Source organism: Medicago sativa, chromosome 3, assembly GCF_051527215.1.
Source record: "Medicago sativa cultivar Bolivia chromosome 3, Bolivia_mono, whole genome shotgun sequence".
Taxonomy (NCBI): Eukaryota; Viridiplantae; Streptophyta; class Magnoliopsida; order Fabales; family Fabaceae; genus Medicago; species Medicago sativa.
Window position 1 is genome coordinate 28604564 of NC_140751.1, and position 72089 is coordinate 28676652.

At 32.7% G+C, this 72089-nt stretch overlaps 2 protein-coding genes and 2 long non-coding RNA genes across 4 annotated transcripts; 3 read left to right on the top strand and 1 right to left on the bottom strand.

Annotated features, from left to right (window-relative positions):
* The first annotated feature begins 4617 nt into the window (after positions 1-4617).
* Positions 4618-11138, top strand: LOC146936935 (uncharacterized). Its single transcript, XR_015030792.1, has 4 exons — positions 4618-4828; positions 9163-9318; positions 9759-10137; positions 10350-11138. It is a non-coding gene; the product is annotated as an uncharacterized LOC146936935 (long non-coding RNA).
* Positions 11139-14023: 2885 nt separating this feature from the next.
* Positions 14024-20748, top strand: LOC146936936 (beta-glucosidase 42-like). Its single transcript, XM_085751487.1, has 13 exons — positions 14024-14206; positions 14979-15045; positions 15127-15185; positions 15564-15639; positions 16724-16798; positions 16877-16964; positions 17292-17517; positions 17724-17839; positions 18137-18351; positions 18435-18469; positions 18573-18672; positions 19362-19470; positions 20389-20748. The coding sequence occupies exons 1-13, from the start codon at positions 14087-14089 to the stop codon at positions 20576-20578; spliced, it is 1476 nt and encodes a 491-aa protein (XP_085607613.1). The 5' UTR covers positions 14024-14086; the 3' UTR covers positions 20579-20748.
* Positions 20749-22570: 1822 nt separating this feature from the next.
* On the bottom strand, positions 22571-25785 carry LOC146936937 (uncharacterized). The gene is made up of 2 exons (XR_015030793.1): positions 25645-25785; positions 22571-22852 (listed from the first exon to the last, which is right to left on the bottom strand). It is a non-coding gene; the product is annotated as an uncharacterized LOC146936937 (long non-coding RNA).
* A 32598-nt stretch (positions 25786-58383) lies between these two features.
* LOC146936938 (beta-glucosidase 42-like) lies at positions 58384-64882 on the top strand. Its single transcript, XM_085749305.1, has 12 exons — positions 58384-58566; positions 59973-60039; positions 60110-60168; positions 60546-60634; positions 61295-61411; positions 61606-61831; positions 62038-62153; positions 62451-62665; positions 62748-62782; positions 62888-62987; positions 63691-63799; positions 64525-64882. Exons 1-12 carry the CDS (start codon positions 58447-58449, stop codon positions 64715-64717), a joined length of 1446 nt encoding a protein of 481 aa, XP_085605431.1. The 5' UTR covers positions 58384-58446; the 3' UTR covers positions 64718-64882.
* Positions 64883-72089: the final 7207 nt, after the last annotated feature.

A 72089-nucleotide genomic window follows, 5' to 3' on the forward strand; every position in this document is an offset into this window, starting at 1 on the left:
ACATTGATTACGTTTGAACCTTTTTAACCGGTGATATCTTATTTTTTCTTGGGAAGGGAAAAAGTAAGCAAAACCCTTGAGAATCGAGGTCCGGGAGTTGTTTTCGCTACGGGAAGGTGTTAGGCACCCATAACGACTATAGTAACCTATAGGAACCGTCTTTAATTTCTACGCGCGCGCTTTATTTTTTAAATGCTATTTGAAAATGTTATTTACACCTAAGAGTTACTAAATGAAGAATTGGAGGGAGAAGAATGTTTTTGAATTTTTATTTTAGTTGAATTGAAGGAATTTTGTTCCTTGCCTACGTACCCGTTTAAGGGATCAAATCCACCGTAGTTCTCTCTCAAAAAATGTTTTTGTTTTTGTTGGTTGATTTTAAGTTTGAAAATGGATTTTGAAGAATAGAAAGAGGCCTCAAGGGCATGAGATTAGGAAATAGTGAGGTTGAATTAGTGAATTGCAAAAGAAGTCAAAGTTTGATTATTTTCATTGAAATTTGATTAAGAAAATGGAAAAGAAGATACAATGGGATATTGGATCCCAAGGTTTATTTGGAAAAGGTTTGAGCGATGTTATTCACATTTGCTTGGAAAATTGGTTTTTTCTAAGTATAAATCCTAGGCATACATCTAAACATACAATCCTAAACATACATCTAAACATGCATATTCTAGCTACTTATCTAAAGTGGCGTGTGTGCATGTGTCGGTGCTTGTGTCGGTGTACATTATTAGAGTCCATTGTCCTTTACATCATATCCTAGATACATTCTATGGCCTCTTTGCCAAGAATTAAAAATGACATGAAAGTAAAATATTACAAGAATTCCTAAGTTTTTTACATTCGAAGTCTTGGTACAAATTAAATTGCAAAAAAGGAGATGAAGATGCAAGATGAGATGCTTATGAAACATGAAGAAGGATGTTAGTATAACAAGATGCAATATAGGAAAGAATAGGCAAGAAAATACCAAACAAGAGGAGAAAATTAATAAAGGTAAAGTGGTAAAGTATGCTAGAGATTAATCACAATACCTCAATATGCACATGCCTTGTAATTCTCACATCATAGCAATTTTCAAATAGGTTTCATTGCAGCCACAATGTGAGAATTACAAGTTCGTACTCAAACTTGAAGATCATGATATGTCCTAGGCACCTTTAACACTTTTATCTTCACAAACAAACGTTTTTTATGACTTGTAAAACAAACGACTAACCACAACACCTCGACATTCAGTAAGAGCACATCAAATACAGATGTAAACTCAACATAAATTCACATATCACCAATCAATAACATGTATCAAGAGTTGGAGTCGAAATCATGCAATTTTCCATAGCTTTTAACACTAATCATCACAAATGAGCAAGGAAATCATCTCATCACCTTTTTTATCAATTTCATGTGCAAAAACGTTACAAAGTCACCACAAAATTAACAAGGAGCATGAACAAATTATTTTGGATTTTTTCATAAGGTTTTAAGCACAACAGGGGGGGGTGAAAAGCAATAAACAACATGTGAATAGCAGAAAAAACAAGTAAAAAGGAAATCTGCCAAGAAAGAGGCTTAAGCCCAAGTAAGCTCCAGATCCAAGTGAAAACGGGCTGGGTTTGGAGTGGGTCGGTTAGACCCATGGGTTGTGGACTTGGATCCTTTCTCCTTCATAACACACACGCTGTAATCTCTCTTTTCTCTCCAACATTTTCACGCAGGCTCCCTCCCTCACAGTCCTAAGCCTCGTCTTCCCCACCACATTTACGGCGGCGGTTGGCCGGCCATGGGTGGCGGCGCCGCCGCCTGAACCTCTTTCTTCTCCGAACCAAAGCAGCATCGCTGCAATTTCCTCCTCCCTCCACGTCTTCTTTTCACAAAACAAACTTCACACATGTACGAAAACCATCATCTCAAGCACTCACGCACATGATTGTGTTAAAGCAAATTCAAATCAAAAGCAAAACGACGGAGAACGAACGCACACAACGCCGTAAACGAATTTAACCAAGAACCGACGTGAACGGAAAAGCAACAACAGAGTTTCACGTAAGCAGAAACAAATTGGACTTTTCTTTCCTCTAAAATCAAATTCGATGCTGCTTGTTCAAAGAAGCGCGACGTAGGTGCCGAAATTACGATCAAAAAACGGAAATTGCTTCGAAGAAAAAGAAACCAGGTGTGAACATTACCTCTTGTTTCGGTTCTGCTCCTGTACGTTTTGGCCTGCTTCGCCTTCTTCGATCTCGACGACACTCTCTTTCGCCTCGTTCACTTGCTGGTTCGATCTGCTTCTGTTCCGATCAGCTTCGTTGCTAGATTCCGATTCGAAGCCGTTGATTCCGTTCCAATCTTCGTTGATTTTCTTCAAGTTTGGAATGTTGGAACCGAGTTGGATTGAAAGAGTTGATTGATGAATTGATGAATGTGGCTGTTTGATTCGGTTATGAGACTTGAATGATGAGGATGATGGTGGATTATGGTGGAGGATTGTGGTGGTTTAGGGTGGTTTTAGTTAGTTAGAGGTGAGAGAGAGGGTTGTTATGGTGGTTGAGTGGTGGTTAAAGAGTTAGTTATGGTGGAGAGGGTTAGTTAGGGAGGAGAAAGAAAAGAGCACGTGGTGAAAAAGAAAGAGAGAAAAGAGAGAAGAATTTTTATGATTTTTTTTGTGAATTTTGGAAAATGATTGGTGAATGAAAAAAATTGACCATGGTTTGACTTATATAGGCTAAGTCATTGACCTTGGACCAATAGGGTAGAGACATGTGGCACTTGGATCTAACAAACTTTTAAAGACCAATAACATTTGGACACATGGCACTTGGACTCTAACAAACTTAAAAGGGATTAAAACGTAAATAACAAAAGTACGAGGACTAAAATGAAAATTAAACTAAAATTGAATTGAAAAAGTAAAAATGAAAATTAACGTAAAGCGAGACGATTAAACACAACAAAGCAGATTAAAATGAAACAGAGATATTATGTGAAATGACCAAAATGCCCCTAGGGACTAAAACGACTAAAAACGACTCAAATGCAATTTTAAAATGATTTTTTAACAAGGGATTAAAGCAAGAGCTTATTCGAACAAATTAAAAGACCCAGAGACAAATTTTAGAATTTAAACAGGGTTTTAACACATGAAAAGACTAAAATGCCCCTAGGGGCAAAACTGACTCGAAATGACTCCAAACGCAATTTTTGGAAAGGGTTTTGACATAGAAAGAAACAAAGACTTATTCAAACTATTTGAAAGGACTCAACCAAATTTTTAAAAGACTGAAAGAAATTTTAACACAGGAAATGACTAAAATGCCCCTAGGGCTAAATTGACTAAAAAATGACCTAACTGATATTTTTTTGAAATGAATTTCGACATGAGATTGAAACAAGGAAAGACTCAAACAATTTTCAAAGATTAAAATGAGTTGAATGCAGGAAATGACTAAAATACCCTTTTATGTGAATTTTGCAAATAATATTGAAATAAAATGCAGAGAAAGATGCAATTGATCAGGGACATATCAAATGACTTATAATGCAAGAAAAGAAAAATTAAACAAGTATTTTTAGGTCCAAAATTAGGGTATAACAAATGGGACCCATAAAAAAACGTGTGCTGACTACTTTTGTGCCAGAAACGCGTGACAACACAGTGGAAACAGTTGTGTAATTTCATAAATTATAAGGTTAAATATGTTTTTGGTCTCTATAAATATGTCAACTTTTCGTTTTAGTTCCTCTAAAATTTTCCTTCAACTTTTAGTCCCTATAAAATTTTCAATCTTCACTTTTGGTCCCTCTTTTAAAGTAAACTCATATGTAGAATTCGTATTTTTTAATAAAATTTTCCAGAAAAATTCAAAATATTATAAGAATCATTTCAAAAAAATTTTAAATTTTTTTAACAAAACATGAATTTAATATGAATTTTAATATTTTTTACGGTTAAAAATTCATATTTAATTTGTGTTTTGTTAAAAAATTCTAATTTTTTTTCAGAAAATTGTTTTAGAATATTTTACACATTTCTGCACAATTTCATTAAAAAATACATAAACTAAGTTGAAAATAGGGACCAAAAGTAGTGATTGAAAATTTTATAGGGACCAAAAGTTGAAGGAAAATTTTAGAGGGGCTAAAACGAAAAGTTGACATATTTATAGGGACCAAAAACATATTTAACCCTAAATTATATATATATATATATATATATATATATATATTTTTTTTTTGTGATGACCGGGTTTGAAACTCAGGCCTTACATATATTATGCATGTCCTAGGATGGTTGTAATTTCCCTTGATAGGGTATATTATTATGAGCAATGCTATATCTCTAGAAAAATAACATCAAGAATTCTTCAAGAATAAAGAATAGCCAATCACAATGCACTATTTGCCACAATTCAAGGAGGTGTGGCTGAAAAATAGGAAGTGGACAAATAAATCATCCAATTAAAATTTGCCAACTGTGTCTTGAAAAATTCTTGAAGCTATTTTTCTTGAGAAGTAGCATTTTCCTATTATTATTATCAATTAAATTGAGGTTTATTTCCTTTTAAGAAAAACCGTTTCATTTTATTAAATTATTGAAACCTATTAGAAGTTTTGAACCCCATTCTCTGTCTTTCTTCTACTACATCATCATCCTAATATTTGTTTTCGTTTCTCTTAAATCTCAATTTATTTTCTTCAATGTTTTGTTGCTTTTTGTTCAAATTTTGGTTTTTACTTTGTTGATTGATGTTATTTTTTTCAACACTCTTCATGATGCAGATCTAAATTCCTCGAGCGCCCTCCAAATTGCTCATCAGCTGAGAAGGTATGTAACTTTTCTTAATCAATTTAAATATGTAAAATAATTTTTAATTTTTGTATTGAATATTATAGGCTACACGGTTATATTCATCAATGTCTTATAGATGCATCCTTCAAAGAAAAAAAGTCTTATAGATGCACATTATATAGTGTTTAATTAAACTAATTTTCATCCTTTCAAAAAAAATTATACTAATTTTCATATTCATGCTTTGAGAAAGGTTGCACAAGACTATGATCCTACCTATAATATATTTCTTAAATAACTAAAAAAAATCATTGTTCTATTATTTTGATCGGTAAAAACTCAATTCTTTACATAATTGTTTTCATTATTTTTCAATGTGTTTTTATTGTATTTTAATCTTGTGATCGATTGTATTTTAATGTAAATAGTTATAATTTTTTCTTTAATATGCATTTTAATCTTGTAATATCCTTTGAACTTAATTATTATTATCATTATGTCGGCTACATTATGACATGTTTAAAATTATTAACTCTTTATAGTAATAATAATAACTGTTTTTGTGATAAAATAATAATAATAATAATAATAATAATAATAATAATAATAATAATAATAATAATAATAATAATAATAATAATAATAATAATAATAATAATAATAATAATAATAATAATAATAATAATAATAACTCTTGTAAGTGATAAGGTATCTAAAGAATAGTAAATATGAGGTAATATTACTTATCATTTTTTTTATTTTTAAAAGTATTTTTTTTCCAATTCACTTTTGTAGGTTAGATAACGACTATTCATTATGAGGATGTTATTTTCTTCATGTCTTTTATGAGGATGTTATTTTCTTCATGTCTTTTATCTTTGCTAAGATTTTTTCTCTTTAAGTAGTTGTATTTTATCTAAGCTAACTAACCTCACAATTTGTTGATAGTAGTAAGAATATCAAACCTTTCAAAAATTAATTTTAAAGTTCTTGACATTTTTTAAAAGAATTATTTGACTTGGGTTGTAGATGTTGAAATGTATTTAGCTGTGAAAGGAAATGAAGATGTCATCAAATAAGAAAATAAGACATTTGATCAACTAAACGCATGACATTGATATTTCCTTAGTTACATATTAATGAAGATCTTAAGAATGATATCCTATTATGAAAGATTCATTTGTGCTCTAGACTAAATTAAAAGAAAATATGAGCACCTAAAAGTCATTCTTATTTTGAAATCTCATTATAATTTGATGCACTAGTGTTTGAAAGATTTTAAATTATTAAATGCTTATACTTTTGTTGTATACAAATCACTTCTTATCCAGAGTTGTTAGGATAATAGGTAACTGATGAAGATCTATTAGAAAAACATTCTCAACTTTTCTTTGTATTGAAAAAGGGGTTTACGAAAAATTTTGGATTGATTTCTTTTCTTCTTGTGGTTGAGCAAATCAATGTGCTTTTAATAAAATAATCATGAGGTTCACCCCACTGTTGCTGTTCTATTCCTAGAAGCGAATGCATCACACCAAAATAATTTTGAACAAGTTCTTGATCGTAGTCGTGTGGAAGTAATGAAAAGAAAAAAGGTGTGAATAAGGATCAAAACAAATATGAATATTCTTTATGGATTGAGACAAAGGTCAACCAAATGCTTTGGTATACCACATGTATGAGACCAATGACCTTTGCTTCTACATTGATAACAAATATTCTCATTTGTTTTGATAATCTATGTACCTTTCAATTTTTTATTCTTTTCATTATTTTTCCACTTCTAAAGAAAAAAAAGAATTTTTGAAATTTCCATTACGGTTATGAGCATGACCACAACTGTGACCACGAGCTTTTCCAAAATGATTATGTTGTGATCCATTCACATGTGAATGGATCATCACTAGTGGGGTGCGCTTCATGATTTTTTCATTAAAAACTAATTGTTTTGCTAGAAATCAATTTAGAATATCTCTTAAACCTCTTTTCTCGATATTGTTCTTGCAGTAGTCATTGGATACGTGAAAAGTTGGGAATGCTTTTTTTTTAACAAATCTTGATTTGTTACTTTTTCTCCACAAAACTCTAATTAAAAAGTGATTTTGTATACCGCATTATTATAAGCAATTATTGTTTTAAAATAATGCAAACGCAAGTGCATCTAATTATAATGAGCTTTTGAGAGAATAATGGCTTTTATGTGCTCATATTTTTCTTTTAATTTATCCTATGGCACAAGTGAATATTTCACAATAAGATATTTATTCTTACGATCTTCATGAATATGGTGATGAAGGAATATCAATGCTTTTCCCTTTTGTTGATCGGATGCCTTCTTTCTATATTTGATGACATCTTCATTCTCTTATAGAGCTAAATACATTTCAGCATCTGCAACCCAAGTCAAATAATTCTTTCCAGAAATGTGAAAATTTTCATATTTTAAAACTTCAAAGTGATATTTGGAAAGATTTGATATTTTTAATGCTATTATCAAATTGTAAGATTAAACAAGTTAGATGAAATATAACTAATAAAATTTTAAGAGAAAAGTCGTGAAGAAAACAATATCTCCGTAATGAATAGCTATTATCTAATGTCCAAAACGAATTTTAAAAAAAAACTTTAAAAAATAATAAATAATTAACTCTTATTACTATTATGTAGGTGTGTTATTGCCTAACGTATAGGAGTTAATATTTTATTGAAGGAACGTACAAGAGTTATTATTATTAGAAAAAGTTAATAATTCTAAACATTGCACAATGTTTAGAATTATTAACTTTTTCTAATAATAATTCTAAACATTGCATAATGTAAGTGTAACAAAAAAAACATTGCATAATTTAATCAACAAATAATAAAGTTCAAAGGCCAATACAAGATTAAAATACAAATTAAATAAAAAATTGTAATTACTCATGCAATAAATAATACACAATATAAAAAATAAACATAATTTCTTTTGGCATAGTAACACATGCACAAGATTAAAATAAACATTAAGGATGATGGATGTATAACTATTAAATTCTTGAGTTCTTCAAGAACTTAATGATACTCCCTCCATTTCAAAATACATGTCCATTTTGGAGAAATTGCAATAACCAAGAAACCAAATAAATTTTCTTATTTTTGATGAAATTATGTGTGTGTTTTCTATAATTCCCTTAGCCATTTATTATTTCATTCTATTTTTTCTGTCTCTACAATAAATATAGAAGGGTATTATTGACAAGACAATAATTAATGTTGCATTGAAACTTGAAAGTGACAAGTATTGCGAAACAAAATTATTCTCCAAAATGGACAAGTATTATGAAACGGAGGGAGTAAATCTAATCAATTAATTCGTGCAAAGCAAATATTATTGGATGCATCACTCTTGAATTATTCAATAAAACTTGTTTTGAGTTTTTACAGCTCTAAATAATGAAAACAAATATTTAAGCAATGCTTTAAGGATGCGTTATTTTTTGAATTCTACAAGAGTTCATAGAGAATAAAATTGCGATTTTCTTAAGTCGTTCAAGAACTATATTTAATGTCATCAATCTCTTGTGCAATTCTTCTAGGATGAATGACTTTGGAATTTAGTATAAATAAACACTATATAACTTGCATAATAACGATAATGTGTATCTATAATGCACTAATTCCAATTGATGTAATTGTAACAATGTAACTTATAATCATCGATACAAAAATTAAACTAATTGAAATATTAAAATAAATTAAGAAGAGTTGTATACCTTTTAAAGTTATTAAAGCGTGTTGATAACATGTTATGAAAAACAGAGATGGTGAAGAGAACGAGAGAAAAGTGAGAGTTTCAATATCTGTTATGTGTACAACTCTATTACAAATGAACCCTTTTTATAGGAAAATACAAATTAAATATATATGAAAATACAAGAATATGGATAAATGAGCCAATTGTTTGGACTATTAACTAATGGGCATCCACCCTTGGTGAACCACCCATAACATAGTTATATCAATGATGTGAAAAATAGAGATCATGGACATAAAGAGAGAAAAGTGAGAGTTTCAATTTCTCTTATTTTGTAGCTCTATTACAAATGAACCCTATTTAAAGAGAAATACGAGAATATAGAATACAAGAATATGGATACATGGACCAATTGTTTGTCCTAATAATTAATTGGCATCAAAGCATAACATATACCTTCGTATGTCTGTCGAGTATCAATGATATGCCTATTTAGAATCTTTGTAAAAAGTCTACAACATCCTTTTGAGCGTGGGCTACCTTGTTAAAAATCTTACCAGAAAAACCAATGGGATAAAAGTCTACAACATCCTTTTCAGCGTGAGTTAACTCACACATCGTTAGTTATCTCATGCAGATTATAAACCCAGCGTGACTTAAGTCACGCTGCGTGCGGTTATAACACAACAAGTCAGAAACATAATAGTCATTTGCAAAACATTTCAAAAACATCACAAAGTGCGATTTTCGTCATTCTTGCGCCATTCAAACTCAATTTCTCCCACAAAATCAAGTAAGTATTTGCATTGCCCTTTTTTGGTTTAAATTTTGGTATTTTTGGAGAAATTTTTAATTTTAGGTTTATATAAATTTGGTTTGCATGTTAGTTTTTTTTGATGAATTAAGTTATAAATTGTTGTTTAGAAGTTGATTAGAGTAGGTTTGATTGAAATGTGGTAGGTTAGAGTTTAGGAATTGTTAGAAATTGTGTTGAACTCTAGTGTTTGATAAAATGTCTCAATGAAATTTTGTTTGTTTTTTGAGTCGTTAATGATGAAATTAGCTAGTAATTGGTTTGTTATTGTTGATTATAGTTAGTTTGACTACAATGTGGTAGTTTACAGACTGAAATGACACTGCCAAAATTTAAATGTTATAGTTGAATAGTTAGAAATGACACAATGTCCGTATGAAATAAATCATTGATTTTTTGCTTTTTGAAATGTTTTGTAGATATTTTTCAGAGGGCTGATAAACTTAAATCAGGGAGGGAGTCTGCTACAGGGAGTGTATAGAGAGAAAAGGTGGCACAACGCCCTCCTTAGGTTGGTCGACAGAGAGGAAGGGGCACGAGGTGTGGTAGGGCTGATGATGCGGAGGGATCATCGTCATAGGCGGATGCGTCCCAGATAGTGGACCCGACGCAGTATCAACATCAGCATGAGGCGTATCAACCTCAGCATCAGCATGAGGCATATCAGCCTCAGTATGAGCAGGCTCACCGAGGGTGAGTCTGAGAATGAGCAGAGGATGGAGTTCGAGGTCGGACCGCATGGCTGTCGCTTCTACCGAACTTCGGTAAACATGTGGCATGCAGGCTACGGGTCCCAAAGTAAGTTTAATTGTTTTATTTTATTTTAATGATGTGTTATTTTAATGATGTTTTATTTCATTTAAATTACGCACGTTCATTTAAATTGACGCATAATAATTTAAATTACGCGGTTCATTTAAGAATTAAAATTTATGTTAGAATATGTCATATTTATTTACTTATTATTTTTTTAACGGTGTTGTTGTTTGTTTATATTTTTTGTATTTCAGTTTCAAAAGTCGCATAAGGTGACCGGTGTCTCGCACGGGAAGAAGCTTAGGCTTAGTAACTTGACAGTGCTGGCGCCAGGAGAAGCAAATGACTGCTTCTGGGAGCCGGTGAATGATTTTGGTCTTGTCCCCCTCCTTAAGACTGGGTATGACAACATCACTTACGGGCTCGTTTATGCCTTGTCGGAGAGATGGCATGAGGACACCAGCAGCTTCCATCTGTCCGTTGGGGAGATGAATGTCACACTAGAAGATGTGGCGTGTCTTCTATACATCCTTATCATTGGGAGGCTCATTGAGGAGGAGGAGGAGTTATCTCATGACCAGGGCATTGACTTGCTGCAGGAGGAGCTAGGTTTTGCAAAGGCGGAGGCGAAGGCTAAGGTGAAAAACAATGTGGTGGGTATGTCAGTTACATTAATCTGAAGAGGTGTTACGAAAGACTGTTAAATAGGTGTAATCAGCTGGTGGAGCCTGCAACAGACGAGGAGGAGGAGGAGAAGAGTGCTGTTAGGATCGCCTGCATTAAGACATTTTTGTTGCTCTTGCTTGGCTACACCATTTTTGCCGACAAGAACAACAGAAGAGGGCCCTCAGTGGAGGGTGTTTTTTGTTTGTTTGTTTGTAGAAGTTTGTATTTGATACATGGGGTTTTGTTTGGCTGTTCCGTATGTATACGGTGCACTTTTCTTTTGTATTGCTTTTAAGTCTCCTAGCCTAGCATTCCTTGTGCTTGCTAGGATTCTTTGTGTTTTAAATAAATTCCATTTTAGCTTCTTTAAAAAAAAAGAACAACAGAAGAGTTAATCTTTTTTCTTGCTGGGGTTACAATGTAATGAGGCACAAAAGAGTTAATATGCTATGGCTGCTTACGCTTCAAGATTTGAACAGGTTGGTCGACTGGTCATGGTGCGGAATGACACTTGCTTTCCTGTATAAGGAGCTTTCTGTTACCTCCAACTCAGTTGTTAGCGCCGTTGGTGGTTAAATGACCTTGCTTGTGGTAATATATTTTTTTCTTATTTTTTTAGGGGATGATAAATGAATAGTTGTTTGTATGATACTTATGCTGGTATAAATTTGTCTCTTTGTGTTTGTAGGGATGGATTATGGCGCACTTCAAGCAGCTCATTCTGAGGAAGCGTGAGCTAGTGTACTAGCGTGCTGACCCGCTTGTGGGTAGATGGAAACCTACCAGGAGCTATACTGATCCTGGACACTACAGAGGCCTAATGTCATCTGGAGGTCATACCAATGTTGGCAAGACCTAACACCTTTTTGGGACATATGCTGGTACTCCTGATGGATCATGGGCGGCAAAGACAGGATGTGCCGTCACTTGCCGGAGCGGGTTCTGTGGCAGTACAGCTATGTCAGACCATTCCCATACCTCCTGCGATGATTGGGGATCTTGCGCCAGCGGATGTGGTTATGGCCTTCATGGAATTTGTTGCCCATGTCCTTAGGTAGAAGAAGAGGGGTGATTTGGTCCTGGAGGACAAGGTGTGGAAGCATGAGGTGGGGTACATCAAATGGTTCTACCATGTATCACATCCTATGATGATCGCCCCTGCGCCCGTTGCTGACTACACAGCTCCTGTCCCTCCCTTCGAGAAGGTTATTGTTGAGCAGTAGTGGGCCAGACAGCCTCCCGACCCATTCTAGATCATCGACAACATCAGGCGTATAGTGGAAGGTGCTATGGAGATTCCTGATGTGTCTTCAAATCCACTCGTTCTCGGCGTTATGGAGGGCTCCGGTCCGAGTATAACATTCTGCAAGAGGTGTCGGTTCCGCGGAAGAGGAGTATGAGTCATAGTCCACAACAAGATTAAGTTTTTTTTTTTTTTTGTGTCTTCGCGACATTTGTATATATTTAAATGTTTTTATGACACTTTGGCGGATATGGATGTAATATGTTTACATTTGCGCGTTTGCGTTATTTTATAACATTTTGGTTAATTTTCGGTTTATTTTGTGTATTTAAATTTTGAATGAATGTATGATTGAATGAATGAATGAATGTATGATTGACTGAATGATGAAAACATGAATGGAAATGAATGAATGGATGTATGGAAGTATGAATGAATGATTGAAATTAGGTAAAAATGCTAAAACAATTGTTCTGGTTGTGGACACAAAATCAACGTGAGTTAAGTCACGCTGGGTTTAACACCAGCATGACTTAAGTCACATTGCGTTTAATACCTGCGTGAAGGCTATTTTAGCCATTTTATATGGGGATGAACAAATCTTGATGAGAGAAGAGCAATTTTCTTTGTCCTTTGTACCCCAAAATTGTCTATCAATACCCATTAGTTATTGGGCCAAACAATTGACTCATTTATAATAGAGTCATACACATAAGAGATATCTCTAATTTTCATAACAATCAATGTTTTTGTTTCAAATACAAATACTAACACAACCGCATTAGAATACTCCCTCTGCTTCAAATTAATTGCCACATTTGAATTTTGTACAGTTCTTAAGACATTTATTAAGTTTATTGATTTAAATACTAAAATTAGTATAAATTATTAAAATACTTTTATCAGTTATAGTTAATGAAATTAAATGAAATAGAATAAATAAGGATATATAAAAGGAAAAAATGTTACAATAATGTATTAAAGTAATATTTATTTTGATACAGAAAAAATGAAAAAAATGATAATTATTATCTAATAAGCTACGTTTTTGAGGATGAAAAATGGGCTATAAAGCCCAGATACGGATATGGGTGCGGATACGATACGATACAGATACTTGGATACGCGATTTTTTTTTTTTAAATTTACGATACGATATGGTTAGGATATGTTAAAAAAAATTATATTAAAACTTATATGTATGTAAAATACTTGAAGAAAATAAATCATTGATTACTCTTTTTCTTCAAAAAGAACATTGATTACTCTTTATTATTATTATTATTATATTATTGTAAAAGTAACATATTTTTTTTAAATAATACACGTGATCAAAATAAAAAATGCAAAGTTATTTTATAAGCCATATTATATTTTCATATGAAGGGATATCAAGAGAAACATTGTTAAAAAAACTCAACACAAATTTTATATAATGTTGATTAACTAAATCACCTCTCTCTCGATACATTCATCCACACGAAGTATAATTTGAAATGGTTCATTGAGAAACAATTCTATTTATGCATATCTAAAATTGAATCATATACATCTCTACTGAATTTTTACAACATTGTCTCACTTTTTCACCGTTTATCTTTTGCTAGGATAAGTATCATCAGTGAAGTATCTTATAAGTATAGTTGTGTATGTCTGGAATATCATGTAAGTATCCGATAAAATATTTTTTTTTAAAATTAAAATAATTAATTCTGATACTTCGTGGGTGAGTATCTGCGAGTATCCGTGGAGTATCGGTGTCTGATACGGATACGTCTCCGTTTCGGAGTATCCGGGCTTTATAGGAAATGATAGTTCAGTCCAAATACACTTTCTGGTTTTTTAATATTCTTCTCTCACCATCTTTGTTTGCGTGCAAGGCAGGCCGTTCACTTAACAATGTTATCATATAATAATATGTGTGAGAAATGTATTGGAGAAAAAGGTCAAACAAAAATTTTAAATATTAATTTTCTCGCTACTATTATATACGTGATGGATCCTCTCACATTTGTGTTGATGATTCATAATCAAACAAGAGAAGAAAAGTAGAGTAGCTGTGATCATTGAAGGAGTTTCAGAATGGTAAAGAAAGAAGAATTTCTGAGAGAAAATGGTTTTGAGAAAGAAGGACAAGAAGAAGTCTCACGCAGTGACTTCCCTTCTGACTTCGTCTTCGGAGTCGCCACTTCTGCTTATCAGGTACACTGTCTCAATGCAGATTCACATTCATTATTTGCTAAACTTTCAATTTGATCTCTAAACTATTGATGCTTTTTCGATGATTTGGTGCATGATGCTAACTTGATGAATCACTGAATTAGTCTTTGACTTTGTAAAAGACATTTAATATTTTAAAAGGTCAAATACATCCGGAGTCTTTATGTTTAACGTTTGTAATAGACTGTCCTTTTAGTTTTTTTTTTTTTTTTTTGCACGACAACCATCTTTTTATTTAATTATAATTTCAAAATAGCGAGCTTGAAATTTGAACTTTCGGGTATTGATGCAATGCGAGTCCATTTATCTTGATCTCGAAATTGAAGATTTACTGTTGATTATTTATTACTCTGTTGTGAAAAAAATGTTAATTTGAGCTTGCTTTAATTTCTTTGCTTTTGCTCTCTCTTTGTTATAGTTGTTTTTGTGGAACAAAATGACACTGCATTTTATATATACTTTTTGTCTTGTTTTGTTCTGTTCTTAACTTGCACCAAAGATGCATATAACAAGACTTAGACGATCTCTTCTGTGTTATTCTAACCTATCCACGGTTTTCTATGTTTCTAATTTTTATGTTAAATTATTCCATTGTTGATTGATCCTATACTTTTGTAAAAGTTAATAACAAATTATTCTGTTGTTAATCCTATGTTTTTAACTATTGCTCGAATGAGTAATGGTATTGGTAGGCGATTATATGGATCCGAGTAAATTTTTCTCTGAAACTATAACTTGTTGCTTATTTCTATAGATAGAAGGTGCTAGCAAGGAGGGTGGTAGAGGTCCTAGTATATGGGATGCCTATGCTTATACTGAAGGTATGTGAATGATTTCCTCAATTTCCTCAAATTGTGCTCCTTGATGCTTCATTACTTACTATTTGTGTGTTGTTTTGGTAGGAAAAATACTCGACAAAAGCAATGGCGATGTAGCAGTTGATCATTATCATCGTTATAAGGTCAGTGATATCTTTCTTTTGCCTAAATATTGTGTATGCAAATTGTCTAGCATTAGTCTTTTGCTTAGTTATTATCATCGTATATGATGTCGTTTAATCTATGTAGCTGATTCAACCAAGTGAAGAAAGATTTTTGAAGTTGTACATATTGTCTTTCCAGATTGATTTTGGATTAGAAATTAATACTTGCATTTAAATGTTGCTTTACAGGACTGGTTAATTTTCTCCCCATAGAGTCTATTTTTGAGCACGAATGCGTGAAAGTGATATTCAATTTTTGTACTTTTTTGTATCTTACTATTATGTCTGTAACTGTCAAGATCATGTCGTGCACGTAAATTTCAGATTTTAACTTTCTTAATGTAACTATGTGACCAGGAAGATATTGATCTTATAGCCAAGTTGGGTTTCAACGCTTACAGATTTTCAATTTCTTGGTCTCGTATTTTCCCTGGTATGTTTTATTAGTGATGAATTCTAAATACATATCTTCTTTATATGGTTCAGTGTTAGTTAAATTATTTCCATGTCCATGAGAGCCTTAAGCCTAGAAGTTTATCAACTCCTCCGTCATCAATACATGGTCAATAGTTAATATTTGCCTCTTTTGGCTCATAAAGACATGTTTACAACAGTTGATTAAAGGCGTAAATTAAGTTGTTTCTGGGAGGGAATTGCTTTGGCCCAACCGATAAGATGGTAAAGTAAAAAAGATAGGAGAGGTTTTTCAAATTTTAAAGTAAAAGAAAAGGTCTTTCCATAAAATATAACATTTTTTCGTCTTACCGCCAGATAGGAGAGAGTGCAATTTTTTTATACAGTGGGGAGGACTATGTAATGTGCAAATTTCTCAAAAGAAAATAGTGTTACGTATAGCAAAATAAAAATGAAGCAGGGAATACACAGGCTTTACCATAGGAAAGGATATGTAATGTGCAAATTTCTTGTGTCTCATTTGAAATCTGATAAAAAATGTGACACACACTACTGGTAAGAAATGATGACTCCTTAAACAAGTTGTTGACTAATATAGGAGATGGTGCGAGAACTGTTGAGAACGCGTGATATGTACCGTAAACTCTGCACAAGAAATATGGAATACAACTCCATGAACTACGAAATTAAGCTCAGAAACTACAAGAAAAGAAAGAAGAGAAACTAACAGACTTAAACCATCCGGAACCTCCCAAGCCAAATGGCTCCAAACCTTTACCAAATTAATTATCCACTACTTACATCGTTCACATATTCCCATTCTAACTAACCTGCTACATGGCTAGTTTGTTACAATTTTCACCCCATACTCTCACACTACAGAGTTTCTTTTTTAATTTCTTATTAATCTATCAAGATTGCTAAATGTTTTGAGGATAATAACATCGTTCGCCTTGTCCCTAAAACCATTATTTTTAGGTTTTACATATACGATAACAGTTCTTACTTCTTACATTAATATGTTGATTTGGTTTGTCGTGCTATTGATAATTACAGAATCTTTAGATTTCATTTTATTATGTTGCAATGTTTTATGGGTGTAGATGGCTTAGGAACCAATGTCAATGATGAAGGCATAACATTTTACAACAACATTATCAATGCTCTTCTTGAAAAAGGTATTGTCTACAAAAACCTGCTTTGCCTTAATATTTTTATCTCTTCTATCAACCATATATATTAATCATTTCCCACAGGTATTCAACCTTTTGTAACTTTGTACCATTGGGATCTTCCACTGCATCTTGATGAGTCAATGGGAGGATGGTTGAATAAAAATATCATGTAGGTATCATCTAATTAACTATTATTATTTTTTTATTTTACTATATATTTCTTTCTAGATAATGCAAAAATTGATTTGTATGATGTGCTTGAAAGTATTAAAGGTTATGATGTGGTTGAATAAAAAAATCATGTAGGTATCATCTAACTGAGTATGGTTAGAAGCTTCCTTACGAAGTATCTGATGCCAAGTATATATTTAATTTGTTATTGGACCTTACCTCTAAATTTTTTGATAAATATGTTTATTGATAAAAGTGTTCAAATTCATGTTTGATTTCCAATATTCTATTACTGAATGCAGTGTACATATGTGGCATGTTGCAGAGAATATTTTGCAGTCTATGCAGATACTTGCTTTGCAAGTTTTGGCGATAAAGTGAAAAACTGGATTACTATTAACGAGCCCCTTCAAACCGCAGTTGGTGGGTATGATGCTGGAGTTAATGCTCCTGGAAGAAGTCAAAATAGATCAGTAGAACCATACTTAGCAGCACATCATCAAATCTTGGCCCATGCAGCAGCTGTTTCCATTTACCGAAGCAAGTACAAGGTCAAACACTGTATTTTTTTCTACTTGTTAGATTATGTTAATTTTGTTTTGTCTGTTATATTTTTTTACGGTCTCCTGTCGAAGAATATATTTTCAATCATCCTATATAGCAACTACCCTCATTAATATCATAACTTCGCGTGCACAGTTTTATTATAAGGTTTGCACAATAGTTGAGGTAAAACTTTATTCTCTTGATGTTCCAGGATAAGCAAGGGGGACAAGTGGGGCTGGTTGTAGACTCTGAATGGGCAGAGCCAAACTCTGATAAGATTGAAGATAAATCCGCTGCTGCGAGACACCTAGATTTTCGTCTTGGCTGGTAATTCCTATACATACATTTGTTTTATATTATTAGTTTTCATAAGATTTCCATAGATTTTCCACTTGATATAAATGCATGAAGATGTGTGGACACAAACTTACAAAGGTATACATACATTTTTGCGTTTAACGTTGGAAATGCTCTTCTAGTTTCTTCTATTCTCTAAATATTAAACTCAAAACAGCAAAAGGTCTTGGTTTTTCTTCGATGCTCGTGAACACTAGAAATTGAAGGTTGAGGATATTTAACCTTGGTGTAAGATGCATGCTTATGATAGAATATATTCTTAACCAGGTTCTTGCATCCACTATATTATGGAGACTATCCTGAAGTTATGCGTGAACGACTTGGAGACCGACTTCCCAAATTCTCGGAGGAGGATAAAAAATTTCTTTTGAATTCTTTGGACTTCATTGGCCTAAATCACTATACAACGAGGTTAATTTCACATGCGACAGAAAGCACCGAAGAATGTCATTACGACAAGGCACAACAGCTGGACAGAATTGGTAAATAATTCGATTTTCGTAGAATTTTCTAAACTATATATCCAAAATGAATCTTCCTTGATGATTGAGCTGTTTTTTCACAGTTGAATGGGAAGGAGGGGAGCTCATTGGTGAGAAGGTATATACCATCTATGTCTCTCTGTCGGTGTATTGTAATATACACACACACACACAGAGACAAGACCAAAGATGCAAGTTTATATTCTATGTGCATATAACAGGCAGCATCAGAGTGGCTATATGTTGTTCCTTGGGGTCTTCGGAAGATTATTAATTACATATCGCAAAAATATGCTGCACCGATATATGTCACCGAGAATGGTATGTGACTTTCTTTTCCTTCTTGTCCACTTTTAGAAAACAAATAGGGAATGAACCACTCGATAGAAAATTGAGGGAGAAATCATGTGTTTGTCTATATATCTCTTGAATCTTCTGTAGTGTTTGGCATGTACGTATAATGAAACAGAACCGCCTTTTATGTTTTGTTCTCTTTGGTGCCAGTATTTATGTAAAGCCAAAATGTATCACTTTTTTCCTACATGTTCTGTTCTATTTTCTTTGATTCCAACCCATTTGTGTAGAACCAAAATGTATCACTTTTCTTACCTTTTGTCCCCTTCTATCGTTTATTAATATACACCAATTTATCCTGTTATGTATTGTTTCTAACTTGTCTCTCAAATGAATGGATATTGAAAGTATATACGTTATTAAGTCTGAAATAATCGTGAACTATAAAAAAGAACGGAAATATGTGTAAATGGACGAGTGTGAGTTATGTTATATGGCTCAACAAGGAAGAGTGGATGCAATGTGTATTTTGAGAGCTGCAACCTAGGAATATGACTGGCATGGCAAAATCCTGATTAGATAGCATAAGGTTGAAGATATGTCAACAATAGGATCTGCGGCTCTGATTTAATAGATGATAAACAGATTTTATATGACTGGACCAGAACTTTATAAAATGGTTCTCGTATTTATAAGGCTGTCTTTCCATTTAACAGGTATGGATGATGAAGACAATGATAGCTTGCCACTAAATGAGATGCTAGATGACAAACTGCGAGTTCTCTATTACAAGGGATATCTTGCATCACTTGCGCAGGCTATAAAGTAAGATTTCCAATTTCTTCTCAAACACACCTCATCTATGAGTTAAACCTATTTATTTTTCAAATTAACGAGTATATGAATAGAGAGAATTGAATGGAAATAGATTTCTCATAAATCAATCAAGCTGGTACAAGTTGTATATATACACAAGAGTGTCTCTAATCTCTATGTTAGCTTACCATGTGTAACAAACACAAATCACTAACTCTTAACTATCTAATGATTACTTGTTGCACAAGTAATCATTCTCTAACTAAGTGTCTCTATGTTAGCTTATCATGTGTAACAAACAGAAAATCACTAACTCTTAACTATCTAATGATTACCTGTTGCACAAGTAATCGTTCTCTAACTAATTGTCTAACTGTAATGATTACTTGCGCAGCAAGTAGTCTTTCCCTAGCTGATATGGTGTGATAATAATAAGTAATATAAAAACGAAGTATATGGTTATACCTTGTGATCTCACTTAACTAAATATTGATTTTTTGCATTCCTCATTTATTTCATGGTTTAATGTTTTCTTTGAACCTTAATATCCATATGTCCGTCACTAAACAAGTTCATAACGATACAATTTTGAGAATTTGAAATTGTTTTTTTCGATAAATAGTTATAAACTTTGAAAGAATTGATGATTGACCTATTTGCTTAAAAACATTGAAAGTTTAGAACAGGGTCAGAAACTTGGTCGTTGTACATTGAAAATCATAAAAGCCTTTCTGATCTATACATGATTTTGAGAAGAGGATAAAAAAATTAAGGGAACACTAAATATACAATTTTCACATGACTACCAAATACAGTTTTCACCAGCATAACATAACAACTGATCGAGTAAAATTGTTTGAACTTCAAAACAGTATAAGAATCTTAATCAAACACGCCTAAAGTTTTGTATATCATTTGAATGCACAGGGATGGAGCTGATGTGAGAGGACACTTTGCATGGTCATTACTGGACAACTTCGAATGGGCTCAAGGTTATACCAAACGTTTCGGATTGGTCTATGTAGATTACAAAAATGGACTCACCAGGCACCCAAAGTCTTCTGCGTATTGGTTTTCGCGGTTTCTTAAAGATGGGGCAAACAAGGGTAAAGAATAGTAGTTCACTTTCACCATTATGTGTCTTACCAAATACTACTAGAAAATAATGCAAGACCAAAAACTTTTGTCATTGTATGTATGCTTTGTATAAACTAGAGTGGATTTCTTGAGTTATTTCTGACTTCATCAAATCTTATGTTTCGTATGCCTTTAAAACTCCATTATTTATATTTGTCTTAGCTTTTAATATGCTTCTATTTTAACCAAGCAACTGAGCTCAAGTGGTTAATGAGCTTCACCGAGGATGAATCGTTTGGGAGAACCTGAGTTCGATTCCTAGGTGGAACAATTTTTGGCCCGGCTATCCTTACCTCACGGTCAGACTCTAGATTACCAGGACCCCTTTCCTCTAGGAACCGGAGGGTTAATGCCAAAAATAAAAGTAAAAATCTGCTTCTATTTTCTTTTTGAATGTTAGTAGTTTTCTTGTACTGTGAAAATTGCTATTGTGGTTGTGCCAGGTTGTTTTTGGAACCTGAATACATTTTTTTCTCCACATCTTTTTGAAAACAACACATTTCTAAATTAATCCTTGATCATTTCTGTTTGGCGGTGTAACATTTGGAGAATGTTATTGAGCATAACATATGTAGGAGATGCATTGCTTGCCTCCTCGTTGAGCCACATCGGACCATACAGTGAACCCTCGTGGAGAGGAATGGCCAGTTGAGAATCTGGTGGTTGCATTCTTCATTACCTTATGCATATAGAGTCGAGTTATAACATTGCATGCATGAGTCTATGTGGAAGATGTGTACTTGACTATGTGTAATTATATGGAAAATATATGATTTGATGATGGTGATGAAGTGTAAATGATATGTATTCAACCTGGTTTTTTTTTTTTTTTTTTTGATCAAGTAAAATGAAATAAAAGCAGGAGATGCCTGAACCTTGAGTACAAATCAGTTCATGTTTAGTCTAGAAAAGGAAAGGCCTAAGCTATCTCTATAAAGCAAAGAAAGAACAAAAAGAGGTGGAGGCTCCCACCACTGTGAGGAGTAAAGAGCTAGCTGTTGACCATTTTTAGCCAAAGAATCTTCAACCAAGTTACCCTCTTTGTGAATATGAGTGAACTTGCATCGATGACATGCTCCTTTGATCAAGCAGTTCTGCCATCTAGCAGCCAGATGCCAAGGAACTCCAACACTCTGCCTGAAAGCTTTCACCACAGTGATTGAATCTGTCTCTATCCATAAATTGTTCAGATGTAATTCCAAGGCTTTTTCTATAGCCATCATACAAGAGTTGAATTCAGCCTCTAAGGCAGTGGCATTTCCAATGTTTTGGGCAAAAGTGCCTAAAAAATTAGACCGAGCATCCTTGATAACAAAGCCAATAGAATTTATAGAAGGAGAACCAATGGATGAGCCATCACAATTGATTTTGATCCAACCTGAGCTAGGTGGCTCCCATTTAACCTCAACCACTATTTTCACTCTATTAGGTTTTAAGTGGATGCCAAACAGCTGAGAAAGCTTGAAATCTGCCATAGCAGAGGTACCATGGACCATAGCAAGATTAAAGCCTAGCTTCACTTCAGCTATGATATTGTGAATTAAGAACTCTACAATGTGGTGCTTGTCATTGAAGTATCTGTTGTTCCTTTCAACCCAAATACTCCGGATAGTGTGGATTTTAGCAGAGTTCATAACTTGTTGAACAAGCTTGCTACCCCTCCCCACTCCATCAATAAAAAGATTGTGTATGGTGGTGCTCTGCCACGAGCAAAAGGCAGAAAGTCAAAGAGAAAGATGACTGCAGAAGAGTATCTGGAAGTTGAAACACCTGCAAAGAAGGCAAAAGCTGCTTCTGATAAGCTCAAGATTGGTGGTTCTACACTGCCACCAACTGAAGAAGCTGCCACTCCTTTGGTTGTTCCTGATCAACCTGCTATACCAAAAAGGAAGAGGAAGCCTGGAACACCCTATTTCTATTAAGCGGTAAAACGCGCGAATACAACAGAAATATTCTAGAAATAGATGCTACGTCTCCGAATAAACCACAATTCATACATGCATAAAGATCATGTTATACTACATAGCAGCGGAACAACATATAATTCATAAACAATCTCTGGATCTCCAAACTAAATACAAATGTATCATCCAAATCTCAAATAACAGAATATCTCAACTCCAAATACATAGTCAAATAAAACAACATGCAAGAACTACCCTAGATCAGAGCCCTAATCTAGACACTTGCATGTAAAGAGAGGAACTCCACTCCTCGGCATCAACAAGCAACAACTAAGCATCCTGCACGCCGTCTACCCATCCATACAGAGAGGTAGGCGGTCCACCACAGACCACTGAGGGTTAGCATTACATCATCATAATCCATAAAAGATTTAAACAAGAACATTGGAAATGAAAGATATATTCAAGAATACAAAATAACAAATCATACATGTATTCACAGTATTCATGATTCTCATACCATTCAAACCATTCCATATCATCATTCCAAGTTCATATCAATAAGTGTATCATACACGTATCACATATACATAACCCTCCCTCCTAGAACACTAGCATTACATGATCATTATTATCCCCCATCACTTACATTTCAAGCTATCACATTATTATCATAGCATAGCATACATATTCAACCTCTAATCAAGTCATCAACAAAAGCTCATCATTTATCAACATCAATCAATGAAAACATTACTCACTTCATTACTCATCTAGCATGCTTATCTCAACAAGTACAATTCGTCATATCGAAGTTATAAGCAAGCCATCATCATTATCAAAGAACATCACCACATCATATATGTATATATACATATACAAATCTCACTTCATCATTATTATTAAAATAACCATCATCAAATGATTCACCAAGTGTATAAGCACAAACAATTAAGACATGCAATTAGAGCATAATACAATTATTCACAACCATCCACAAAATTCACCAATGTACATATACACCAATCCACATAATCACAACATTCACCAAATTTCACCAACATACAAATTCACCAAGTCACATATTCAATTATGACACGACTCATCAATTAATCAAATGCATATGATGCTCTAGACTCTTCTCTAGATGCATGTGGTACCAAACTCCTCCAAGGTCGTCACCTTATGATGCAACAAAAACATCATTATCAATGGCTATAATCAACGGCAATATGGATACAAGTATCCGGTCAACGGCAATATGGATATAACATCCGACACGACATATGATGCATGAACATATGACTCAATCCACAATGCATATGTTCACCACGGTTCAACGGCTATAATCAACGGCTATATGTATATACACGCATTCATCGCTAATCACATCAAAACTAGCATGTATAAACTCACCACCAACAATCAACGTCATTTAACATGTTCAACAAATAACATAACATAAACATGTTCATCACCATTCAATTAGTATATATGCATCGACAACAATTCACCACCACTTGACAAATATACAATCACCAACAACATGCATAATTCAATCAACATATAGTTGTCACACATACACATCATCAATCATCTCCACATAAATCAACATATAGTTGCCACATTTCCACATAATTCCTTACAATCCAAATAGAGGAACAAATACAACATATGATCACAAACATCATATTCATCACCTAACAACCATTCATACATAATCTCATAATCATATCAATCTAATCCATAAAGGATTCATAAGCAGTTGGCCCTCAATGATCATTTTCAATCAAGTTCGTCTCAAAAAAAAAATCACAACATTGAAATTAATTGAGCACCTAACCCAAAACCAAGTAAACGAGCTCAATTGCCTATGCCGTGTATCCTCACAAGTCACATATACGTGCAGTAGAGGTTACATAAACATTTCATCGGCCACATATGGAGAATTAACAAAAATTCCGAAGTTCGTCTCAATTGATAACTTTTTACAAAATTCCCATTTTCAAAGCAAAACAAATTCAAACTTGATGGAACCATTCACAACCATTTTTAGAAGTCATATAAACATCATACATACTTAACCCTACTTCATTCTTTTGAGAAACCAAGTTTTCAGAAAATCAGCGTTCTTGAACATTCCTTGAACAATCAACAAAAAGCTTGATTAAATTCAAGGAGTCAAGTTCAACTCAATTCTTTTGATGTTTCCATAGGTTTAGAAAGTCTAGAAAATAGTAAAAACATCGAAAGAATCGGTTTTGGAAGTCCGGAATTGGCCCCAAAGCACCCCAGCACAACACAATAAGGCAGGCACCCATGAGGGGCTGCCAAGCTGCGCTCAGGCATGGCTTCCTGCGCCCAGGCGCAAATGGGCAGCAGCCAGTGTCCTAAGCTGCGGTTCTGTGCAGTTCCAGTTTTCCGGTTTCGCCATTTCGTTCGTAAAATCTCGACCGTTAACCCAAATTCAATTCCGTTTTCGCCTATATTCTCCTAAAACTTAGCTCTATCATAATGTATAGAAAAATTCAAGTTTCAACCATCCCAAAAATCACTTTCCATAACCTCACATCACACTCATTTTGCATAACGGTTAACGCTCAATCTCATATGAAAATCCCGATTTCTCCCAAATCATTCCTCATTACCAAACAACAACCAAAAACAGAAAATCATTATACCATAACTCATCATAATCAACTTGTTTCATTCATTAAAAATCATTGACACTACAATTCAACTTAATCTCATCAAAATTCACCAATTCATCAATTTCCACAACTTTCAACAACAACAACATAATCATCACCAATTCACCATTTTAATGATACCCATTGCATCAATCCAACAACAACATATGTCAAGATAACAACAACAACATTTGAACATAAATTCATGCACAATTCAACACTACAACTTCAATTTTCATCAAACTTGCTCAAGAACACAAAGCACCAACAACTATGCATTTAAACATGTTAATTCACATACTAACATACAATTATCATGTAAATCATGTTCTCAAACATAACAACAACAATCATGCACGAATTTTACAACAATTAGATTCGATTCATCAATTTCACAAAAATGGGTAAGAAAGAAAAAGTTATGAATTATGGTTGAATTCTAACCCTCTTACCTCTAGCACCAAGATTCTCTAACCCAAGCTTCAATTTAACTCCTAGATGATGAATCCCTCTTGCCTCTAACCCTTGCACTTGTTCTTCCCTCTAGCCTCTAACTCTTCTCTTCTCAAATGAAAAATGTTGTGAAGGAAAACCCTATTTCTCTTCTAACATTTAGTTTATATAGGCTCCCCTAATTGGGCTTATCTCACAACCTTAATAGGCCTAACTCATTTCTATTTAAACCTCAAAAATGTTACTACTCACTTAACAGAAAAATATGACACTAACGGTCACTTAACTGTAAAATAAAATAATTACTACACCTTCTAGTAACTTGGTAAAATAATACTCTTACTAAGCACTAAAAATAACTTCCGGCAAAATTACAAAATTACCCCTGCTCTCAAAATGACCAAAATGCCCCTAAGTCCAAAATGACTAAAATGCCCTTCTAATACCGAATTTTACAATTCCTAACCAAAAATATACACAGAGACAAATAATCACATAGAAGCACATATAACACAATTAAGAATAATAAAAATAAATCTAACGAAAAATCGGGCTGTTACAAAGCCAGCATTAAGGAGGATCAAGGACTTTCCCCATGTTTTTAAGGAAGCAGAAGCTATTACTGCTGCATCTGGAGTTGTTGAAGCAGTTAAAAAGGCCCTGGAGATCGCTACTGAACTTCAAGAGACTGCTATGTCAGAAGCTTCACAACTTCTGATGGCTCCCGTTACTGCTGAAGTAGAGCAGAAGAGAACTGCTGATTGTTCAGAAGCTTCTACGACAGGTAATGTCTCCACACATTCAGAAACTGTAATACATGAGATATCCAGTGACTCTCCTTCAACCTCTTTCGAAACCTCATCATCATCATCTTCTGATTCTGATGATGATAAACCCTTAGGTCATCGCTACCCAAAACTAGTAAAAAGCCAACCAACATCAACCATGACCAACAAAAAGCCCTCTCAGTCAAGCACTTATGAGCCAGTTGGTCATATAATCAATCAGAAGTTAGAAGAAATGGCTGTGAAAAAAGACCAAGTCATTGATAGTATCCTCCGCCATCACCCTCAACATCTTAACATTAAACCTCTCAACATGATTGCACCTGATGAGGTTAATTCAAACTCAGAAACAGCCTCTGAAATGGCTCCTGAAGCAACTGCTTCTGAAAAGGACATTTTAGAAAGCCCCCAACAACAACAACAACCTAAACCAGAAAAGACCACTTCACCACCACAACCACAATCTATTGTTCCACAACCAACCGTTCCTGAACCTTCTGTTCCTGAACAAGCCATTCCCAAACCAACTGTTCCTGAACCTGAACCTGAAACTATTGCTCCTGAACAATCTGTTCCTGAGCCAACCCCTTCTTCCACAACTTTACCTGTACAAATTGTCAAGATCACCCACTACAATGGTGCGTGTGATATGGATATTGATTCTGAGGATGATCAAGATGATCATTCCTCTGACATGATTATTGACAATGACTCTAACCAACCCTCAACCAGCCAACCCCTAACTACAAATGGCCAACCAACAAACCTAGCCATTGTACCCACAGCCATACCTAAACCTTCTAAACAACCTTCTCCACCCACCATTTTCCTGGATTCTCAAGTGTTACAAGATGTGTGGGAAGACATTACTTCTGAAGTTCAAAGGCTAATTGAAGGAAAAAGTGATTTGGGTCACACAGTCAGCTATCAGAAGCAATGGAGGAGACTGAAGGAAAGGGCATAATATGTCATCTCAGCTCTGCATGAATCCTGCATAGAAGCTCAAGAGCAAGCTAAGCAGAAGCTGGAAGAATGGCTGAATGGTATGGAAAAAGGCTCTGATAATGTTGAAGTCCTAGGAACTTGGGTGAAGAATCCATTGAGTATTAGAGGAAGAGAACCTGAAGATTTCCTTCCCAAATATATTCACCCAAAGGACTTGGATGTATCTTTTCTTTCAAAGATTGATCTGAGCAAAACTGCACCTGATCTGGCTCTAGTTCAGAAGAACAAGGTGTTGGAAGAAAGAAACAGAGAGGTGGAAAGAGAGGTACAAGATCAGAAGCTGAAGATGATTAAGCTTGAAACTGATATGGAGCAATACAAGTCAGAAATGAACCGAAAATTTGCAGAGACTCAAGAGATTCCAAAGAAGATTTTAGAGAATCAAAATAAGCCCAACCCTTAGTTGCACACCTAGAGCTTGTTTTGTTTCTTTATGCTTCTGATAATTAAACGTTATTTCTGCTTCTGACTTAGTTTCCGCTTCTAACTATTTTGTGCTTCTGAACTCTGTGAACTCTTGTTGCTTCTGAATAATATTACTTGTTTATATCTTATGTATACTAGTTTATGCTTTGATAATATTGATTGACATGCTCTGATTAGTTTATTTTCTTTTGAGAAGATGGTTAATATGCTTTCATTATGTGTTTATATAACGCTCTGAACCTTTAACTTATGTTTTTCTCTCTTTTTTGTTTATTTCTTTTTGTTAATGACAAAAGGGGGAGTATATGTGATAGTATTTAAAGGCTCTGAGCCCCATTAATAATATTTGAAAATTTTTGAAAAACTTCTTTGTGTTTTACCTAAAAAGGGGTGTATCAAAAAGGGGAAGTATCAAAATTTCAAATAAAATTAATTGAACCATTCTTCTTATCTTCAAGATAATTCTTTCAATTTTTAAGCTCTGATATTTTTATTGTGCGTAAAATGAATTTAATTAACCTGGATAGAACTTAGGGGGAGCTTACAAACCTTACCTTAAAGACTATCAGACTCAGGGGGAGTTAGAGCTTACAAACCTCAGACTTTGAGCTTACAAACCTCAGAACCCCAAAGTCAACTCGTTAATTAGATTAACAACAATTGATCAATTTTAAATACTATTGTTTGTCATCATCAAAAAGGGAGAGATTGTTGGAACAAAATGTGTTTAACAATGAACCTTAAAGAGTTTTGATGATAACAAGGTATTAAAAAATTGTAAATTGGACTAGCTAATATTTAATCAAGTGTACAGGATCATAGTTAAATTTTTACATCATTAATTGGTACTGAAGAACAAATAAAGAGCAAAAGGAATCAACAAAATTGAAGCTTAGATGCTCTTGAAGGCAATATGCTCGTGAAGATAAAAAGCGCTCCTGAAGTCAAGCTGCTCCTGAAGAGAGTAAAGTGTTCCTGAAGACTAAAGCGCTCCTGAAGACTAGTGCTCTTGAAGACTGGAAGTCCTGAAGCGCCACGACATCATCAGAAGCTACAACATCAGAAGCTGCAACATCAGAAGCTGCAACATCAGAAGCTGCCTCATTAGAAGCCATTTCACCAGAAGCTGAAGATCAACTGGATTTGGAAAATTCAAGGATTCAAGAGTTGTTTCATGGATTGTAATTCATCAAAGGACAGCAGAAGATTAGTGGAACTTTGCAACGGTCATTTCAAAGGTGTTTGAAGGCATGTGCTTGCAATTTGGACGAAAGCGTTGACATTGTACTATTGTACGAACTGTACAACCACCTTCTCCACTACTCTGTTTTGTGTCCACGCTACAAGACAAGAAAACAGCTCCAGAATACGGCTTCGCCTGCAAAGATGTTCCTTTGGATTAGGAATGGATTTCAAATTGGTTCTTCATAGGACAACAAACAAATCAGGCAAAAGATCATTGGTGAAAGATCAAGCTTCAACAACAACTCTTTGATGTGCTGACAATTTCACAACGTCTCTTTCACACCTCTATATAAAGGAGTGAAGACTTAGAGATTTGGTAATGCTGAACGAAAGACTCTCAACATTTTTACAGGTGCCAAACCTCTGCTGAAATTGTTTTGCATTCACTTAGAATTTCTGTGTCTCAAAGTCATATCTTAGAAATTCTTAAGTCTTAGAGTCTGTATCTGATTTGTATTGTGAGCACCTCTGATTGAATATCAAGTGTTCAACCTTAAACAATTTTCTGTGTAATTTTGTTTAGTTAGAAGTCTCTTGCAGTTGTGCTTAAGCTGGGAAGTCTCTTGATTGTGTTCTTGAGCATAGGAAGACTCTTGCAAAGTGTGCTTGAGCAAATGAAGTCTCTTGCTGTGTGCTTGAGCAATTGCAATCAGATATTACATTCTAGTGAAATCTCCTTGGAAGTGCAAGGGGGACTGGACTACTTCCGGATTGTGGAAGGAACCAGTATAATTGCTTTGTGTCGTTCTTCTTCTCTCTCTCTGTTTTATTCCGCTGCATTTAGATTCCGATTATCACTTCAGAAGCTGTCTCACTTAGCTTCTGATCAGTGTGTTCAGTTTTTAGAGAAACGAATAATTTTTTAAAAACACAATTCAACCCCCCTTCTTGTGTTTTTCTCACCTTCAGCCCCTACCAGTTTCAACCCAACCGGTATAACCAACCACCCTGCCAAACCAAACCCACCAAAACTGATCTAAAATTTGGGTTGATGTAGGTCCTGCCTCCATCCGCTCGGGTGGGGTTTTTGAGCCTGAACCTCCCCCAACCCGGCTTGTTGCCAACCCCCTATTCTTTTACTTGTCTATAAACATGATTCATTTGTAATAGAGTTACACACACGAGATATTAAAACTCTCACTTTTCTCTCTCTTTCTCTGCACCATCTATATTTTTCGTACCATGTGCTCTAACCAACTGATAAGGTATGTAACTCTCCTTAACCTATTTTAGTTTGTAAATTAAGTTTTAATTTTTATATCTATCAACTATTATAGGTTAACCCATTATAATTCCATCTATTAGAATCAATGTCTTATAGAAGCACATTATCTTTATTATGAAAATTTTATAGTGTTTATTTATACTAATTTCATATTCATGCATATGAGATAGATTGCACAAGACATTGATCATAACATAGTTCTTATATAATTAAAAAAAAAATTCATTGTTTTGTTATTTAGTTCCACCACAAAAACTCAATTCTTCTTGAAAAATAAAAAAAATTAATAATTATGCATTGGTAAGACTAGTTACAATTATAATTTTTTTTTCTGGTACACTTGTTGTATTTTTGTTTGATCATCTTTAATATCCTTATTGTAATCTTTAATGTCCTTATGTGTATGTTTATTTTTTAACGTGTATTTTATTGTATTTTTAATCTTGTGATTGACTGTATTTTTTTTTTGTTTGTCAACTAGCCATTAATAACCTAATGGCTTGTGATCGATTGTATTTTAATGTGCATGAATAGTTATAATTTTTTCTTTAACTAGTATGGACACCCGTGCCAAGCACGGGCTAGAATTTCGTCATATTTGAGGGAGAAAATATTGTGATGTATCAAGTGTGAGTTAAAGCCCTACATTGAATATATGAGTGTAGGTCGAACAACAAATAAGGGAATCAACTTATATACTTAAACCTTAAAATTTTGGATGAAGATGTGATATCATTCTTACTTGCATGACTGCTTTTCTCCAATGTGTTGATCTGCATCGGTATTGGCTCCCCCAAAAGACCCAACAATGGTATCATAACCCAGTTAAACATTGTGGGGGTAGTCGAAGTGGTTCTTGGTGGCGAATCACAGACACTGAGGGTTTGATGCTTAATGGAGAAATGTTGATGTATTTAGTGTGAGTTAAAATTCCACAATGTATGGAACAGTATATGTTGAGTAACATATAAGTGAGATGACCGTTATACATGTTGTCTTAAGACTTTGGGTGAATATGTGATATCAATCTCACTTGTGTGGTTGCTCTTTGACTAATATTATGATACAACTCAATGTAGGTTCCCACATAAGTCCTGACATTATGATCATTTGGTTTAAATTTTTATCTTAAATTTTAGTTTTTAGATGTCATCCGCTTTCATGCATTTTTTTGCGGGTCCTGCTAACCGGTGCCCCGGAGGCACCGGTTAAGCATACCATAAAAGGGAATTATTACCATAAAAGGAAATTGCTTTTGATTTTATTATAAATTAATTATACAATTTCAATGCATTAACTACTATATAATTTCCTTTTTCATATCCTTAACCAGGTGCCCCGGGGGCACCGGTTAGCATTTCCCTTTTTTTATTTAACCTCAATTATTTTAAATTTCTTCACTTTTAGTTTTTGGTGGAATCTGACAATAGAGAAATGTAGATGTGTCCTATTAAGTTGACAAAATACACGATTGTTAGATATTTTACATAATGTGGCATTTTTTAATGAGTCTAATATTTTTGTAGCATAATTACCCTGAAATCCCCAACTTCAACAAATTAAATCCATAAAATTACCAGCAACTCACTCTATTCCTCATACTCTCGCAGATAAAACACACACTCCTAATGTTTTTTACCCTTTTCATTTTTCTCATGTTAAAATTCTTTTTTCATCTTCTTTATTTCTCTATTTTACTTTCTCTCTTCTCGTGAAGGAAAGGAACAAAAATATCACTCTATGAAACCATCATCAGCCCATATTTTTTAGCATGTTGTGTCTTTGACCTTATTTGTATATCTCATAAAATATAGATGCAGAAAGTGTCATATTTAAGAGAAAGATGTTAATGTGTCATGTGTGGGTTTAACTTTTATATTGGATGCAAGAGTATATATTGAACAACATATAAATGAGACAATCAATATACATAATATCTGAAGGTTTTGGGTGCAAATGTGGTGGCAATTTCAGTTGTCAGGTTTCTCTTAGTTAATTATGATTATCCAACCCATTGTAAGCTCCCCCAGAACTTTGAACGTCATGATGAACTTTTTTTGTTTTATTTTTGAGTGTTATATGCTTAATTTTTTTTTATGTTAAAAATAAGTTTTAGGATGTTATTTACATTCATGCAATTTTTTCTATCCAACTTCTATTATTTCAAATGCCATCTTTTTTTGTCTTTGGGGAGATTTGGCAATGGAAAAATGTAATTGTGTTATGCTGAGTTTACAAAGTACATGTTTATTAGATATTTTAAAAAGATGTAGCATATTATTAATCGAGTTCATTACACGCCTCAAGCTCCTTCAACTAATCCATTAAATTATCAGTAACTCGCTCTATTTACATTTTCCAATACTTCCACAGGTAAAACACACACTATTTTTAATTATCTCATGTTCAAATTTCATTTTCATATTCTTTTTCTATTTTCTTTATCTCTTTTCGTGAAAGATGTGAGAATCAACCTTCCTCTATGAAACCACCATCATTCTACCTTTTTTACCAATGTGTGTCTTCGCTAACCTTATTTTGCTACGTCACCTGATCAAATACACAAAGAGTCTTACACTTAAAAGAGGTATGTTAATGTGCAATTGTTACTTAAAGTTTCGCATTGGACGCAAGCATAGATGTTCAAAAACATATAAGTTAGGTGACCAATATACCTAATGTTTTAACATTTTCGATGATGATGTGATTTCAATGTCACTGGTGTGGTTGCTCTTAGAATAATGAGATGGTCCAACCCATTGTAGGCTCCGTCAGAACTATGAACATTATGATGAACTATTTTTTGTTGGTTTTTGGATGTCATTTATTTGATTTTTATATTAAATTTAAGTTCTTGGATATCATTCGCTTTCATGAAATATTTTTTAATTAATCTCAATTATTTTAAATTCCTTCAAGTTTGATCTATGGTGGGATTCAGTTATAGAAAAATGATGATGTGCTATGCTGAGTTGACAAAATAAGTGTATATTATACATTTTTAAATGTTTTTTTTTTAAATTGCTTCTAATTTTTTGGTAAATTAATTACCCAAAAATCACCAACCCCTTCAACGAACCCATAAAATTATCAATAACTCACTCCGTTCCTTATAACTTCATGGATAAAACACACAATTCTTATTTTTTTTTTACAGATATCATTTCTCTCAATCTCAAATTTATTTTCATGCCTTTTTTTATTCTTTCTATTTTCCTTTATCTCTTCTCATGAAAGAAAGAAACAGAAACCACTTTCCACTAAATTACCACCAATCCAACTTTTTGATCATGTTGTGCCTCTACTTGACCTAATTTGGTTGTGTCAGATAATTAGGGACACATAAAGTTGCATACTTGAGGGATAGATGTTAGTGCGTAAAATATTAGTTAAATTTCTGCAATGGATGGAAGAGTAGATATTGAATAACATATTTATGAGATGACTCATATACATATGCCTATTTTTTTTGGATAAAAACGTGGTGTCAATCTTATTTGTGTGATCTCTTAACCTAATACAATGATACAAACCAATATAGGATCCATTGAAAATTCCAACATTATGATGATTTGTTTTTTTAGTTTTTGGATATAATTTGTTTATTTATTTTTTATCTTAAATTATTTATTTTGGATGTCATTCACATTCACGCAATTTTATTTTGGTCAACACAATACTTTTTTTTCAACATCTATTATTTCATATTCGTTCATCACTTTTGGTCTTTGGTGGGATCTAACAAATAAATTTGAGATGTGTTATATTAAGTTGACAAAATACGTGCTAATTAGACATTACCGGTTAATCTCCAACTCTTTCAACAAACTCATAATTTTTTTTAGAAAATCTCTCTTTTTTCTTATCATTTCTCTCATGTTCAAATTGATTTTCGTCTTCTTTCCTTTTTTAATTTAACATCTCTCTTTTCATGAAATAAAGTAGAAAAGAAAACATCCCTCTATGAAACTGTCATCAACCCACATTTTTTTTTGTCAATTTGACCTAATTTGGCTATTTCACCATATCATAGACATATAGAGTTTCACACTCAAGGGAGAGATGTACGTTGAAGTGATATGTGTCAGTTAAACTTCTACGTTGGATGCAAAATTAGATATTGAACAACATATAAGTGAGATTACAAATCTCTCCTAATGTCTTAAGGTTTTTGATGAAGATCTGTTGTCAATATCACTTGTGGGGTTTGTCGTAGACAAATGTAATAATCCATCCCATTGTAGGCTCACTAAAAAATCCAAACGTTATGATGAAATGTTTTGTTAGTTTTTGGATCTCATTTACTCAATATTTTTGATATTCAATATTCAAACTATTTCAAATTTTTTATATTATTTCAACTTCCTTTACTTTGGTCTTTGCGGGGTCAAACCATATATGGAACAATGCTAATGTGTTATGCTAAGTTGACAAAATGCATACATATTATAAATTTTTATGATCAATAAATCATGGTGATAATTTCATGGGTGATAAATGAGTTTCATATGTGTGCAAAAAAATATGCACAAATTGTGGACTATAGTAGATGAAATATATGAGTGCAAATAAACGAAAGAATGGTTAAGGTTTCAAATTTGAAAGGAAAGAAAGGTGCATCCTCATTTATTTTTTGTAATACATGATATCTTTGCATTGAAACCATATGATTGTCATTGCTATGACTATAAATACAATAATGGATGGTTAATTGGTATGATACATTTTAAAAAAATAATTAATAATTATAATTGATTAGAATTGTAAATTTAAGGAAGAATTTTGAATTGAACGAATGAATATCAAAATGGTGTGAGAAATATTGAAAATGAAAGCAATGTTTATAACAAAAATACAATCAAATTCATAAATTTGTGTAGACCCAAAATTTGATGTAATTTGGTGGTTCAAGGCAAGTTAGCTTTGTTTTCTTTTAATGAATGGTGCCAACACCCTTTTTTATGTTTGGGTGTTGGCTGACTGTTATTATTATTGATAAACCCGTGATGTAACTTCTAAACTATTATCTCTGGCACACCTTGTGTTAGGGAAATAGTGTTCCGGGTTAACATGTAATTCATTTTGATCTTTTTAAAAATATATATAATGAGAGGAAATAAAGGTAATTATCAATTATTAGAGTTAAAAATAAAAAAAATTACAAATGAATACGGTCCTAATAATAAAATATTCATCACAAAGTAAAACCATTGAATTTTTTTTTTTTTTTTAACCTTTTGGTTTATAGTGGAATGTATGAGTGAACAAATCTTGGTCAGATTATACAATGTGTAGTCTTTGAGAATTGAAGGGTTAATATCAAAAAATTACTAATTATCATATTAGATATATTAAAACTAACTCACTTCTCCTTTATGTATGTATTATTATCACTACAAAGAAAAATCATATGTATAAGTCATAAAACTTACACCAAATCTCAGTCGTCAAATCTTATGCATCAAATGGCCTATAAAACTTTATAATATATATATATATATATATATATATATATATATATATATATATATATCAAATTTGAAGCATATGTATTCGGGTTGTCCTCCTCTTTCATAGTTTTACAACACTTAAATTCTTCACTATGGGGCATGCCTATTAACTACCCAGACTTACAAACTGAAAGCAAAACTGATCTTTACCTCCTTAATTGTTTTTTTTTTTATATATTTTGCTAGAAGATTATCTCCCCACATCGGAGAATTTAAATTTCACTTCGATGTTATAAATAATATGATGCCACGTGACAAAATTCATTTCAAATTCTTAAAAAATAATAATTAAGCATTTGACATATTTGAGGATCACTGAACCAACATAATCTAGATATATTGGTATGTTCACCGATTTATAATTTAATCTTGATGATTGGGGTTGATCAAACCACAAACTGTCAAACTGTACGTGCAATATTTGTATGCTATCAAAATATAAAGCTTAGTCATCTTGAGGATAAAGGGATTTGCCCATGATGAAGGTTCAATGAGCCATTTGATGCGTTAGATTTAACAGCTGATATTTGTTTCAAGTTAGACTTATATTGGGGTCAATAAATAAATCCAACCTTCCCTCAAAAAATAAATAAATCCTACCTCCTTATTCATCATTTGATATAAGAGATGTTTTCCAATTTTCATCAATACCTCACTTGTTATATACATAAATAATAATATAATAAACTTGAAACCATAATTCATCATTTATGAAATCGATCAAATTATGTAAAAATTATTTATAAATATCAATCATCAATCCATTGTCTTAACCCCATTTTTTTCTTTTGCATCATAGGTATATAGAAATAATACAAATAATCAAACTCCAAGATTCTCTTATAGGATTAATCTATATATATATATAGGGTTTTGCTAGAAGACACCTTTTATGAAGGTGTCTTTTAGCAAGTTATTCTATGAGCATTTGTTAAAAGACACCAACTAATTTTTATGAAGGTGCCTTTTAGCAAAGTTATAACTAAAAAGTGGAAACCACACCTTGAGGTGTGGATTGCTAAAAGACACCTTCATAGTTGGCTTCTAGCAAAACCCATATATATATATATATATATATATATATATATATATATTGGTTTTGGAGTCATTAACAAAAGGAGAACAATTTCTTGACACAAAAAAAAAAGGAAAAAGAGAACAACTAAATTAGTTGAAAACATGAAAAATATAAAATTTTGATAGAATTTAGAATTCTTTGACTGAATGTCGAATTGGTGTAAGAAATAATGAAAGTAGAATAGTTATTTATAGAGTAATGATATTTTGACATCCATTTGATGACAACCTTGTTTTTCTCACTTCTTATTGGTCAAAAACAATGGAGAGAGAAAAAGGAAGAGAGAATAACAACATCATATGAGTATGAGAGAGAAAGTTGTCCAAAAGTTGTCAAAAAGTGGTTGTCAAAATATTATTTCTCTTATTTATAGGGTAAAATTCAATGACATTACTCCTATTGTTTAGATCCTCAATTTGTGGCACTGATTTATTACATACGCGCAAAATAAAAAAAATAAAAAGACGTATGAATTTTTTTAGGGGAAAATGTATGATTATTGTACAATCCATTCCAATCTTACACTTTTTGCTATATGCATATATGTGTGGGTGAACTTAATCAATGTCTTTTATGCCCAATCAAACATTTCCTGCCTCCAGGTATACAATAAAAAACGTTTTGCTTGATCAATGTCTTTTTTTTTGGTAGTGTGATCAATGTCTTTTATGCACAATTGAACATTTTCCTAATATATAATAAAAAAGCGTTAAGCAATAAAAAGAATAAAAAGAAATTAAAATGATGATGCAATAAAACAAATTGATGCAATCGGATTGGTCAATAAAATAATAATGACATTTGTCAAATAATCATTGGATTAGCAATCAAAAAAATGCAATGAAAGTTAATAGCATTTAGACGCCATTAAACCATTCATTTTTTAGTCACACTATTTACGTTTTAATCACAGAAAAATAAGAAGGAATATGCTTTGATGAGAGAGATATGTTGTCATAAAAGAATTAAATGAATAATTACATTTGCAAGTGTCAAGTGTACTTTTCAAAAAAATTAAGACAAATGTTTATAATAGAGATAGAGATAGAGATGCAAGTCAAATTTATATTATAAAGATAAAGATAAAGATTAGATATTATTCAATTTTTTATTGCTTTTTCGTATGGTCTTTCTTGTAGTCCTATCATTATTCATAAACAATGTATTTTTAAACAGATATTTATTAATTTTTGGATGTTCGAATAACATGACTTCACAAAAATTGTAGCAATATTTCTCAAAAATAAAATAAAAATTGTAGCAATAAAAAAGACAAACTCAAATGTTATACACAAAAGAAATTATCACTACCACGTAACAAAATGTGCTTCTAATGGAATCATTGATACAACAAAATTGTCCCTCAAATGTGAAGAATAAAAAATTGTGGAGAGGTGTGCTACACCACTTCATGTTCCATAATTTACAGGTATTGCTAGAGTTAATATCTATCTTTTTCATTCATGTAATATTTAAGAAATAAGTAAAACAACATGGTTACACCAACTTTGCTTTGTCATCATCAAACAACTAAAGAATGAGAAAGCAACTAATATGAATAACAAACCCATGAAGAAGTTTGAATAAACAAAAGAGAAATTTTAGAAGAATTTTAAAAATTAAGAATGAATTTTGAAATGGTGTGAAAATGTTGAAAGTTAGAAGCAATATTTATAGCAAACAAAACAATTAAATAACATCAATTACCCCTTTAATTTTCTGATATAATAAATGAATGAATATTTGATACAATAAAAGTCTGATTTTGAATATCGATACATCAATGCATTTCTTACCCACTAAGAATTGAAAATATGTGCTTTTACTGTACTATCAAAGATAATTGTGTGAGAGAAATTTTTTATTAGTAACTATTTAAATTGACAATGAGTGAGGTGATGATGTGAATTAAAAAAATTGAATTGGTTAAGATAATATGTAAAACTATAGCTGAAAGAAAAAATATTACGCTAAATTGAAAATGTAAATGGGCATGTCTGGTTTTTTCTCAATAAATCAAAACAATAATTCAATTTTTTTTTCTTTCCTATTGATGCTTTTATCCATATGATTCAATATGAGTCACATTATTTTGTTTTCCTTTTAATTCCAGAATCAAATATTAGCTTTATGATTTTTTCAAATACCCATAATTTCTATATTAAAAACAAAATTTAAGGAATCAAATTAATAAGGATTGTCTTGGAACATGGACATGATTACATGTACATTTACTTGTCACATGCTTCATAGGTGTACACATTTTTATGACATGGAGAAACATTCAATGCTCTTTAGAATTTGAAGGTGACATGTGTACTCTCAAAAAAATTAAGGCAAATATATATAATAGAGATATGTATTTTAATGTATTTTAATCTTCTAATCCCCTCTAAACTTAATTACTATTATGACATTTTTTTTGAAGGAATTACTATTATGACATGTTTAAAATTATAGTGAATATGAGTTAATATTACTTATCATTTTTAAAAAAAAAAAATTTCAATTCAGTTTTGTACATTAGACAATGACTATTCATTATGGAGATATTATTTTCTCCATGACTTTTATCTTTTGCAATGATTTTTTTTCTTCAAACTTTATTAGTTAAAAGATATAATATCTCCATAATGAACAAAACTGAATTCATTATTTGATAAGTTTTTCTCCATGACTTTCATTTGTTGATAGTAGTAAGAATATCAAATTTTTCAAAAAATAACTTTGAAGTTCTTGACATTTTTGGAAAGAATTATTTGACTTGGGTTGTAGATGTTGAAATGTATTTAGTTGTGAATGGAAATGAAAATGCCATCAAATAAGAAAATAAGACATTTGATCAACTAAAGGCATAAGCATTGATATTTCCTTGGTCACATATTAATGAAGATCTTAAGAATGATATCTCATTGTGAAAGATCTTGTGCTCTAGACTAAGTTAAAAGAAAGATATGAGCACCTAAAAGTCATTATTCTTTCGAAATATCATTATAATTTGATGCATTTGCGTTTGAAAGATTTTAAATTAGTATCTGCTTATATTTTTGTAGTATATAAATCACTTTTTAATTAGAGTTGTGTGAATAATAAGGTAACTGATGAAAATCTGTTAGAAAAAACATTCTCAACTTTTTTTTTTGCATTCAACGTGCTCCTGTATGAGCAATATTGTGAAAAGGGGGTTAAGATATATTTTGAATTGATTTCTTTTCTTCTTGTGGCTGAACAAAACAATGAGTTTTTAATGAAAAATCTTGAATTTCACCCAATTGGTGCGCTGCTACGTTCGCATAAGTGAATGCGTCATGACAAAATAATTTTGAACAAGTTAATGATCGTGGTCATGTAGCAATTTCAAAAACTCATTTTTGACCGGGAGTGGAAAAATAATGAAAAGATTGAAAATGAAAAAGGTGGGCTAAGTATCAAAATAAATGAGAATATTCTTTATCGATGTTGAGACAAAGGTCAACCAAATGCTTTGGTATACAACATGTATGGACCAATGGCCTTTGCCTTCACGTTGATAACAAACATTCTCATTTGTTTTGATACTTAACTCACCTTTTAATTTTTCATTCTTTTCATTATTTTTCTACTTTTGAAGAAAAAATGAATTTTTGAAATTTCCATTACGGTTATGAGCATCACCACAATCACGCCACAAGCTTTTTTAAAATGATTATGTGAATCGAGCAGCACTAAATGCCTCTAACCCTTGCACTTGTTCTTCCCTCTAGCCTCTAACTCTTCTCTTCTCAAATGAAAAATGTTGTGAAGGAAAACCCTATTTCTCTTCTAACATTTAGTTTATATAGGCTCCCCTAATTGGGCTTATCTCACAACCTTAATAGGCCTAACTCATTTCTATTTAAACCTCAAAAATGTTACTACTCACTTAACAGAAAAATATGACACTAACGGTCACTTAACTGTAAAATAAAATAATTACTACACCTTCTAGTAACTTGGTAAAATAATACTCTTACTAAGCACTAAAAATAACTTCCGGCAAAATTACAAAATTACCCCTGCTCTCAAAATGACCAAAATGCCCCTAAGTCCAAAATGACTAAAATGCCCTTCTAATACCGAATTTTACAATTCCTAACCAAAAATATACACAGAGACAAATAATCACATAGAAGCACATATAACACAATTAAGAATAATAAAAATAAATCTAACGAAAAATCGGGCTGTTACAAAGCCAGCATTAAGGAGGATCAAGGACTTTCCCCATGTTTTTAAGGAAGCAGAAGCTATTACTGCTGCATCTGGAGTTGTTGAAGCAGTTAAAAAGGCCCTGGAGATCGCTACTGAACTTCAAGAGACTGCTATGTCAGAAGCTTCACAACTTCTGATGGCTCCCGTTACTGCTGAAGTAGAGCAGAAGAGAACTGCTGATTGTTCAGAAGCTTCTACGACAGGTAATGTCTCCACACATTCAGAAACTGTAATACATGAGATATCCAGTGACTCTCCTTCAACCTCTTTCGAAACCTCATCATCATCATCTTCTGATTCTGATGATGATAAACCCTTAGGTCATCGCTACCCAAAACTAGTAAAAAGCCAACCAACATCAACCATGACCAACAAAAAGCCCTCTCAGTCAAGCACTTATGAGCCAGTTGGTCATATAATCAATCAGAAGTTAGAAGAAATGGCTGTGAAAAAAGACCAAGTCATTGATAGTATCCTCCGCCATCACCCTCAACATCTTAACATTAAACCTCTCAACATGATTGCACCTGATGAGGTTAATTCAAACTCAGAAACAGCCTCTGAAATGGCTCCTGAAGCAACTGCTTCTGAAAAGGACATTTTAGAAAGCCCCCAACAACAACAACAACCTAAACCAGAAAAGACCACTTCACCACCACAACCACAATCTATTGTTCCACAACCAACCGTTCCTGAACCTTCTGTTCCTGAACAAGCCATTCCCAAACCAACTGTTCCTGAACCTGAACCTGAAACTATTGCTCCTGAACAATCTGTTCCTGAGCCAACCCCTTCTTCCACAACTTTACCTGTACAAATTGTCAAGATCACCCACTACAATGGTGCGTGTGATATGGATATTGATTCTGAGGATGATCAAGATGATCATTCCTCTGACATGATTATTGACAATGACTCTAACCAACCCTCAACCAGCCAACCCCTAACTACAAATGGCCAACCAACAAACCTAGCCATTGTACCCACAGCCATACCTAAACCTTCTAAACAACCTTCTCCACCCACCATTTTCCTGGATTCTCAAGTGTTACAAGATGTGTGGGAAGACATTACTTCTGAAGTTCAAAGGCTAATTGAAGGAAAAAGTGATTTGGGTCACACAGTCAGCTATCAGAAGCAATGGAGGAGACTGAAGGAAAGGGCATAATATGTCATCTCAGCTCTGCATGAATCCTGCATAGAAGCTCAAGAGCAAGCTAAGCAGAAGCTGGAAGAATGGCTGAATGGTATGGAAAAAGGCTCTGATAATGTTGAAGTCCTAGGAACTTGGGTGAAGAATCCATTGAGTATTAGAGGAAGAGAACCTGAAGATTTCCTTCCCAAATATATTCACCCAAAGGACTTGGATGTATCTTTTCTTTCAAAGATTGATCTGAGCAAAACTGCACCTGATCTGGCTCTAGTTCAGAAGAACAAGGTGTTGGAAGAAAGAAACAGAGAGGTGGAAAGAGAGGTACAAGATCAGAAGCTGAAGATGATTAAGCTTGAAACTGATATGGAGCAATACAAGTCAGAAATGAACCGAAAATTTGCAGAGACTCAAGAGATTCCAAAGAAGATTTTAGAGAATCAAAATAAGCCCAACCCTTAGTTGCACACCTAGAGCTTGTTTTGTTTCTTTATGCTTCTGATAATTAAACGTTATTTCTGCTTCTGACTTAGTTTCCGCTTCTAACTATTTTGTGCTTCTGAACTCTGTGAACTCTTGTTGCTTCTGAATAATATTACTTGTTTATATCTTATGTATACTAGTTTATGCTTTGATAATATTGATTGACATGCTCTGATTAGTTTATTTTCTTTTGAGAAGATGGTTAATATGCTTTCATTATGTGTTTATATAACGCTCTGAACCTTTAACTTATGTTTTTCTCTCTTTTTTGTTTATTTCTTTTTGTTAATGACAAAAGGGGGAGTATATGTGATAGTATTTAAAGGCTCTGAGCCCCATTAATAATATTTGAAAATTTTTGAAAAACTTCTTTGTGTTTTACCTAAAAAGGGGTGTATCAAAAAGGGGAAGTATCAAAATTTCAAATAAAATTAATTGAACCATTCTTCTTATCTTCAAGATAATTCTTTCAATTTTTAAGCTCTGATATTTTTATTGTGCGTAAAATGAATTTAATTAACCTGGATAGAACTTAGGGGGAGCTTACAAACCTTACCTTAAAGACTATCAGACTCAGGGGGAGTTAGAGCTTACAAACCTCAGACTTTGAGCTTACAAACCTCAGAACCCCAAAGTCAACTCGTTAATTAGATTAACAACAATTGATCAATTTTAAATACTATTGTTTGTCATCATCAAAAAGGGAGAGATTGTTGGAACAAAATGTGTTTAACAATGAACCTTAAAGAGTTTTGATGATAACAAGGTATTAAAAAATTGTAAATTGGACTAGCTAATATTTAATCAAGTGTACAGGATCATAGTTAAATTTTTACATCATTAATTGGTACTGAAGAACAAATAAAGAGCAAAAGGAATCAACAAAATTGAAGCTTAGATGCTCTTGAAGGCAATATGCTCGTGAAGATAAAAAGCGCTCCTGAAGTCAAGCTGCTCCTGAAGAGAGTAAAGTGTTCCTGAAGACTAAAGCGCTCCTGAAGACTAGTGCTCTTGAAGACTGGAAGTCCTGAAGCGCCACGACATCATCAGAAGCTACAACATCAGAAGCTGCAACATCAGAAGCTGCAACATCAGAAGCTGCCTCATTAGAAGCCATTTCACCAGAAGCTGAAGATCAACTGGATTTGGAAAATTCAAGGATTCAAGAGTTGTTTCATGGATTGTAATTCATCAAAGGACAGCAGAAGATTAGTGGAACTTTGCAACGGTCATTTCAAAGGTGTTTGAAGGCATGTGCTTGCAATTTGGACGAAAGCGTTGACATTGTACTATTGTACGAACTGTACAACCACCTTCTCCACTACTCTGTTTTGTGTCCACGCTACAAGACAAGAAAACAGCTCCAGAATACGGCTTCGCCTGCAAAGATGTTCCTTTGGATTAGGAATGGATTTCAAATTGGTTCTTCATAGGACAACAAACAAATCAGGCAAAAGATCATTGGTGAAAGATCAAGCTTCAACAACAACTCTTTGATGTGCTGACAATTTCACAACGTCTCTTTCACACCTCTATATAAAGGAGTGAAGACTTAGAGATTTGGTAATGCTGAACGAAAGACTCTCAACATTTTTACAGGTGCCAAACCTCTGCTGAAATTGTTTTGCATTCACTTAGAATTTCTGTGTCTCAAAGTCATATCTTAGAAATTCTTAAGTCTTAGAGTCTGTATCTGATTTGTATTGTGAGCACCTCTGATTGAATATCAAGTGTTCAACCTTAAACAATTTTCTGTGTAATTTTGTTTAGTTAGAAGTCTCTTGCAGTTGTGCTTAAGCTGGGAAGTCTCTTGATTGTGTTCTTGAGCATAGGAAGACTCTTGCAAAGTGTGCTTGAGCAAATGAAGTCTCTTGCTGTGTGCTTGAGCAATTGCAATCAGATATTACATTCTAGTGAAATCTCCTTGGAAGTGCAAGGGGGACTGGACTACTTCCGGATTGTGGAAGGAACCAGTATAATTGCTTTGTGTCGTTCTTCTTCTCTCTCTCTGTTTTATTCCGCTGCATTTAGATTCCGATTATCACTTCAGAAGCTGTCTCACTTAGCTTCTGATCAGTGTGTTCAGTTTTTAGAGAAACGAATAATTTTTTAAAAACACAATTCAACCCCCCTTCTTGTGTTTTTCTCACCTTCAGCCCCTACCAGTTTCAACCCAACCGGTATAACCAACCACCCTGCCAAACCAAACCCACCAAAACTGATCTAAAATTTGGGTTGATGTAGGTCCTGCCTCCATCCGCTCGGGTGGGGTTTTTGAGCCTGAACCTCCCCCAACCCGGCTTGTTGCCAACCCCCTATTCTTTTACTTGTCTATAAACATGATTCATTTGTAATAGAGTTACACACACGAGATATTAAAACTCTCACTTTTCTCTCTCTTTCTCTGCACCATCTATATTTTTCGTACCATGTGCTCTAACCAACTGATAAGGTATGTAACTCTCCTTAACCTATTTTAGTTTGTAAATTAAGTTTTAATTTTTATATCTATCAACTATTATAGGTTAACCCATTATAATTCCATCTATTAGAATCAATGTCTTATAGAAGCACATTATCTTTATTATGAAAATTTTATAGTGTTTATTTATACTAATTTCATATTCATGCATATGAGATAGATTGCACAAGACATTGATCATAACATAGTTCTTATATAATTAAAAAAAAAATTCATTGTTTTGTTATTTAGTTCCACCACAAAAACTCAATTCTTCTTGAAAAATAAAAAAAATTAATAATTATGCATTGGTAAGACTAGTTACAATTATAATTTTTTTTTCTGGTACACTTGTTGTATTTTTGTTTGATCATCTTTAATATCCTTATTGTAATCTTTAATGTCCTTATGTGTATGTTTATTTTTTAACGTGTATTTTATTGTATTTTTAATCTTGTGATTGACTGTATTTTTTTTTTGTTTGTCAACTAGCCATTAATAACCTAATGGCTTGTGATCGATTGTATTTTAATGTGCATGAATAGTTATAATTTTTTCTTTAACTAGTATGGACACCCGTGCCAAGCACGGGCTAGAATTTCGTCATATTTGAGGGAGAAAATATTGTGATGTATCAAGTGTGAGTTAAAGCCCTACATTGAATATATGAGTGTAGGTCGAACAACAAATAAGGGAATCAACTTATATACTTAAACCTTAAAATTTTGGATGAAGATGTGATATCATTCTTACTTGCATGACTGCTTTTCTCCAATGTGTTGATCTGCATCGGTATTGGCTCCCCCAAAAGACCCAACAATGGTATCATAACCCAGTTAAACATTGTGGGGGTAGTCGAAGTGGTTCTTGGTGGCGAATCACAGACACTGAGGGTTTGATGCTTAATGGAGAAATGTTGATGTATTTAGTGTGAGTTAAAATTCCACAATGTATGGAACAGTATATGTTGAGTAACATATAAGTGAGATGACCGTTATACATGTTGTCTTAAGACTTTGGGTGAATATGTGATATCAATCTCACTTGTGTGGTTGCTCTTTGACTAATATTATGATACAACTCAATGTAGGTTCCCACATAAGTCCTGACATTATGATCATTTGGTTTAAATTTTTATCTTAAATTTTAGTTTTTAGATGTCATCCGCTTTCATGCATTTTTTTGCGGGTCCTGCTAACCGGTGCCCCGGAGGCACCGGTTAAGCATACCATAAAAGGGAATTATTACCATAAAAGGAAATTGCTTTTGATTTTATTATAAATTAATTATACAATTTCAATGCATTAACTACTATATAATTTCCTTTTTCATATCCTTAACCAGGTGCCCCGGGGGCACCGGTTAGCATTTCCCTTTTTTTATTTAACCTCAATTATTTTAAATTTCTTCACTTTTAGTTTTTGGTGGAATCTGACAATAGAGAAATGTAGATGTGTCCTATTAAGTTGACAAAATACACGATTGTTAGATATTTTACATAATGTGGCATTTTTTAATGAGTCTAATATTTTTGTAGCATAATTACCCTGAAATCCCCAACTTCAACAAATTAAATCCATAAAATTACCAGCAACTCACTCTATTCCTCATACTCTCGCAGATAAAACACACACTCCTAATGTTTTTTACCCTTTTCATTTTTCTCATGTTAAAATTCTTTTTTCATCTTCTTTATTTCTCTATTTTACTTTCTCTCTTCTCGTGAAGGAAAGGAACAAAAATATCACTCTATGAAACCATCATCAGCCCATATTTTTTAGCATGTTGTGTCTTTGACCTTATTTGTATATCTCATAAAATATAGATGCAGAAAGTGTCATATTTAAGAGAAAGATGTTAATGTGTCATGTGTGGGTTTAACTTTTATATTGGATGCAAGAGTATATATTGAACAACATATAAATGAGACAATCAATATACATAATATCTGAAGGTTTTGGGTGCAAATGTGGTGGCAATTTCAGTTGTCAGGTTTCTCTTAGTTAATTATGATTATCCAACCCATTGTAAGCTCCCCCAGAACTTTGAACGTCATGATGAACTTTTTTTGTTTTATTTTTGAGTGTTATATGCTTAATTTTTTTTTATGTTAAAAATAAGTTTTAGGATGTTATTTACATTCATGCAATTTTTTCTATCCAACTTCTATTATTTCAAATGCCATCTTTTTTTGTCTTTGGGGAGATTTGGCAATGGAAAAATGTAATTGTGTTATGCTGAGTTTACAAAGTACATGTTTATTAGATATTTTAAAAAGATGTAGCATATTATTAATCGAGTTCATTACACGCCTCAAGCTCCTTCAACTAATCCATTAAATTATCAGTAACTCGCTCTATTTACATTTTCCAATACTTCCACAGGTAAAACACACACTATTTTTAATTATCTCATGTTCAAATTTCATTTTCATATTCTTTTTCTATTTTCTTTATCTCTTTTCGTGAAAGATGTGAGAATCAACCTTCCTCTATGAAACCACCATCATTCTACCTTTTTTACCAATGTGTGTCTTCGCTAACCTTATTTTGCTACGTCACCTGATCAAATACACAAAGAGTCTTACACTTAAAAGAGGTATGTTAATGTGCAATTGTTACTTAAAGTTTCGCATTGGACGCAAGCATAGATGTTCAAAAACATATAAGTTAGGTGACCAATATACCTAATGTTTTAACATTTTCGATGATGATGTGATTTCAATGTCACTGGTGTGGTTGCTCTTAGAATAATGAGATGGTCCAACCCATTGTAGGCTCCGTCAGAACTATGAACATTATGATGAACTATTTTTTGTTGGTTTTTGGATGTCATTTATTTGATTTTTATATTAAATTTAAGTTCTTGGATATCATTCGCTTTCATGAAATATTTTTTAATTAATCTCAATTATTTTAAATTCCTTCAAGTTTGATCTATGGTGGGATTCAGTTATAGAAAAATGATGATGTGCTATGCTGAGTTGACAAAATAAGTGTATATTATACATTTTTAAATGTTTTTTTTTTAAATTGCTTCTAATTTTTTGGTAAATTAATTACCCAAAAATCACCAACCCCTTCAACGAACCCATAAAATTATCAATAACTCACTCCGTTCCTTATAACTTCATGGATAAAACACACAATTCTTATTTTTTTTTTACAGATATCATTTCTCTCAATCTCAAATTTATTTTCATGCCTTTTTTTATTCTTTCTATTTTCCTTTATCTCTTCTCATGAAAGAAAGAAACAGAAACCACTTTCCACTAAATTACCACCAATCCAACTTTTTGATCATGTTGTGCCTCTACTTGACCTAATTTGGTTGTGTCAGATAATTAGGGACACATAAAGTTGCATACTTGAGGGATAGATGTTAGTGCGTAAAATATTAGTTAAATTTCTGCAATGGATGGAAGAGTAGATATTGAATAACATATTTATGAGATGACTCATATACATATGCCTATTTTTTTTGGATAAAAACGTGGTGTCAATCTTATTTGTGTGATCTCTTAACCTAATACAATGATACAAACCAATATAGGATCCATTGAAAATTCCAACATTATGATGATTTGTTTTTTTAGTTTTTGGATATAATTTGTTTATTTATTTTTTATCTTAAATTATTTATTTTGGATGTCATTCACATTCACGCAATTTTATTTTGGTCAACACAATACTTTTTTTTCAACATCTATTATTTCATATTCGTTCATCACTTTTGGTCTTTGGTGGGATCTAACAAATAAATTTGAGATGTGTTATATTAAGTTGACAAAATACGTGCTAATTAGACATTACCGGTTAATCTCCAACTCTTTCAACAAACTCATAATTTTTTTTAGAAAATCTCTCTTTTTTCTTATCATTTCTCTCATGTTCAAATTGATTTTCGTCTTCTTTCCTTTTTTAATTTAACATCTCTCTTTTCATGAAATAAAGTAGAAAAGAAAACATCCCTCTATGAAACTGTCATCAACCCACATTTTTTTTTGTCAATTTGACCTAATTTGGCTATTTCACCATATCATAGACATATAGAGTTTCACACTCAAGGGAGAGATGTACGTTGAAGTGATATGTGTCAGTTAAACTTCTACGTTGGATGCAAAATTAGATATTGAACAACATATAAGTGAGATTACAAATCTCTCCTAATGTCTTAAGGTTTTTGATGAAGATCTGTTGTCAATATCACTTGTGGGGTTTGTCGTAGACAAATGTAATAATCCATCCCATTGTAGGCTCACTAAAAAATCCAAACGTTATGATGAAATGTTTTGTTAGTTTTTGGATCTCATTTACTCAATATTTTTGATATTCAATATTCAAACTATTTCAAATTTTTTATATTATTTCAACTTCCTTTACTTTGGTCTTTGCGGGGTCAAACCATATATGGAACAATGCTAATGTGTTATGCTAAGTTGACAAAATGCATACATATTATAAATTTTTATGATCAATAAATCATGGTGATAATTTCATGGGTGATAAATGAGTTTCATATGTGTGCAAAAAAATATGCACAAATTGTGGACTATAGTAGATGAAATATATGAGTGCAAATAAACGAAAGAATGGTTAAGGTTTCAAATTTGAAAGGAAAGAAAGGTGCATCCTCATTTATTTTTTGTAATACATGATATCTTTGCATTGAAACCATATGATTGTCATTGCTATGACTATAAATACAATAATGGATGGTTAATTGGTATGATACATTTTAAAAAAATAATTAATAATTATAATTGATTAGAATTGTAAATTTAAGGAAGAATTTTGAATTGAACGAATGAATATCAAAATGGTGTGAGAAATATTGAAAATGAAAGCAATGTTTATAACAAAAATACAATCAAATTCATAAATTTGTGTAGACCCAAAATTTGATGTAATTTGGTGGTTCAAGGCAAGTTAGCTTTGTTTTCTTTTAATGAATGGTGCCAACACCCTTTTTTATGTTTGGGTGTTGGCTGACTGTTATTATTATTGATAAACCCGTGATGTAACTTCTAAACTATTATCTCTGGCACACCTTGTGTTAGGGAAATAGTGTTCCGGGTTAACATGTAATTCATTTTGATCTTTTTAAAAATATATATAATGAGAGGAAATAAAGGTAATTATCAATTATTAGAGTTAAAAATAAAAAAAATTACAAATGAATACGGTCCTAATAATAAAATATTCATCACAAAGTAAAACCATTGAATTTTTTTTTTTTTTTTAACCTTTTGGTTTATAGTGGAATGTATGAGTGAACAAATCTTGGTCAGATTATACAATGTGTAGTCTTTGAGAATTGAAGGGTTAATATCAAAAAATTACTAATTATCATATTAGATATATTAAAACTAACTCACTTCTCCTTTATGTATGTATTATTATCACTACAAAGAAAAATCATATGTATAAGTCATAAAACTTACACCAAATCTCAGTCGTCAAATCTTATGCATCAAATGGCCTATAAAACTTTATAATATATATATATATATATATATATATATATATATATATATATATATCAAATTTGAAGCATATGTATTCGGGTTGTCCTCCTCTTTCATAGTTTTACAACACTTAAATTCTTCACTATGGGGCATGCCTATTAACTACCCAGACTTACAAACTGAAAGCAAAACTGATCTTTACCTCCTTAATTGTTTTTTTTTTTATATATTTTGCTAGAAGATTATCTCCCCACATCGGAGAATTTAAATTTCACTTCGATGTTATAAATAATATGATGCCACGTGACAAAATTCATTTCAAATTCTTAAAAAATAATAATTAAGCATTTGACATATTTGAGGATCACTGAACCAACATAATCTAGATATATTGGTATGTTCACCGATTTATAATTTAATCTTGATGATTGGGGTTGATCAAACCACAAACTGTCAAACTGTACGTGCAATATTTGTATGCTATCAAAATATAAAGCTTAGTCATCTTGAGGATAAAGGGATTTGCCCATGATGAAGGTTCAATGAGCCATTTGATGCGTTAGATTTAACAGCTGATATTTGTTTCAAGTTAGACTTATATTGGGGTCAATAAATAAATCCAACCTTCCCTCAAAAAATAAATAAATCCTACCTCCTTATTCATCATTTGATATAAGAGATGTTTTCCAATTTTCATCAATACCTCACTTGTTATATACATAAATAATAATATAATAAACTTGAAACCATAATTCATCATTTATGAAATCGATCAAATTATGTAAAAATTATTTATAAATATCAATCATCAATCCATTGTCTTAACCCCATTTTTTTCTTTTGCATCATAGGTATATAGAAATAATACAAATAATCAAACTCCAAGATTCTCTTATAGGATTAATCTATATATATATATAGGGTTTTGCTAGAAGACACCTTTTATGAAGGTGTCTTTTAGCAAGTTATTCTATGAGCATTTGTTAAAAGACACCAACTAATTTTTATGAAGGTGCCTTTTAGCAAAGTTATAACTAAAAAGTGGAAACCACACCTTGAGGTGTGGATTGCTAAAAGACACCTTCATAGTTGGCTTCTAGCAAAACCCATATATATATATATATATATATATATATATATATATATATTGGTTTTGGAGTCATTAACAAAAGGAGAACAATTTCTTGACACAAAAAAAAAAGGAAAAAGAGAACAACTAAATTAGTTGAAAACATGAAAAATATAAAATTTTGATAGAATTTAGAATTCTTTGACTGAATGTCGAATTGGTGTAAGAAATAATGAAAGTAGAATAGTTATTTATAGAGTAATGATATTTTGACATCCATTTGATGACAACCTTGTTTTTCTCACTTCTTATTGGTCAAAAACAATGGAGAGAGAAAAAGGAAGAGAGAATAACAACATCATATGAGTATGAGAGAGAAAGTTGTCCAAAAGTTGTCAAAAAGTGGTTGTCAAAATATTATTTCTCTTATTTATAGGGTAAAATTCAATGACATTACTCCTATTGTTTAGATCCTCAATTTGTGGCACTGATTTATTACATACGCGCAAAATAAAAAAAATAAAAAGACGTATGAATTTTTTTAGGGGAAAATGTATGATTATTGTACAATCCATTCCAATCTTACACTTTTTGCTATATGCATATATGTGTGGGTGAACTTAATCAATGTCTTTTATGCCCAATCAAACATTTCCTGCCTCCAGGTATACAATAAAAAACGTTTTGCTTGATCAATGTCTTTTTTTTTGGTAGTGTGATCAATGTCTTTTATGCACAATTGAACATTTTCCTAATATATAATAAAAAAGCGTTAAGCAATAAAAAGAATAAAAAGAAATTAAAATGATGATGCAATAAAACAAATTGATGCAATCGGATTGGTCAATAAAATAATAATGACATTTGTCAAATAATCATTGGATTAGCAATCAAAAAAATGCAATGAAAGTTAATAGCATTTAGACGCCATTAAACCATTCATTTTTTAGTCACACTATTTACGTTTTAATCACAGAAAAATAAGAAGGAATATGCTTTGATGAGAGAGATATGTTGTCATAAAAGAATTAAATGAATAATTACATTTGCAAGTGTCAAGTGTACTTTTCAAAAAAATTAAGACAAATGTTTATAATAGAGATAGAGATAGAGATGCAAGTCAAATTTATATTATAAAGATAAAGATAAAGATTAGATATTATTCAATTTTTTATTGCTTTTTCGTATGGTCTTTCTTGTAGTCCTATCATTATTCATAAACAATGTATTTTTAAACAGATATTTATTAATTTTTGGATGTTCGAATAACATGACTTCACAAAAATTGTAGCAATATTTCTCAAAAATAAAATAAAAATTGTAGCAATAAAAAAGACAAACTCAAATGTTATACACAAAAGAAATTATCACTACCACGTAACAAAATGTGCTTCTAATGGAATCATTGATACAACAAAATTGTCCCTCAAATGTGAAGAATAAAAAATTGTGGAGAGGTGTGCTACACCACTTCATGTTCCATAATTTACAGGTATTGCTAGAGTTAATATCTATCTTTTTCATTCATGTAATATTTAAGAAATAAGTAAAACAACATGGTTACACCAACTTTGCTTTGTCATCATCAAACAACTAAAGAATGAGAAAGCAACTAATATGAATAACAAACCCATGAAGAAGTTTGAATAAACAAAAGAGAAATTTTAGAAGAATTTTAAAAATTAAGAATGAATTTTGAAATGGTGTGAAAATGTTGAAAGTTAGAAGCAATATTTATAGCAAACAAAACAATTAAATAACATCAATTACCCCTTTAATTTTCTGATATAATAAATGAATGAATATTTGATACAATAAAAGTCTGATTTTGAATATCGATACATCAATGCATTTCTTACCCACTAAGAATTGAAAATATGTGCTTTTACTGTACTATCAAAGATAATTGTGTGAGAGAAATTTTTTATTAGTAACTATTTAAATTGACAATGAGTGAGGTGATGATGTGAATTAAAAAAATTGAATTGGTTAAGATAATATGTAAAACTATAGCTGAAAGAAAAAATATTACGCTAAATTGAAAATGTAAATGGGCATGTCTGGTTTTTTCTCAATAAATCAAAACAATAATTCAATTTTTTTTTCTTTCCTATTGATGCTTTTATCCATATGATTCAATATGAGTCACATTATTTTGTTTTCCTTTTAATTCCAGAATCAAATATTAGCTTTATGATTTTTTCAAATACCCATAATTTCTATATTAAAAACAAAATTTAAGGAATCAAATTAATAAGGATTGTCTTGGAACATGGACATGATTACATGTACATTTACTTGTCACATGCTTCATAGGTGTACACATTTTTATGACATGGAGAAACATTCAATGCTCTTTAGAATTTGAAGGTGACATGTGTACTCTCAAAAAAATTAAGGCAAATATATATAATAGAGATATGTATTTTAATGTATTTTAATCTTCTAATCCCCTCTAAACTTAATTACTATTATGACATTTTTTTTGAAGGAATTACTATTATGACATGTTTAAAATTATAGTGAATATGAGTTAATATTACTTATCATTTTTAAAAAAAAAAAATTTCAATTCAGTTTTGTACATTAGACAATGACTATTCATTATGGAGATATTATTTTCTCCATGACTTTTATCTTTTGCAATGATTTTTTTTCTTCAAACTTTATTAGTTAAAAGATATAATATCTCCATAATGAACAAAACTGAATTCATTATTTGATAAGTTTTTCTCCATGACTTTCATTTGTTGATAGTAGTAAGAATATCAAATTTTTCAAAAAATAACTTTGAAGTTCTTGACATTTTTGGAAAGAATTATTTGACTTGGGTTGTAGATGTTGAAATGTATTTAGTTGTGAATGGAAATGAAAATGCCATCAAATAAGAAAATAAGACATTTGATCAACTAAAGGCATAAGCATTGATATTTCCTTGGTCACATATTAATGAAGATCTTAAGAATGATATCTCATTGTGAAAGATCTTGTGCTCTAGACTAAGTTAAAAGAAAGATATGAGCACCTAAAAGTCATTATTCTTTCGAAATATCATTATAATTTGATGCATTTGCGTTTGAAAGATTTTAAATTAGTATCTGCTTATATTTTTGTAGTATATAAATCACTTTTTAATTAGAGTTGTGTGAATAATAAGGTAACTGATGAAAATCTGTTAGAAAAAACATTCTCAACTTTTTTTTTTGCATTCAACGTGCTCCTGTATGAGCAATATTGTGAAAAGGGGGTTAAGATATATTTTGAATTGATTTCTTTTCTTCTTGTGGCTGAACAAAACAATGAGTTTTTAATGAAAAATCTTGAATTTCACCCAATTGGTGCGCTGCTACGTTCGCATAAGTGAATGCGTCATGACAAAATAATTTTGAACAAGTTAATGATCGTGGTCATGTAGCAATTTCAAAAACTCATTTTTGACCGGGAGTGGAAAAATAATGAAAAGATTGAAAATGAAAAAGGTGGGCTAAGTATCAAAATAAATGAGAATATTCTTTATCGATGTTGAGACAAAGGTCAACCAAATGCTTTGGTATACAACATGTATGGACCAATGGCCTTTGCCTTCACGTTGATAACAAACATTCTCATTTGTTTTGATACTTAACTCACCTTTTAATTTTTCATTCTTTTCATTATTTTTCTACTTTTGAAGAAAAAATGAATTTTTGAAATTTCCATTACGGTTATGAGCATCACCACAATCACGCCACAAGCTTTTTTAAAATGATTATGTGAATCGAGCAGCACTAGTGGGACGACATTCGTGATTTTTAAATTAAAAGCTAATTGGTTTGATCAGCCAGTAGAAGACAAGAAATTAATTTAGAATATTTATTAAATCCCTTTTCTCGATATTGTTGTTGCAGTAATCATTGGTTGCGTGAAAAGCTGAGAATCTTTTTTTTAACAAATCTTTATTTTTTACCTTTTCTTCACACAACTCTAATTAAGAAGTGATTTTGTATGCCGCATAATTATAAACATATATTGATTCAAAATAATGCAAACACAAGTGCATCCAATGATAATGAGCTTTTGGGAGGATAATGATTTTTATGTGCTCATATTTTTCTTTTAATATTCTAGAGCATAACCGAATATTTCACAATAAGATCTTTATTCTTACGATCTTCATGAATATGGTGATGAAGGAATATCAATGCTTTTGCCTTTTGTTGATCGGATGCTTTATTTTCTTATTTGATTTGATGACATCTTCATTGTCTTATTTCTTTATATCACAGCTAAATACATTTCAGCATCCACAACCCAAGTCAAATAATTCTTTCTAGAAATGTCAAAAGATTCAAAGTGATGTTTTGAAAGATTTGATATTTTTAATACTATCATCAAACTGTAAGATTAAACAAGATAGATAAAATATAAGTAATATAGTTTAAAGAGAAAAATCAATAGGAAAAAAGAAAAATCACGAAGCAAATAATATACTCATAATGAATAGCCATTATCTAACTTCCAAAATGAATTTATAAAAATACTTTAATAAATAATAAATAATTAACTCTTATCATTATTTAGATATGTTATTACCTAATTTACAAGAGTTATTATTATTAGAAAAATTTAATAATTTTAAACATGAAAAAACGTAATCAACAAATAATAATAATAAAGTTCAAAGGCCAATACAAGATTAAAATACATATTGAAGAAAAAATTGTAATTACTCATGCAATGTATAATACACATTATAAAAATAAATATAATCGACCACCACCAAGATTAAAATAAACATTAAGTATACTAAAACAAAACATGTGAACCATAAAAACAAATTAAAATTGTAACTACTCTTACAATCCTTCAGGGATACATAACTATTAAATTCTTTGTCCTCGTGAGCTTAGCTCAGCTGGTATGGACAATGCATAAAATATGCAAGGTCCGGGGTTCGAATCCCGACCATCACCAAAATAAAAAAAAAACTATTAAATTATTTTAAGTTCTTTAAGAACTAAAAATAAATCTAATCAATTTATTTGTGCGAATATTTATGGATGCATCACTCTTGAATTATTCAGTAAAACTTGTTAAGTTTTTACCTCTCTAAATAATGAAAACAAATATTTAAGCAATCCTTTAAAGATACGTTCTTTTTTGAATTCTTTAAGAATTCATAGAGAATAAAATTTTGATTTCCTTAAGTCGTTCAGGACCTATATTATAAATCTCATTAATCTCTTGTGCAATCCTTCTAGGATGAATGAATATGGAATTGCTCAAGTACAATTTGGAACTACACAAAAACAGGCAGTCTGATAGAAATTGGTTTGTTCCTTTTCGATTTGACTTTTTTTATTGTTATTTGAATTTATATAGGGAACTATATAAATCTCGTCCAGGAGATAATCCCCGAAAATAGGTATGAAAGCTATATTTGTAAACCACGACCAATCTATGGAAGCATTGGTTCATTCCTCTTAGTCTCAACTTTAGGAATCATTTTTTTTTTTTGCTATCTTTTTTAGAGATCCCCTCATAGTTCCAACTAAAAAGTCGAAATGATTTTGAATTACCTCAATTGAAGTAATGAGCCTCCAATATTACAATATTCGAGGCTCATTACTTCAACTAGTCCGCATGTTCTTCGAATGGATCTCTTAGTTGTTGAGAGGGTTGCCCAAAAGGCCAGGCCACAGACCTCTCAAAAAGCCTCATAAGCCTATTAACCGACCTATTTAAGTAATGTGAAGAATATTATTATTATTATATTATATTTTGTACTTTGAATTAAAATATAAATTTGTAAACCTTTTCAATAATTTAAGCTTTAGTATACATTAATTTTTTGCATATATAAATGTATTATTATAAACTAGAATAGAAATATGATACAATATATAGTCGAATTCCCTAAAATCTCGTGTTGATTATCAAAAGAGAGTTTAATCTTATTGAACTATTAGTTCGCTAGTCCATTTAAACTTATATTACATCGCTTAATTATTTAAAGATGTTCATAAGATATAGGCTTTTAAACAGGCTAGCATGCCATATCAGGCTTTCAGAAGGTCAGACTCAGGCCTAAAAAGTAGGCCTATGACAGGCCGCAGACCAAACTTTGGCTTTAAAAAAATATGGCATGCGAGGCTTAGGCCTTGCAAAGCCTAGCTCGGCCTAGCCTATTCCCATCCCTAACTAAAATTATTATCAATTATTGAAATACTTTTATCAATTATAGTTAGTGGAATAAAAATGAAATAGAATAAATAAGGATATATGAAAGGAAAAAATGTTACAATAATATATTTAAAAAGTAATATTTATTTTGAAATAGAAAAAAATGTGAAAATGATAATTATTATCCTCTCCGGTCACTATTAGTAACCAAAAAGAACTACGTTGGATGAGAAATGAGAGTACAGTCCAAATACATTTTCTGGGTATTTTAATATTCTTCTCTCACCATCTTTGTTTGCGTGTAAGGCAGGCAGTTCACTTAACAATGTTAACATGTGTGAGCAATGTATTGGAGAAAAAGGTCAAACAAAAATTTTAAATTATTAATTTTCTCCCTACTATTATTATTATATACGTGATGGATTCTCTCACATTTGTGTTGATGATTCATAATCAAACAAGAGAAGCAAAATAGAGTAGCTGTGAACATTGAAGGAGTTTCAGAATGGTAAAGAAAGAAGAATTTCTGAGAGAAAATGGTTTTGAGAAAGAAGGACAAGAAGAAGTCTCACGCAGTGACTTCCCTTCTGACTTCATCTTCGGAGTCGCCACTTCTGCTTATCAGGTTCCTTTGTGCTTAAACTATCACATTTGTCTTTTTGATGATTTGGTGCTTGTAATGCTATTTGGTGTCTATTGTTGTGTGCAAGTGTGGGATCGGATAGAAAAGTAAAGGTTGAACACCTTGTAAGTAAGATGACTCATAAACCCATTACCTCAAAGTTTTGAGTAAGAGTGTGGTGTCTCTCTCGCTTATGCGGTTGCTCTGGCCTCAATGTGGGCGGCTCCCCGGCTCCCCTCAGTGACCCAACATCTATAGTATAGAAATGAAATAACAATCTATTAAGTTAGTCATTTTTGTTTTTGTAAAACAAATACATAAGCTAAAATGAGAAAATTAATATATGAAAATTAAAAAAGTATACAAATATAACATATTTTCTAAATCCGCTTGCATAAGTCTGTTTAGTTCAAAGCTTACAAACTCTAAGGCTGAGTTTAATCGGCAACAAGCAAATGAGATAGCTCACGCTCTTGCCGGGGTTGCCATATTATTAGCTAGTCCCACCACCTATTCTATGGTACCTCGTTGTATTGAACATCTGATTATTAATAAAATGATATAAGCACATTTTATTCGAGGAAGAAAACAAATTTTCTAAGTTCTCTAAAAAAACATATATATATTTTTTGGGGGTGTCGGAATTCGAACCCCGGCTCTTACATATATTATAAAAAAATAAAAATAAAAATTCTCAGTGTCTCTCTGGCTAGGGGCGAAATTGAGAGTGATGGTGATGGTTTAGGGGTGAAACTGAGATAATGGATATCTTCCAATTGAGATATTCCTATATTCATGCATTTACTCCATTGGTGACTGTTATATTCATATCAGATCAGACTGTTCACAATATATGCAAATTTTAATAATTTATATAATTATAATTCCAAAATAGCGAGCTTGAAATTTGAACTGTCGGGTATTGATGCAACAGTCACTAATACTCCGAGTGCACGAATCTAGAGATTTTTTATCTTGATCTTGAAATTGAAGGTTTATTGTTGATTATTTATTACTTTGTTGTGAAAAAATGTAGATTTTAACTTGCTTTGATTTCTTTGCTTTTGCTCTCTTTTTGTTATAGTTGTTTTTGTGGAACAAAATTACACATACACTGCATTTTATGTAAACTTTTTTTGGTATTTTGTTCTGGTTTTAACTTGCATCAAAGATACATATAACAAGACTTATTAGACGATCTCTTAATTCTAACCTATCCACGGTTTTCTGTTCCTAATTTTTATGTTAAATTATTCTGTTGTTGCTTTCATAAAAGTTAATAACAAATTATTCTGTTGTTGATCCTATGGTTTTAACTATTGCTCAAATGAGTAATGGTATTGGTAGGCGATTATATGGATCCGATTTAATTTTTCTCTGAAACTATAACTTGTTGCTTATTTCTATAGATAGAAGGTGCTAGCAAGGAGGGTGGTAGAGGTCCTAGTATATGGGATGCCTATGCTTATACTGAAGGTATGTGAATGATTTCCTCAATTTGCTCAAATTGTGATCCATACTTACTATCTGCTTGTTGTTTTGGTAGGAAAAATACTCGACAAAAGCAATGGCGATGTAGCAGTTGATCATTATCATCGTTATAAGGTCAGTGATATCTTTCTTTTGCCTAAATATTGTGTATGCAAATTGTTTAGCATTAGTCTTTTGCTTAGTTATTATCATCGTATATGACGCCGTTTAATCCATGTAGCTGACTCAACCAAGTGAGGAAAGATATCTGCGTCTGTACATAATGTCTTTCTGGATCGATTTTGGTTTAGAAATTACTACTTGCATTTAAATGTTGCTTTACAGGAGACTGGTTAATTTTGTCCCCGAGTCTATTTTTGAGCACGAATGCGTGAAAGTGATATTCAATTTTTGTACTTTTTTGTATCTTACTATTATATCTGTAACTGTCAAGATCATGTCGTGCACGTAAATTTCAGATTTTAACTTTCTTAATGTAACTATGTGAACAGGAAGATATTGATCTTATAGCCAAGTTGGGTTTCAACGCGTACAGATTTTCAATTTCTTGGTCTCGTATTTTCCCTGGTATGTTTTATTAGTGATGAATTGTAAATACATATCTTTTTTATATGGTTCAGTGTTAATTAAATTATTTCCATGTCCATGAGAGCCTTAAGCCTAGAAGTTTATCAGCTCCTCCGTCATCAATACTTGGTCAATGGTTAATATTTGCCTCTTTTGGCTCATAAAGACATGTTTACAACAGATGATTAAAGGCGTAAATTAAGTCTTTTCTGGGAGGGAATTACCTTGGCCCAACCGATAAGATGGTAAAGTAAAGAAGATAGGAGAGGTTTTTCAAATTTTAAAGAAAAAGAAAAGGTCTTTCCATAAAATATAACATTTTTTCGTCTTACCGCCAGATAGGAGAGAGTGCAATTTTTTTATACAGTGGGGAGGACTATGTAATGTGCAAATTTCTCAAAAGAAAATAGTGTTACGTATAGCGAAATAAAAAGAAAGCACGGAATACACAGGCTTTACCATAGGAAAGGATATGTAATGTGCAAATTTCTTGTGTCTCATTTGAAATCTGATAAAAAAATGTGACACACACTACTGGTAAGAAATGATGACTCCTTAAACAAGTTGTTGACTAATATAGGAGATGGTGCGAGAACTGTTGAGAACGCGTGATATGTACCGTAAACTCTGCACAAGAAATATGGAATACAACTCCATGAACTACGAAATTAAGCGCAGAAACTACAAGAAAAGAAAGAAGAGAAACTAACAGACTTAAACCATCCGGAACCTCCCAAGCCAAATGGCATCTTGATGAGTCAATTGGAGGATGGTTGAATAAAAATATCATGTAGGTATCCTCTAACTGGGTATGGTTAGCAGCTTCCTTACAAAGTATCTGATGCCAAGTATCTATTTAATTTGTTATTGGACGTTACCTCTAAATTTTTTGCGAAATATGTTTATTGATAAATGTGTTCAAAATTATGTTTGGTTTTCAACATTCAATTATTGAATGGTGTGTTCATATGTGGCATGTGGCAGAGAATATTTTGCAGTCTATGCAGATACTTGCTTTGCAAGTTTTGGCGATAGAGTGAAAAACTGGATTACTATTAACGAGCCCCTTCAAACCGCAGTTGGTGGGTATGATGCTGGAGTTAATGCTCCTGGAAGAAGTCAAAATAGATCAGTAGAACCATACTTAGCAGCACATCGTCAAATCTTGGCCCATGCAGCAGCTGTTTCCATTTACCGAAGCAAGTACAAGGTCAAACACTGTATTTTTTTCTACTTGTTAGATTATATTAATTTTGTTTTGTCTGTTATATTTTTTTGCGGTCTCCTGTCGAAGAATATATTTTCAATCATCCTATATAGAAACTACCCTCATTAATATCATAACTTCGCGTGCACAGTTTTATTATAAGGTTTGCACAATAGTTGAGGTAAAACTTTATTCTCTTGATGTTCCAGGATAAGCAAGGGGGACAAGTGGGGCTGGTTGTAGACTCTGAATGGGCAGAGCCAAACTCTGATAAGATTGAAGATAAATCCGCTGCTGCGAGACACCTAGATTTTCGTCTTGGCTGGTAATTCCTATACATACATTTGTTTTATATTATTAGTTTTCATAAGATTTCCATAGATTTTCCACTTGATATAAATGCATGAAGATGTGTGGACACAAACTTACAAAGGTATACATACATTTTTGCGTTTAACGTTGGAAATGCTCTTCTAGTTTCTTCTATTCTCTAAATATTAAACTCAAAACAGCAAAAGGTCTTGGTTTTTCTTCGATGCTCGTGAACACTAGAAATTGAAGGTTGAGGATATTTAACCTTGGTGTAAGATGCATGCTTATGATAGAATATATTCTTAACCAGGTTCTTGCATCCACTATATTATGGAGACTATCCTGAAGTTATGCGTGAACGACTTGGAGACCGACTTCCCAAATTCTCGGAGGAGGATAAAAAATTTCTTTTGAATTCTTTGGACTTCATTGGCCTAAATCACTATACAACGAGGTTAATTTCACATGTGACAGAAAGCACCGAAGAATGTCATTATGACAAGGCACAACAGCTGGACAGAATTGGTAAATAATTCGATTTTCGTAGAATTTTCTAAACTATATATCCAAAATGAATCTTCCTTGATGATTGAGCTGTTTTTCACAGTTGAATGGGAAGGCGGGGAGCTCATTGGTGAGAAGGTATATACCATCTATGTCTCTCTGTCGGTGTATTGTAATATATATACACACACACACAGAGACAAGACCAAACATGCAAGTTTATATTCTATGTGCATATAACAGGCAGCATCAGAGTGGCTATATGTTGTTCCTTGGGGTCTTCGGAAGATTATTAATTACATATCACAAAAATATGCTACACCGATATATGTCACCGAGAATGGTATGTGACTTTCTTTTCCTTCTTGTCCACTTTTAGAAAACAAATAGGGAATGAACCACTCGATAGAAAATTGAGGGAGAAATCATGTGTGTGTCTATATATCTCTTTTGAATCTTCTGTAGTGTTTGGCATGTACGTATAATGAAACAGAACCGCCTTTTATGTTTTCTTCTCTTTGGTGCCAGTATTTATGTAAAGCCAAAATGTATCACTTTTTTCCTACATGTTCTGTTCTATTTTCTTTGATTCCAACCCATTTGTGTAGAACCAAAATGTATCACTTTTCTTACCTTTTGTCCCCTTCTATATATCGTTTATTAATATACACCAATTTATCCTGTTATGTATTGTTTCTAACTTGTCTCTCAAATGAATGGATATTGAAAGTATATACGTTATTAAGTCTGAAATAATCGTGAACTATAAAAAAGAACGGAAATATGTGTAAATGGACGAGTGTGAGTTATGTTATATGGCTCAACAAGGAAGAGTGGATGCAATGTGTATTTTGAGAGCTGCAACCTAGGAATATGATTGGCATGGCAAAATGCTGATTAGATAGCATAAGGTTGAAGATGTGTCAACAATAGGATCCGCGGCTCTGCGGCTCTGATTTAATAGATGATAAACAGATTTTATATGACTGGACCAGAACTTTATAAAATGGTTCTCGTATTTATGAGGCTGTCTTTCCATTTAACAGGTATGGATGATGAAGACAATGATAGCTTGCCACTAAATGAGATGCTAGATGACAAACTGCGAGTTCGCTATTACAAGGGATACCTTGCATCACTTGTGCAGGCTATAAAGTAAGATTTCCATTTTCTTCTCACACACACCTCATCTACGAGTTAAACCAGTTTATTTTTCAAATTATCGAGTATTATGAATAGAGAGAATTGAATGGAAATAGATTTCTCACTAATGAATTAAGCTTAGTTGAAGTTGTATATATACACAAGAGTGTCTCTATTTTAGCTTATCATGTGTAACAAACAGGAAATCATTAACTCTTAACTATCTAATGATTACTTGTTGCACAAGTAATGATTCTCTAACTAATTGTCAAACTATCTAATGATTACTTGCTGCACAAGTAATCTTTGCTTAGCTGATATGGTGTGATAATAAGTAATATAAAAACGAAGTATATGGTTTAATGTTTTCTTTGAACCTTATTATGCATATGTCTGTCACTGAACAAATTTATAACAATACAACTTTGAGAACTTGAAATTGTTATAAATGATGATTGACCTATTTGCTTAAAAACATTGAAAGTTTAGAACAGGGTCAGACACTTGGTCTTTGTCCATTGAAAATCATAAAAGCCTTTCTGATCTATACATGATTTTGAAAAGAGAATAAAAAAAAATTAAGGGAACACTTAATATACAATTTTCACATCATTATCAAATACAGTTTTCACCAGCCTAACATAACAACTGACCGAGTAAAATCGTTTGAACTTCAAAACAGAATAAGAATCTTAATCAAACACGCCTAAAGTTTTGTAAATCATTTGAATGCACAGGGATGGAGCTGATGTGAGAGGACACTTTGCATGGTCATTACTTGACAACTTCGAATGGGCTCAAGGTTATACCAAACGCTTCGGATTGGTCTATGTAGATTACAAAAATGGACTCACTAGGCACCCAAAGTCTTCTGTATATTGGTTTTCGCGGTTTCTTAAAGATGGGGCAAACAAGAAGGGTAAAGAATAGTAGTTCACTTTTCACTTTCACCATTATGTGTCTTACCAAATACTACAAGAAAATAATGCAAGACCAAAAACTTATGTCATTATTTGGATGCTTTGTATAAACTAGAGTGGATTTCTCGAGTTATTTATGACTGCACCAATTCTTATATTTCATATGCCTTTAAAACTCCATTTTTTATATTTGTCTTAGCTTTTAATCTGCTTCTATTTTAATCAAGCAATTGAGCTCAAGTGGTTAATGAGTTTCACCGAGGACGAATTGTTTGGGAGAATCTGAGTTCGATTCCTAGATGAAACAATATTTGGATTCTAATTTCGTTTGATTTTGTTGTTTCACATGTTATAGATTGTTACTTCGTAATTTTGAAATATTTTAATTAGACTACAATTATGGGACTTTTTAATACTCATTCTTCTAAAATGATTTGTGCTAGTACGACAATCGAATGATCAAATTAAATCATATAAGTGAAACATTTTTAAGTAACTCTAAAAGAAGTTAGATCGTCTGCACCCTTTCGTGCAGATGTAAAAAAACAAAATTAAATTAAATTAATATACCATCATATAAAAGAAGAGCAATGCTATATCTCTTTTTGACAAAAACAAAATGATATTCATTCATTCAAATTGAGTGATTACATCATTCAACACCGCTAAAAACGTAAAGGATGAATATGCGAACAAACTCACAGCATCCAAGTTAATAGCATATAACGGCATAATGCCTACAAAAGTATATGATAAAATCAAAGTGACCGGAATATCCATGGCCTCCGGATCTGCAACGTTGACGCCCAAATCTTTGATTGAATGATCGATCTTTCAATATGAATCAAATGAACACCGCAAGAAGACGGGAAATCAAACAATGTCGCACAATACGACGAATAACAAACCACCACACTTAGATGATGAAATCACAAAGAAAAAACCTAGATCTATGTGAAAATCACTTATTTAGATTGAGACAGAGAGAAAAAGATGAAGAGGGGTGATTTCAGGTCAAAAATTGACCCAAAATCACCGCTCAATGAAGAAAATGGAAGAGAAAACCTAGAGAGAGAAAACTAGGGCCGGCTTGTTGGAGAGGGAGGGGAATTAGCAATGCTATATCTCTAGAAAAATAACATGAAAAATTCTTCAAGAATAAAGAGCAGCCAATCACAATGCACTATTTGCCACAATTCAAGGAGGTGTGGCTGAAAAATAGGAAGTGAACAAATGAATCATGCAATTAAAACTTATCAGTTGTGTCTTGAAAAATTCTTGATGTTATTTTTTTTAAAGAAATAACATTTTCCATAAAGGAAACCACAAAATCAACTGACGTTAAATATCCATTTTGTTCGGATATTTTTCTTAACAAATTTACAGCCACCCAATTATTTAAAAATTCAATTTAAATATAAACCGTAATTAGAAGGAAACAAAGGATGAATGTTCATGTTCGTCTTCTTCTTACTAAGTTTTTTGTTGAAACCTTGAGCACCTAGGAATCTCAATAAGTTGTGATTGAGCAAAGGGAAAGTGTTAAGCAGTTATGCGTAAGTCAAGGGAAGTCTCTTGGAGTTGTCCTTGAGCAGGAAGTCTTTAGGTAGTGTCCTTGAGAAAGAAGTCTCTTGCAGTTGTGCTTGAGCATTGAGAAGTCTCTTGGAAGAGTCCTTGAGCAATTTGTAATCCAGAGTGATTATAGTGAAATCACTTGGAAGTGCATGGGGACTGAACTACTCATCTGTTGTGGGAGAAAACAGTATAAAATTGTTTTATCTCTGCTTTCTCTCTATCTAACTCTTTATCTTTGTGTTCAGTTTTCCGCTGCTTTCAGATTCTGAGTCAGAATCTGCAACATCAGATTCTGACCAGGTTTTTATAAACACTCAGAAAAAGAAACCGTCAAAAAGCCAACACAATTCAACTCCCCATCTTAGGTTTTTCTCACCTTCAGTTGGTATCAGATCCCGGTCTGTGCGCTGCCACTTAACCGTGCCACTTAACATCTACTCTAAGAAATCTCGATTTTTCAATGGAAATGCTTCCCAGTTTTCTTGGTGGAAGAGTAAAATGTATAGTCACATTATGAGTAATGATGATGAACTATGGGATATTATTGAAGATGGTATTAGAATTTAAGTTGATGAAGAAGGAATGACACGTGACAGAAAGAGTCTGACTGTGGCTAAGAAGAAGATCTAAAGAAAGCATCATATGGTGCGTGGAATTCTTGTAGAAGCTCTACCTCACTCAAAATATGTGAAGATTGTCAACAAATCCACTGCCAAAACCATCTTTGAATCTTTGTGCTCTACTTATGATGGAAATCAACAGGTTAGGGAAGCTATAGGCTAACCAGTTGGTAAATAGGTATATGCTCTTTAGAATGAGGGAAGATGAATACAATGAAAACATGTATTCACGGTTTCAATTGATTCAATCTGGCCTTAGGGTATTGTTAGCCTATATTTTTTAAGGCTATCATTAAATGCAGTCAAAGAGAGTTGACCTTGTCATTGAAGAAATAAAGATTGTTCTCAGGTCTTTATCGAAGTAGGACTTGCTGGGAGCACGTGCTTCAGTTCGATGGTGGAAACCTATCGAGGAACGATTATTGCTTTGGATAAGGACAAGCAACAGTCATTTCTAAAGGCGCGTTCGGAATTCAAATTGGATGGATAAGACTTGTTAGTTTTTCTATAGTTATAGGTTTGAATTCGAGTTTAGGTAGTTATTTCTATTTGTATAAATAGTAGTTTTTCCTTAGGAAAAGTGGTCACAATTCAATCATACAAAACTTACACTCAAATTATCCGTATGGAAGCGAGAAACGAGTCACAAGTTGCAATGTATGAACCTGTGTACCAATTTATGTTCAATCAATGCAATTTACATTCTTTTTCTTAAATGTCTTTACATTTTACTTGTTCTGTTTGAACAATTTACTTGTTCTTTGCTTAACAAAATTCGATTGGATTCAACTGGATTGAGTTCGATTGCTTTCATTATTCTTGTTTATTTAATCCTTTAAGAACATTATAATTTCCTGGAAATAACAAAGCACAAATATGCTCCTAAGATTTACTGGTTGATCTTGCAAGTAACTATTTTTAAACCAGCGATTGTTTACCAAAAATCAGTGTAAACAGGTATTGAAGAAGATCTATACTATATCTGATCATGTCAAGAAGATTCTGAGGAGTCTTTCAACCAGATTCAGGCTAAAGATAACAGCCATTCAGGAAGCCAGAGACTTGGACACATTAAGACTGGAGGATCTCATAAGCTCTCTAAAAATCCAAGAGATTGAGCTTGTTGGAGATAAATCAACTGAGAAGTCCAAGCCTCTAGCTCTGATAGCCAAGGACAAAAGTGCTAAAGTTCTGCAGACTGTTGAATCAATATAAGAATCCTCAGATGAAGATTCTGAAAGTGACTCAGACGTAGTAGAAACTGCACACCTTACCAAAGGAAATAAGCCCACAAGTTGAAACAGCAGCTTAAGCAGCACAAAAATTAAGGATCAGAAGAATGGGTCAAGCACAAGGAAAGCTCTATGACAACCTGGGAAGAATTACATGAAGCAGAAGCTGACAAAGATGAAGTAAAAGTAAATCAGGGATTGGTGGCATCATTAGCCTCTGACTGTATAATTACCTAAGCTTATGCCGTTGAAAAAATTGGCTATTTTTCAACCTTGCATCGTAAGTTATTTTGGTTCTAATATAATCTGAGGGATACGTGAAGTTATAATTGGCATAAAAGGAATATATAATCGATTAAGGATGGATATTAGAAGAATAAGTCACAAAGCTTAATCCCGATAATATATTATCTCTATTCTTGTTTTATCATATAAATTTCAAATACTAATTCATGAACAAATAAACTTTTATTTTTATTCTCAAAATTATATTAGTTGTTGAACGGTTGTAATATTTCATGAGTCTATGTGGTTCTATACAATTTATATTTGATAAAACCAACTTAATACTTAATGTTGTAGGGGGATTGGTTACATCCTCTTTATAGGAGCACGGGTGAAGTAGTCACACTATGTGGTATGACTTCGACTTAATATAGGGAGGTTGAGGACTGAGAGTCTCGCATCAATTTCCTTTTCCTTTCCCTTATATGGTGTTTTTAGTTTGGAAATCGAGGTCTTATTTTTGTTATCTTGGAGGAAACATCTTTTGGAAACCTCAATGTCTCCATGTAGTGTGGCGATGGTGTCATCTTTTGCATGGTACTTCAGTTTGAGATGGGCAGTTGAACATGCAGCTCTCAGCTCCGCTAATGTTGGTCTCCCTATGATGCAATTGTAGAGAGATAAGCAATCAATCACAAGCAACTGAACTTTCACCATCTTTCTTGCTCCTCCTTGGCCGAAAGTGATCAATTACTTCACATAACCCCATGGATTTGTTGAGGAGTCGTTGAATCCGTAGTGTTTGGATCCATAAGGAGAGATGTTATTCTTTGTCAACAGGAGAGTCTTGAACATGGTAGAGTACATGTTGTCGCAAGATATCCTAGTGTTGACCAGGAGTACATGATGTCGCAAGATATACTAGTGTTGACCAGGATCCTGCGAACATCAAAGTTAGACATATACGCCTAGACGGGCAGAGAGATTGTAGAGTTAGGAGCTCTGCTAGGCATCTCGTTGTTGTAGAAGGCAGGGGGTGGTCGTCCAGCAACTCTAGCGGGGGCGACAACCAAAATGTTCACATTCATCAACTCTTTGAACTTCCTCTTCATGTTTCCTATTATAGTGTTGATTCCCCCTGTAATAACATTGATGGTAAGGATATGTTCCCAAGTGCATGAGTAAGGGTTGCCTTGACATTTTTAGGGAAGTAGGGGAAGTCCTTGAATCATTCCACCACAATTATTATCTCTGCAACTTTGTCAGCAACACTAACAATTGGTTCACTGGATTTGTTTTTAGGTGAGGCATTTTTGGTGAATTTTCTCAACCTACCTCATTGTGTGAAGATTTTGATTGCATTCGTGAGGTGGATGCAATCGTCAGTAGTATGCCCATGGAACTTGTGCAAATGACAATGTTTACTTTTATCAGCTCAATTTTTTTGCAGAAGCCTTGGGATACTCGATTTCTGCTTCCTTCAAGTCTGCGGAAGCGATCTTAACCGGTATCTTTTCCCTCGACACCACAAGGGGTGTGTACTTATCAAGAAACCAATGTGTCGTTTTCCTTCTCTAGCTGGTTTGCCTTCCTTCTTTTTCTCTTAGAAGGGATTTTTGGAGGACTCATCTTGAGGATTCTCCTTCCTCGCTTTCTTCAAATTATCAATGTACAACTGCCCTTCATACCTGATATAGAACTTTGTAATCCTCAGAAACTCATTGATAGTAATGGGTTGGTTGAGTTGGACCGCCTTCTTGATATTATCCTTGGTCGAAGACCCTTCTCGATCACATGCTTTTTCATCCTTTCGTCCGTTCCTCAGACTTGCACCACTTCTTTGTTGAAACACTCAAGGTAGTCTCGGAAAGGCTTGTTCTTTCCCTGCATTATAGCCTCAAGCGAAACAACTGTTTTCAACTGTGTCTTTAATGTTGAAAATTTTGCAATGAACTCATGGCACAACTCGTCCTAAGTGTCGATGGAGATTCTGTTGAGATTTTTATACCAGGTCAAGGCTCCTCGTTGCAGTGTAGTCATAAACAGTTTACACTTGATGGATCCTTGGACATTCTTGTTGTTAAAGACCACTTCTATGTTCTCAATATACTCGCCCAGATCCGTTGTGCCGTCGTAGGTATCAATCTAGGGAGGTTTCTCTAAACTAGTAGGGATCTAGGTGTCGCTGATCCTGCGAGTGAAAGGAAAATATGCCACACAATCATCATTAGAATAAGACGAGGACTGTGAGCGTCTAATATGCTTATATGAGCACGGGAACCTTGATCTACTATGACTCAGCGAGTGTCTGAGGATCTGGGCCTCTATGGGAGTGGGCTCTTTCCCCTTATGCTACATTGTGGGGAAGGATGTTGAGCGTCCTGTAGAGGGGCTAGGGACTGCTTTTGGGTAACGTTTGGAGAATGGAGTCGAAGTTTGATCCTCGATCATTTCCTTGATGCGCCTATTATGATCCTCGATCATTTTTGTTTGGCGGTGCAATGTGTTGAGCATAGCATCTGCAGGAGATGCGTTGTTGGCCTCCTCGTTGAGTCACTGCGGGCCATACAGTGGAGCCTCGTGGAGAGGAATGGCCAGTTGAGAATCTGGAGGTTGTGCTCTTCCCTAGGACTTTTATCAGGATATGGAGTCAAAGTTTGTCCGTCGCGTTGGGGATGGTTAACTTTGCTCCAGATTTTCGATGTAGCACCTTTAGTCATCTTGATGATTGATTGTTTTTGGGATTTTTGTAGTTTTGGTCTTTCGTGAAAGAAATACATGGATAACTAGTTTCCTGAGACAAGGATGTTGATCGTACTTGAGCAGATGAATGACGTCTGGTGCAGTTGTTCTGGGCATTTGTAAGCTTTGTAACGGTGGGGTGGGAGGGGGTGTAGAGAGTTATAGGTTTGATAAATCGTACCGTTGGGGATTGTGAAGAGTCCCTTTATATAGCAAGGAGGCGTAGAAACTATTGTTAGTGGCATACCGTGGCTCAAAGTTTATAGATTAATGGCTATATATTTCATATCTTTTAAAAGAGAACAAAGTCTTTGAGGCTATTAGAAAATTAAAATGAAAAGAAATATAGTGCAACAATTATGACATAGATATAAAATTATAGGCATATAGTAAAAGAAACTATTTTTAAACTTATCTATTCAAAGTATTATAAGCAGTAGGGTATAAAAGAAAATTCGATATGCCTGAATTGAAGAGCATGCATGTCATATCTTTAAAATAAAGAGAGAAGAAGAGAATCTAAATAATTTTGTTTCTGCTTTATTTAATTTCATTACCACTATCTTATAGTACAGAGAAATAACTCTAATGTTCTTTTTTTTTTTGAAGGAATAACTCTAATGTTCTTGAAATTAGAAAAAGAAAGAAATTCAGATCATTATGTGGAAACAATATAACTAAATGATAACTCGTGGAATATTCTAACAAGGAATTTGTTGACTTTTTTGGTTCTACCACTAAATGCATCAACGAAACTGCTCATCAAATTTTCCGAACCGCGGTGGAACACATATACAAATGTTTACAACACACTCCGCTTTCGAACCAAAGACACATAAAACTTCTAGACAATCAGCATCATCTAAACAGTCGACTTCCTCTGTAATAAAAGACACAGGTTTTAGCAAATTAATAAATATGAAAAAGGTTAAAAACAGATTACCTTTTGCATTTTTTGAAAGTTGAAAGAGGGAAAGAATGATAATCA

What these genes read in the sequence shown, in the direction of transcription:
- LOC146936936 (XM_085751487.1), top strand. Translation starts at nt 14,087, where the DNA reads ATGGTAAAGAAAGAAGAATTTCTGAGAGAAAATGGTTTTGAGAAAGAA. An exon ending in TTTACCGAAGCAAGTACAAG is followed by an intron (nt 17,518 to 17,723) that starts GTCAAACACTGT and finishes TTGATGTTCCAG; the next exon opens with GATAAGCAAGGGGGACAAGT. An exon ending in ACAACAGCTGGACAGAATTG is followed by an intron (nt 18,352 to 18,434) that starts GTAAATAATTCG and finishes GTTTTTTCACAG; the next exon opens with TTGAATGGGAAGGAGGGGAG.
- LOC146936938 (XM_085749305.1), top strand. Translation starts at nt 58,447, where the DNA reads ATGGTAAAGAAAGAAGAATTTCTGAGAGAAAATGGTTTTGAGAAAGAA. An exon ending in TCGCCACTTCTGCTTATCAG is followed by an intron (nt 58,567 to 59,972) that starts GTTCCTTTGTGC and finishes TTATTTCTATAG; the next exon opens with ATAGAAGGTGCTAGCAAGGA. An exon ending in GGGAGCTCATTGGTGAGAAG is followed by an intron (nt 62,783 to 62,887) that starts GTATATACCATC and finishes TGCATATAACAG; the next exon opens with GCAGCATCAGAGTGGCTATA.